Below are 72,089 nucleotides of genomic sequence, written 5' to 3' on the forward strand. Positions count from 1 at the left end.
TAGAAAAAGGTATTTGCAAAGAATAAGTCATTGGTCTTGCAAAATTCTATCAGCAATCTCTGGCATCGTTTCTATCACCAAGGCCATATTTCCCAACTACTGAGCCTTCTTCTTTGTTTCCAACTTTTGTGTTCTAATCATCAGTAATTATCCATATATCTTGATTGCATGTATGATCAATTTCAGACTGCAGAAGTTGGTAAAAATCTTCAATTTCTTCATCTTTGGCCTTAGTAATTGGTGCATAAATTTGAATAATAGTTGTATTAACTGGTCGTCCTTTCCCCAGTTCCACTGCTGTTGAGCCAATTCCACCTCATAGCGACCCTACAGGACAGGGTAGCACTGCCCCACAGAGTTTCCAAGGAGCACCTGGTGGATTCAAACTACCAAACTTTTGATTAGCAGCAGTAGCATTTAACCACTACACCACCAGGGTTTCCAGGTAGTCCTGGCAGGTGTACGGATATTATCCTATCACTGACAGCACTGTACTTCAGGATAGATCTTGAAATGTTCTTTTTAACGATGAATGCAATGCCATTCCTCTTCAATTTGTCATTCCTGGCATAGTAGACCACATGGTTGTGTGATTCAAAATGGCCTATACCAGTTCATTTTGGGTCATTAATGCCTAGGGTATCAATGTTTATGCATTCCATTTCCTTTTCAACGACTTTCAATTTTCCTAGATTCATACTTCATACATTCCACATTCCGATTATTAATAGATGTTTGCAGCTGTTTCTTCTCATTTTGAGTCATGCTACATCAGCAAATGAAGATTCTAAAAGCTTGACTCCATCCAAGTCATTAAGGTCGACTCTACTTTGAGGAGGCAGCTCTTCCCCAGTCCTGTTTTGAGTGCCTTCCAATCTTAGGGGCTCATCTGGCACTGTATCAGAAAATGTTCCATTCCTATTCATGAGGTTTTCACTGGCTAATTTTTTTTATCAGAAGTAGACCACCAAGTCCTTCTTCTTAGTCTTCCCTAGTCTGGAAACTCAGCTAAAACCTGCCCACTATGGGTGACCCTTCCTGCTGGCATTTGAAATACCAGTGGAATAGCTTGCAGCATCATAGCAACAAGCAAGCCATCACAGTACAACTACAGATGAGTGGTGATACTTTAGCATTCTATATTCATCACCCTAATTATAATGTAATTAAAATAATTATCACAACTAACACCAAAGGCTTCCACTTAGCAATAGTGCAAAGTATGCTAAGCACCTTTATTCACATCAGAACAAGTAATCATCAGGTGGTGTCTTGGTCATCTAGTGCTGTTTATAACAGAAATATCACAAGTGGATGACTTTAACAAAGAGAAATTTATTCTCTCGCTGTGTAGTAGGCTACAAGTCCAAATTCAGGGTGTCAGCTCCGGGGGAAGCCTTTATCTCTCTGCCGACTCTGGGGGAAGGCCTTTCTCATTAATCTTCCCCTGGATTAGGAGCTTCTCTGCACAGGAACCCTGGGTCTAAAGGACAAACTCTGCTTCTGGTGCTTCTTTCTTGGTGGTATCCAGGCCCCATGTCTTTTGCTCGCTTCTCTCTTTTATATCTCAAAAGAGACTGGGTTAAGACACTACCTAATCTCGTAGACCTCATCAGTATAATTGCTGCTAATCCATCGTATTACATCATAGTGATAGATTTACAACCTATAGGAAAATCACATCAGAAGATAAAATGGTAGACAATCATACAATCATACAAAGAAATCATGACCTAGCCAACTTGACAGATATTTGGGGGGGACATAATTCAATCTATGACAGGCTGGTAAGTTCTATAACGTCAAATCAACATTTTACTGATGCGGAAACCAAGGCCCCGATGTGGGGTAATGTGCCCAGGGGAATTCCAGTCCTCACTGAGCCTAGAGAGATGTTCACACTTGCCTTGCAGCAGGGGCTCCGAGGGCATCTTTGGTCCTCTTTTCTGCTCCCACACCTTCCTTTTCCCAGTTGCTCACAAGGAGTGACCACCGGGTGGCCCAGAGGCCTGGGAGTTAGTCAGGCCATTTGGGTGCCAGATGAGAATCGCTGGCTGTCCCTCCTGCTACGGCAGATCCACCCCTTCCCCGGGACCAGCAGAATTTTTCCTGGAGCTCCAGCAGGACATGGAATCCTGCCGGTAAAGAAGCTGAGGGCTCCACCATGCCCATCCTCAGAGGTTTTGCCCCTTAAGGGCAGAAGGAGGAACACAATCTGACTGGGAGGTGCCAAAGGAAACATATTCGGAGATACCCAGAACAAAGGAGATGGAACGTCCAGAGCCGGTGCAACCACAACGGAGCTCGCGCTCGCACTCGCACTCGCACTCGCACTAAACTTATCAGCTAGGATCCCTTCCCTTGGCCTCACTTCACCTCCAAGCTCAGGGAGAAGCCACATGCAGCCTATAGGATGGGGCTCAAGGTGCCTCAGGGATGGGAGGACCGTATCCAGGTGCTGTGCTCTTTTTAAGCCGGAGTAGACACCCTTGTGGTACAGCGGTTAAAGAGCTCCGCTGCTAACCAAAAGATTGAGAGTTAGAATCCACTAACCGCTCCTTGGAAACCCAGTTCTACTCTGTCCTACAGGGTCCCTATGAGTGGGAATCCATTGGGCGGCAACGGGCTTTTGTTTTGCTTTGTTTTTTGAGACACCCTCCAGGAGGAGGGTCCTAGCTGCAGAGAAGTCACCTCTTCCTCTTGTTCACCAACTGGCAGCGCGCAAAGGCCGGCAGGGCACTTGCTTCAGCCAATGAGGACTCAAGAAGCCTCTCAAACCCAAGCCCATAGGCTCCCTGAGCTGGCGGGAGGGGACTCCTAATCTGCATAGCTCCCGGCGCAGAGCCCCTGCCTAAGCAGGTGGGGTAGGCCTGGATTTTTGAAGGTTTGGGCAAATTTGCTTTTCCTTCTCAGTCCTGCGCCAGGCGGACGCTTCCGTTTTTCCAAGGACCGCTGAACTCTGGTTGAATCCAGAGACTGACAAGTATGTCCTACTTCTGACCCACTTCTTAACTTTTAGAATCCGAGTCCCGTAGGCTGACGAATTTGCGCGCAGCACTCCGTAGGGAAACGACTCTCAGTCAAGCATTCCCCCTCTGTTCAGAGCCTATTCCACCCCACCTCCAATCCCCCACTTTCCCTAGTGGACAAGAAAGGGCGAAGAAGCGGCAACCCTTCTCGGGAAGCACGTCATTGGTTTGGGCGAGGGTATCGTCAGGATTTGGGCGGTGAACGCCCTCGTGTGAAGCGAGGAATCCTTTCGAGCCTGCCGATTGGGCCTGGATAGATGTCAGTGAAGTGATGGGCGGCCGCAAACGCAATCAAACGCACAGTACTGACCCGGGTAAAAGAGGGCGGGGCGGCGTGAGACCACGATTGGACCAGAAGGGAGGTGGTCCCACCCTCTCTACTCCAGGATTGGCTGTGTGCCTTCCTCGCACCAACAGCTAGAGGTACGAGACGCTTGCCCGGCTTACCTCAGATAGCAGCTCGAGCTAGAACTGTGGGACGTATTGCAGAGGGATATCACTGGATTCCCTACCAGATCTGACGTAGCTCCTGGAGTGGCGCACGCCACCTCAACGGTGAGAGAGCACCAGTGGGGAGCGGGACCAGAGGGGTTGGGGTGCCGCAGAAAACGATTAATGCTCCGCAACCGGAAGTCTTTTGAGAGTGGCGTCACACCCGGAAGTGTGGCAAGACAGCTGCCGCACCCGGAAGTGTGATGCTGCCGCCGCTGCGGGAAGTAATGATATCCGGCCACTTGAGATACGGGTTTAAAACAGATATTTATGGGTCTTTATTTCTTGAGCTCTGGTTGAGCCTCCCTTTTCCTGGAAGTGTTGAAAGGTGCCACTATTCGGTCATGTTCTGGAATGTCTCATCTTCTTGAAGCCCGTGTGGAAAACGGGCACTAGGACTGTGGCCGAGGGAACGCGCTCTGTAAGGGCTTTTAAGAAGTTTTTCTGCTGCCTGTCACCTCCCCGTACCTCCTCCTCCCCAGGGATGTGCAGATGGACGCCGGCGGAAACACTGCTGCCCCAGCACCGGCGGACGCGGAGGACTTGGAGGCCACGCGGCTCTTTGGTGAGGAAGCTGGAGACAGTGGAGGGGTTCAAAAGGATCCGCCGGATCCCGGAGACCGGGACCTGGAGGAAACAGGTAAGTCCTCTCCGCACTGTGGATTTGGGAGGAATCCCAAGGGGGTGTCATTGTTTGTTGGGGAGGGTCTGTGAGGGACCAGTGAGGAGTCTTTTGGGACTGAGAGCAGTAGCTTAAACCATATTTGGGTCAACAGGATGTCATTGTGAACTCAGGATGGAGTTTTAAGTCATCGAGGAACGAAAAGGGAGCCAGTGGGTGTCAATGGATGTTTAGTGGAAGGGGGTTGACTAGTCTTTGGGGACATTGGCGGGGGGAGGGGTCCGTGAATGTCATTGAGAGAATATGAAGTCATTGGAATTTTATGGGAAAATTTTTGAGGCATAGGTGTGAATGTATAATAATTCTCATCATTGGAGGATCAGTGGGAATAAATGGGAGGATTTCATGGGAGGTAATGGATGTCATTGAAGTTGTGGGTTTTAGCGAATGTTAATGATATTCATGGCGGTGGAGGTCATTAAAATCTTGTTTCTTAGTGAGTATTAACAGTGGTCATTCAGAGGTAACTGGATGCTCTGAAGACTTGGGTATTAGTGGCAGTTAATTGCTGTTATTGAAAGGGGAATAATTGGTCTTTGGGGACATAGAGGGTTCAGTGAATAACAGTGAGAGAATATGGGATTATTTGGACTTTAAGGGGAATCATTGAAACCTAAGTGTTAGTGGATATCATTGAGAGGGGGTCCTAAGGTAGTCAGTGGTTACTGGGAAAGGGGGTAGGGAAGATATCTAAAGATCTGTGCCAACATGCAAAGGTCATTGGGAGGCTGGGGGGATTTGATGGGTCCTTGGGAACATGGGGTTTGTGGAGGTCCACAAGCAGATGACCTACCAGGGCCTCCCTTTCAGGATCCAAGGCCAAGGACCAGCTGCCGAGCCTTCTGTCATCACTGCCCCAGTCAGAGACCCCATCAGGCACCTGTGAGCCCTGGAGCCCCACAGCCCCTAGGAATAGTCCCACAGGTGGCCCTGAGAATGGGCCTGGGGGCCAGGGCGGGGACCCCAGTGACGAGGACTGGCGCAGCCAGCGGAAGCATGTGTTTGTGCTGAGTGAGGCTGGCAAACCCATCTACTCACGTTATGGTAGTGTGGAGGCACTGTCGGCTACCATGGGTGTGATGACAGCCCTTGTGTCCTTTGTGCAGAGTGCAGGCGATGCCATCCGCGCCATCTATGCTGGTGAGCCAAGGGGCAGTGGCAGATGGGGGACAGTGACTGGGGAGCTGGCTGGCTGGGGATATGTCTAACTGGTTGACTGGCTGGAGGTCTATCCAGCCAGCCATGGGTAAGTCTCTGCAGGACTCTCCAGTCAGTCAGAGATGGGTCACTGTGTGTGGCCGGCCAGTCAAGGGTCTGTCTTTTGGTCTGAGGGTTTGGTTTGGTTCTGAGTGATTGACTGACTCACTGGGGTCTTAGTGACTGGCTAGGTGCTTCCTTGTTGCCTGAGAGTGTGACTACAAGAGCCGTGTTAGGGTTGACATGTATGGCTGAGTTGGAAGACTATATGTCAGTCCTTACTCCATCTCCCCCCAACCCTGTGCTCTGTGCTTAATGTACCCGACCTCTTGAGAACCCGCTCATGTCTGTCCAAATACGCAGGCTCCCCCAGCATGTTCTTACCCTAGCCCAGGTGCCTATAGAGTGACTATGTGGGCTCAGATCAGAGATGTGTATGTTGGGGACAGGGAGACAGAAGTGCCCCACCTCAGTGCCTCCAACCACCCCTGAGCTCTGCCTCTTTGCCCCACCCCTTCTCTCCCCAGAGGACCACAAGCTGGTGTTCCTGCAGCAGGGCCCACTGCTACTGGTGGCCGTGTCCCGTACTCCTCAGTCAGCAGCCCAGCTGCGGGGGGAGCTGCTAGCTGTGCACGCCCAGATTGTGAGCACGTTGACCCGTGCGAGTGTGGCCCGCATCTTTGCACACAAGCAGAACTATGACCTCCGCCGCCTGCTGGCTGGCTCAGAGCGCACGCTGGACCGGCTTCTGGACAGTGTGGAGCGGGACCCAGGTGTGCTGCTCCTGGGCGCCGTGCGCTGCGTGCCTCTCGCACGCCCACTGCGGGAAGCACTGGGCGCACTACTGCAACGCTGCACAGCCCCTGGCCTAGCACTGTCGGTGCTGGCAGTTGGCGGCCGGCTGATAACAGCAGCCCAGGAACGGACTGTGCTGACTGAGTGCCGGCTGGACCCAGCTGACCTGCAACTGCTGCTCGACTGGGTGGGTGCACCAGCCTTTGCAGCAGGCGAGGCATGGGCACCTGTGTGCCTACCCCGCTTCAATCCTGATGGTTTTTTCTATGCCTACGTGGCCCGCCTGGATGCCATGCCTGTCTGTCTGCTGCTGCTTGGCACTGACCGTGAGGCCTTCCATGCCATGGCTGCCTGCCGACGCCTGGTTGAAGATGGCATGCGTGCCCTCGGTGCAATTCGTGCCCTTGCAGAAGTTGCTGGGCTCTATAATGTACCGTCAGCCAATGCCCCTGCCTACAGCGTGCAGGCCGTGGGGGCACCCGGCCTCCGGCACTTCCTCTATAAACCACTGGACATTCCCGACCACCACCGCCAGCTGCCCCAGTTTACCAGGTGGGCCCTGACCCTGTGGGCAATCAGCCGGGCAGGAAGGTTTGTTTGACAGGGAGTCTCAGCATCTCATAGACATGACTGGGGAGAGGTGGCCACTCATGCTCTAGAAGGATGGAATAGGATGGGTCTCTGTCTGATGAGGGAGGCTCAACCACCAACCCCCAGGAATTCCCTACTCTAATGGGGAGGAGAGCCTCTGTGTTTAGAGAATCCCCTAGTCTGATGAGAGAGGCTCAGTCTCCAAACGCTTGAGAATCCTCAAGTCTAATGGGAGAGGCCCAGCTCCCTAACTTAGTTGAAATCCCTAGAGTGAGAGGGGAGATGGGCCAGCCAAGAATAAACTGGACTGACCTTGTCCCCTGCATCCCTCCATGGCAGCCCTGAGCTAGAGGCCCCGTACAGCAGGGAGGAGGAGCGACACCGCCTGTCGGATTTGTACCACTGCCTGCACGCGCGCCTCCACAGCACCTCCAGGCCCCTGCGCCTCATTTACCACGTGGCTGAGAAGGAGACACTGCTGGCCTGGGTGAGTTCATTCCCACTTCACGTCTCCTTCTCCCTCCATTTGTCCACTCCAGCCATAACAGCTTCCATAACAGCACAGAAAGCCTGGGCTATGCCCTTGCTCGCAACACTGTCTCCACCATTACATACTTGTGTTTGGAACCAATGAGGATCAGTCAATCACAGTATCTGCTTATCGTGCATTAGCCACGTCATTCTGTTTGCTGGTCTCCCATTAGCTACCAGTACAGTGTCTTTGACTTTCAGGAGGTCCCATTAACAAACATCATTGTGTCTGCTGATTATCCATTAGCCGCCAGTTCAGTTTGACTTTGTGAGTCCCCGGCACCCCTTAAACACCACAGGCTTAGTACCATGCTGTGCCTTCTGCCTGGGGCCTCCTTCCCTGGGGCCACCTCAGGGCTCTCAGACTTCCTCTGAGTCTGTTAAAGGTAAGCCATTCAGGGAGGCCTGTCAAGGTGATCCCATCAGAAATGGCACCTTCCCCCAGTGCCGTTTGTTTATTAATTTATTGCATGCCTGTTGTGTAGTAAAAGAATTCCTGTATACCCTTGACATAGTTTACCCAGATGTTAACTTACCAGAATTACCAAGCAACTTACCAAAATCAGGATAATACACAGAATTCATTCACATTTCACCAGTTGTCCCAGCGATGCCTTTTACTGGTCCAGGATCTAATCCAGCATCACGTTTCGTGTATTTATTCCGTCTCCCTATTCTTGTTTATTTTGCAACAGTTCCTCAGTCCTTTTTGTCTTTTATGACCTTGACACTTTTGAAGGATACACAGCCAGTTAGTTTGTAGAATGCCCCTCAAATTGGGTTTTTCTAATGTTTTGTCATGATTAAATTGAGATCATGCCTTTTGGGCAAGAATACCACAGAAGTGATGTGGTACTTCCTGCATTCTATTAGGAGGCACCTGATACTGGTTTGTCCCATTGTTAACTTTGGTCACTTGGCTAAGGTTGTGTTCACCTGGTTTTTCCACTGTAAAGTTAGTATTTTCCCATCTGTAATTTATTATGATTATGTAAATATCATGTTTTTTATCATATTCTCACCCACTAATTTGTACATCCATTAATGATTCTTAACTGCAACAGGTACCACTTTTGTGTTTGTCAAATGGTGTTTTTCTAACTCCATCATTCCTTCTACATTTATTGGCTGTGATTCTACCATAAGGAAGAACTTTACCTTCTCCTGTTTATTCGTTTTTTTATGTCAGTATGGGCACATGGGTTTTTTCATTTATTCACTTGGCTAAAATCCTTTGCTGTTATTTATTTTGATGTTCACATTATTTCTGATTTAGCCTGGCTAGTTTCTTTGTCTGTTGGACATGTCCTCGTTGCTATTTGAGCACTTCTTATTTTCGGGCATAAGATGTTCCAGACTCATTTTGCACTTTCTCTGCACCAGTCCTGGAATCAGACACTTTTCCAAGGAACCTTTGTACCTTTTAGTGGGTAATGGTATTTAAAAACCAAGATATATGGCAGGCCCAGGATTTTAAATCACAGGAGGTCTCACTAAGGGGAGGCCATGGCCAGCTCTGGCCCATCTGACTCTGTCCTCTCTCAAACCCCCAGGTGACCTCCAAGTTCGAGCTCTATACGTGTCTCAGCCCTTTGGTGACCAAGGCAGGTGCCATCTTGGTAGTGACCAAACTCCTGCGCTGGGTGAAGAAGGAGGAGGACCGGCTCTTCATTCGTTACCCACCCAAATACTCCACACCCCCTGCCACCTCTGTGGACCAGGCACCCCATAACGGCTTTTTCACTGGACTCTGAGAGGCCAAGCTTCCCAATGAGGCAGTGCTGGGAGTGACCAACTCTGGCTTTTATCTATCTTCACCCTAGAAGCGTGGTTGAGGGGGGTTTCCGGCTGGTCCCTATTTCCCTGGGGAATGGGGCAAGAAAGATCTGAGGCCCTGTCCACAAGTGGGAGGGTGGGTAGCAGCTTGGCTACACATCAGATGAGCAGACTGCACCTCCACCTCTGGGGAAATTCTTGAGTCTCCCCTTTCCCTTCCCTCTGCCTCACCACCTCCACCTGGATGATGTTTCAAGGCTGTCCTCTCTAAACCTGGGCACCATGTCTTCTGTCCCAGCATTAAGGGCCTGCCTCTCCAGTGGAGTGTCCATGGATAACCAGGCTTTCAAGGGCAGGCCACAGGGCCTCTGGAATTGGGAATGCAGGGCCGTCCTGTGCCTGGATCCAGCCTGTGCCTGGAACCAGCCTGAGGATAGTTTAAAGGAAAAACTACGTAGATGGCCTAGAACTAATCCCTACCAGGATACTCCTTTGCCCTTCATATCCTTGTCTTCATCTCTCCTCTGCCAAGAAATGACCCCAATCGATGTTAGACGCTGCTGATGTTAATGAGAAGGTGGCACCTGGCATCTATATATGTGACCAGGGTAAAACACCTGGCTTCTCAAGATGGTGGCTGAGATCTGGAAATTTTCATAAGAGGTGCACTGGGCTTCCAAGCCTGCATTTACTTGTCCATGAAATGGGGATAACCACCTCTCATAGACTGTTAAATGAGGATTTGTAAGGGAAACAAAGGGACTTGAACTCTTGTGTTCCACGGTACAGCATGTGCACACTTGTTCCAGACTTTCCCAGTCTGCACAAGTGGCCTAAAAAAGGGAGACTTCCCTAGCGATTCTACGTGGCGTGCACAACCTTCATTCCTCAGTTGCCCAATGACCTTGATCAGGGGCTTGCCGTCTCACACGTTCGCGCCAACTGCTAATCAGGGGCGCCTTATGTTCTGCGCTTGCCCAGAGCTGAACTCCCGGTACCTAGATCCGGATCAGCTGAGGGGACTGCTGTGCCCTGCGCGCATGCGCACTGCAGAGTCTCTGTGCGCGTACGTTTGGACCAATCATCGGCCAAGCCGGCTCACCGCGCTGGAAAATGGCGGGCAGGTTGGAGCCTTTGAAAACGGAATCGCTTGGAGCCGTGGTTGAGGCTGAGGACGCTGAAGGTAGTGAGGGCGAGTGGTTTGTACCTCTGTCTGTTGGGGTCAGAGGAGGAAAGGGTTTTCCCATTAAAATAAGGGTAATAATACTTTGTAAAAAATGGTAAAATTTTAAGCCTTTTGTTATTAAGAAAAACTTAACCGTTCCACAAAGTGGAGAGAAATAGTGCGCACATTCTCATCGCCTAGATTAACTTGTCATCTTTATTGGATATATTGCTTAACTATTTTAAGGTAAAGACTAAATAATTCAGTATGCGGCTTATAAAAAATAAAAGGAGGCCCTCACAAAAATCACCCTGCTACTTCTACACCTAAGAAAACTAACAATATGGCATTCCCCAGGACCGTCTCACACCCAGACCATAACCCAGTTTCCCCTTGGGCAGCACTCTGCATGGACTCTTAAATCTTTTAAATTGAGAATAGCTTCTCCCACAAACAGCTTCTTTCCTTCAGGGCATTGATTTATTGAACAATGACCCCTACCCCTTGAAGAGAAAAGAAATTTTTGTCCTAGAGACCTTTAGAAATTGCAGTCCAGCAAAGAGAAGGAAATCTCCCAGGACAGTAATTCACTGGTATGCCCTACCAACCTAAACCCGATGCCATGTAGTGGTTACCGCCTCATGGCGACCTTACAAGACAGAGTAGAACTGCCCAATAGGGTTTCCAAGGTGTAATCTTTGCGAAGCGGACTGCCACATCTTTCTCCCGCAGTGCGGCTGGTGGGTAGGAACCTCCGACCTTTCAATTAGCAGTCCAGCGCTTAACCACTGCGCCACCAGGGCTCACTAGTATGCCATATGCGTCTATACAATACATATATTTTTTAATCATAGAAATTTTCCAAACGTACCAAAATAGAGAAAATAGCATAATAAAGGTCTATATACCCATCATACCGCTTGAACAATTATCTGCCCTCCTTCCCTCTATCTCTAATGCCTCCGCCCTTTCTCTTGAGACCACTATGTTAACAACTGTTGGATTGCAGCCTGCCAGACCTACCTGTGCACACATCGACAATAACTAGTTTTTTTTCTGTCCTAGAACGTAAACTCCATGACTGTGTTTACTGCTCTTTCCTTAGCACCTAAAACAATGCCTGCTGGATACACAAAAAAATAAATAAACTTTTTTTTTTAATAAGTGTATGAATAGTGAAATAACTGACAGAATAGGCCCACGCTGTGTGCCAACTATCAACAAAGGAGAGACAAATAATCAAGAGAGGTGCAAATAGATCCCAATTATTAATCACCAACTATGGCTGCCACTGTGCTTAAAACTAATATTATTCTTTCAAAATTGAAGATGCAATTAACTTCACCAGCAGTGCAGAAATTGAAAAGAATATCAAGTTGCCATTTTTAACCTGTAGAATAGGTTTGATAAAGGGAGGGATAATGTCTAGTATTGATGACCTTGTGGGGAAGCAGGCCTTCCCTTGCTTCTCTGTAAAGGAACTGACCTTACTATCAAAGGCTTTGCTGAGGACAGTTTGACAGGTTGTTTTTAGCATGGAAAATGGTACTCTACATCTCCAGTCACCATGTGAGGTAACCATAGGAGAACATACAGTTACATGGTCATTGGAATATTGCTGGTGGGAGCAAAAGATGCAAGAAAAAAAAATTCTAATTAAAATTAATTAAAAATTCATTCTAAAAAGGATAAGGTCATTATTGACACAGAATGATCTCCAAAAGAGACCATATTTTTATGAGAGAAAAGCAAACTTGGATTTTAAAAAAGGAGGTGTTAACTATAGCCCTGTCTGTGTTGCACAGAAAAATGTCTAAAGACTAAAACTTACTTGTTGACTCTGGGCAGAGGACTTCAATTTTGGGGTGGTACAGGCATGGAGGCATTTTTGAGATTTATTACTTGATTTTTCTTTTAGGAAAATAGAAGTAGTAGTATATAATTTTAAAATGTAAAGGAAAAAAGGGAAATTTTTTAATGGCATCTGAAGATAGGATATTTCTATTGGATCAATGTTAGCATCCTGGTTTTGATACAGTTACCTGGTAGGGTATCCTTATATATATAGGAAATATACACTGGAGTATTAAGGAGTAATGGGGCATCATGTCTGCAACCTACAGTTCAGAAACACTCACAAATGGGGAGTCTGATACAAGGGTAAATGGGAGTACTGTGGCCCATTCCCGCAACTTTCATGTACACCTGCAATTATTTCAAAATAAAATGTTTAAAAAGGGGCTCATACTCTACAGCCTGTTTTGTAACATGGAATGCTTTTTTTTTTTTTTTAATCAAGATGTTAGTTCGATTATTTAAAAGATTTACTGATGGTTCACTCTCTGCCTTTCCTCATGACAGGAAAGCACAGGTAGAGCTTTCAAAGAATGGTTGTAAAAGCCAGCTGTAAGAGACATTTGGGAACAGTCAGGGAAATTTGCATACGGTCTGGATATTGGGTGATACTAAGGGATCATTGTTAGTTTTGTCCTGTGTGATTATAGGATTGGGGCCTTCTAAGAAAATGTCCCTGAGTAGTTGACACTCAGTGAAATGTCTGTGGATGAAACACCTCGAAACCTGGGATTTGCTTGAAAATACTTCAGCACAGGAAAGGCTTAGATGAAGCAAATATGGGTGAATGTTAGTAATTGTCAGATCTAGGCGATGACTAAATGAGGGTTTGCCATAGTGTCCTACTTTCGTGTGTGTTTTAAGTTTTTTCTAATAAAATATTTTTAAAAAGTCACTAACACGCTCCTTTGTTATTAAACTAGCTTTACTTTTGTTCTGTTTCACCGTCTATTGCTCTAGGTATGTCTTCATGTACTGTTTGGCTACGGTACGTGCTTTATGAGCTGCCTTTCCTATTCTCTGCCCATTTTTGTCTGGAGAAGAATGGGCCACTGAGATTTTGACCTTTATCATTGATAAATTGATTTCAACAGTTTAAGATGTTGCAACTATTTCTCCCTTATTTTGTTGTTGATGATGTTTTAATTTTTAAAATAACACAGGCTCATGTTAAAAATAAACAGAAGTGTATATGGTGAAATATAAACAATCATTCCTATTTCCCAACTATCCCGTCTTATACTCCAGAGGTAACAACTGTTGACTTTTTTTTTTAAATATCTGGCTACAATTTTTAATATACATTATACATAGATTTGTCAATTGGCAGTTACATACTGTGTTTTTCTAGCCAAATAAGATCATATGATGCTCAAAGTTATGCACTTAGGTCTTTTTCCCCTTTAATGATATTAAAGCCATCTTTTTATATCAATACATATGAATCTATCTCTTCTTTATTAGCTATATAATATTCTGTGGTGTGGATGAACCATAATTTGTGCCCCTTGTTGATGGACAGTCAAGTATTTTCCCTCTTTTTGTTACTATAAACAATTCTTCAGGAATATCATTGAATATACCTTTGTGCATACTCAAGCAAGTAAACCTGATGGATAAATTTCTAGAAGTGAGATTCTGTCTTTAAAATGTTGTTGTTGTTGTTGGTAGGTGCCACGGAGCCAGTTCCGACTCAGTGACCCTGTGTACAACAGAATGAAATGCTGCCCAGTCCTGTGCCATCCTCACAATCATTGCTATGTTTGAGCCCATTGTTGCAGCCACTGTGTCAGTCCATCTCTTTGAGGGTCTTCCTCTTTCTCGCTGACCCCTTACTTTACCAAGCATGATGTCCCTCTCCAGGGACTGGTTTCTCCTGATGACATGTCCAAACTATATGAGATGAAATCTCGCCATCTTCACTCCCAAGGAGCATTCTGGCTGTACGTCATCCAAGAGAGATTAGTTTGTTCTGGCAGTCCACAGTATATTCAATATTCTTTGTCAAAACCATAATTCAAAGGCATTAATTTTTCTTAGGTCTTCTTTATTAATTGTCCAATTTTCACATGTATGTGAGATGATTCAAAATGCCATGGCTTGGGTCAGGCACACCTTAGTCCTCAAAGTGATATCTTTGCTTTTCAACACTTTAAAGAGGTCTTTTGCAGCAGATTTGCCAAGAACAGTCATCGTTTGATTTCTTGACTACTGCTTCCACGGGCATTGATTGTGGATCCAAGTAAAATAAAATCCTTGACAACATCAATCTTTCTCCGTTTATCATTGTCTTAGTTATCTAGTGCTGCTATGACAGAAATACCACAAGCAGATGACTTTAACAAAGAGAAATTTATTCTCTCACAGTCTAGCAGGCTAGAAGTCTGAATTCAGGGCATCAGCTCCAGGGGAAGGCTTTCTCTGTCAGCTATGGAGGAAGGTCCTTGCCATCAAGCTTCCCCTGGACTAGAAGCTTCTTAGCACAGGGACCCCAGTCCCAAGGACACCCTCTTCTCTTGGCACTACTATCTTGATAGTGTGAGGTCCCCAGGTCTCTCTGCTGGTTTCTTTTATATCTCAAAAGAGATTGACTTAACACACAACCTAATCTTATAGATTGACTCCTACCTTGTTAACGTAATTGCCCCTAATCCCACCTCATTAACATCATAGAGGTAGGATTTACAACACTGGAAAATCACATCAGATGACAAAATGGTGGACAATCACACAATACTTGGAATCATGGCTAGCCATATTGATACCCATTTTGGGAGTACACAATTCAGTCCATGACATTCCACCTTTCTAGACCTATTTTTTTTAGACCTATACTAAAGTCCCAGCGAGCCGCAAAAGGTGAAGTACAGAGTGTGACCCAGAAGGAGGTACATTACACTCCAAAAGAACTGCTAGACTTTTCTGATATGTACAAATAGAAACCTGAGAATATGTGTGGGAATGGTTATTAGGGATGTGGGATAATAGTGTCAGGAACATAAAGATAGATCAATCTGAGTTTATTAATATGGGCCCACGAAGCACAGATTCTTCAGTGTTTCAGCTCGAGAAGTTAGGAAAGGATCTAATAGTTTATTTGGTTGAGTCTCTGAAGCATGGATTACGCAGTGGCCTACACTAAATCGAGGTGAAGTACAATTAGACCCACAGACCCACACTGAGTGCCCAGAGGACATACCGTTTACCACAGCTGTGAGCACAAATTTGTGAAGGGTGCCCCAGCATCCATGAAGACTGCTGTAATTGCTATCTTATGTAAATCAGATTTGACAGTGGGAACTGCCCTAACTGAATTGACACCTAATTACAAGACTTGACAGCAACAAATTTAATTACAATGAGGCTGACTGGACCCTGTGGTAGGTAGTAGGGGCCAAGTGACTGCACTCAATCTACAAAAACAAGGTGGGCATGGTTATAATAATGGACAGTGGAGTCAAAGCAGTAATCAGAATGGTCTGACTGGTATGGACTTATGGCTTTGGATACTTAGGAAATCTACTAAATATTTATTTGACCTGTACAAGCAGATGAATTCTAGGTCAAGTGAACAGCAGTCTAACTCAAATTGCTAGAATAGAGAGTCACAGTCCCTCAATCAATTCCCAGACTTGAGTGAATTTTAAGGCCAGATCCCCTTAAGGAAGGACTTCAATACATTATGAAAACATTATACTGTTAATCTTTCTCCCGGCCTTCCCCAAGTGGATCTATAGCCTTTTACAAGAGTGACTATTCAAAAAATTCACTGGGGTAAAGGAAATAATCAGACTTTTTGGGGATTACTGGATACTGTCTCTGAGCTGACACTAATTCCAGGAGATCACTTAGAGTGTCTCTTAGTACTACCAATTCTGATATGACTACTAATGGCCCAGACCCTTCAGGAATGAAGGTTTGGGTCACCCCACCAAGCAAAGAACTGTGACCAGCTAAGGTGCTTGCTGAGGACAAAGGGAATATGGAATGGGTGGTGGAAGAAGATATTTCTAAATATGAGTTACAGCCATGTGACCAGTTGCAGAAATGAGGACTGTAATTGTTATGGGTAATTCTGCTTTGTATGTGTGCATCAAATATTTTTGTTTTCTTCACATAAAATATAAGGTGTAAACAGTGCTAGTGCATTTTTGGGTGTATGTATGTTGTATCATGTTAGGGTGCAAGTATGACTTTATAATTGTCTTTATTCAGGGATTATGTATGGTTTAAGGAGATGTGTACAGGTGCCAAGTTGACAAGGGGTGGACTGTGATGGTTAAGGTTGTGTGTCAACTTGGCTGGGCCATGATTCTCACTGTTTTGGCAGTCATATAATGTGATCACTTCCCTGTTGAGATCTGATATGCAACCACCTGCTTGATGGGATCTTCTGCAAGTAACCATTCATTTGAAAGGGAGTGGCCTGAATGGAATACAAGCAGACATTTTTGGGGCTTGGGGGCTTTTTCCTCACGCTGGATCCTTCAGCTGGCTGCTGTTTGTCTGACCTCCGGTTCTTGGGACTTGAGCTAGCAGCTTACCTGTGGTCTTGCCTGTCGATCTTGGGATTCATTGATCTTCGCAGCCTGTGAGCAAGATCGCTGCTCTCTGCTCTGCTGATCTTGGGTTTGCCAGCCCCTGTGGCTATGTGAATGAGGAGAAGCCTCTATCCCGACCCATGGACTTGGGATGTTCCAGCCTCCACAACCGTGTGAGCCATTTCCTTGATATAAATCTTCATATATATATATTTATATGCTTTACTGGTTTTGCTTCCCTAGAGAACCCAAGCTAAGACATTCATGATGTTCTTTACTGGTCCAGCTGTGAGGATTTTTGTTTTCTTTATATTGAGGTATAATCCATACTGAAGGTGGTAATCTTTGATCCTAATCAGTAAATGCTTCAAGTCTTCTTCACTTTCCACAAGCAAGGTTGTGTCATCTGCATATTGCAGGTTGTTATGAGTCTTCCTCCAGTTCCAATGCCCTGTTCTTCTTCATGTAGCCCATATTGATAGCACTTGCCAAATTGCTTTCTAAATGTTGATACCAAAACAAAACCAAACCCCTTGCCATTGAGTCAGTTTCAACTCATAGTGACCCGATGGGACAGGGTAGAACTTCCCCATAGGGTTTCCAAGGAGCAGTTGGTGGATTCAAACTGTAGACCTTTTGGGTTGCAGCCAAGCTCTTAACCGCCACACCACCAGATGTTCCTAAATTGCCTTCCAAAAGGTTGTGTGAATTTCCATGGTCATCATGTGAATGTGTATTTTCCCAGATCCTCACCAACACAGGACATTGTCAGACTTCTTATATTTGCCAATTTGTTAGGTGCAACATGTAACCCTGGTTTAATTTGTGTCTCTTCAATTATACCAGAGGTTGCTTCTCTTTTTAAATATCTATTGGCCATTTGGGAAGCCCTGGTGGCATAGTGGTTAAGTGCTATGGCTGCTAACCAAAAGGTTGGCAGTTCGAATCCGCCAGGTGCTCTTTGGAAACTCTGTGGGGCAGTTCTACTCTGTCCGATAGGGTCACTATGAGTCAGAATCGACTCGAAGGCACTGGGTTTGTTTTTTTTGGTTTTATTGGCCATTTGTGTGTCTTTTTCCATGAACTGTCTGTTCTTCTTCCTTCCCTACTCTTCCATTAAAAAAGGTGTTCCCCTTCTCTATATTGATTGAATTTTAAAAAATTATTATGGAAATTTCAAACATACAAAGAAATAGAGAGGATACTATAATGACCTCCTTGAGGCCATCTGCAAGCCTCTACAGTTATCAGTTCTTGGCCAGTCTTGTTTCCTCTCTAACTCCATTCATCCACTCTCTACTACCCATTTCACCAAAACAAATCCCAGATGTTATTTTCATTTTATTCACAAATATTTCTGTATCTTATCTCTAAAAAAAGGACTAAAATAAAAAACCATACTAATCATCACACCTAAGAAATAATAATAATTTCTCTATATCATCAAATAGTCGGTATTCATATTTCCCTGAATGTCTCAAATGTTTTGTTTTTACAAAATGCTTGTTCGAATAAGGATTCAAATAAGGTTTATTAGTTGCAGTTAATTGATACATACCACAAGTCTCTTTTAATCGCAGTTAATTGATACATACCACAAGTCTCTTTTAATCTAGAGGGGTTCTTCTCTCCTTTTTTTTTTTTTTTTTTCCTTTGCAATTTATCTATTGAAGAAATCCGGCTGTTTGTCTTACAGAGTTGCCACAGTTTGAATGTTGCTAACTGCAACCCTATAGTGTCATTTAACATGTGCCTCTGTTGCTTGTATTTCCTCTATGTTAGTATTTAAATATGGAAGCCTGATAAGATTCAAATCCCTTTTTTTTTTTTTTTTGGCAAGAATCCTTCCTAAACAGTGTTGTGTTCTTTGATCAGAAGTCTCATTGTACCTGGTTGTTTTTTTTTTAATAATAGCAGCCATTACCTAGATCCATCAATTCATTAAGAGTTTGCAAATTGTGGCCTATAATGACTTTAAAGAAAGTCATCTGCATCTGTCTGCCCTATTGCATTGGCTAGAACTTCAGAATTCGCTTGAACAGCAGCAGCAGCAGTGAGAGTACATCCCCTTCTTTCACCCCTGAGCTTCATTAAGGGGATATCTGTGGTGTCCTTTGACCCTTCAGAGAGCAGCTGGCCATTAGGGACCCTGATTCATCCAGTACACACCATCAACCTCAGGGACAAGTAGTATCTCACTGGGGCCCTGCTCTGGCTGGACACCTGCCCCCCAGCCTATCCTTGACTCCAGCCCAGGGGCATCTGTGGAACCCACTGGGACTTTCTTCCTTCCCTTCCCAGATGGACCTCTTACTGGATCCTGTAATTGTGGTTTTCGTCTCCACAGGACAGGCCAAGTCTTCGGAGAAGAGTGAAGACTTGCTGGCAATGGTGAAAAAGCTGCAGAAAGGTCATGTGTCTCCTGTGTCTGAGGCTTGGCCTAGGGCTTGGAGTCAGACAGACATGGTTCAAACCTAGACCCCACAATTCACAACCTTGGAGAATCATCCCATTACACTTTCTCCCTCTTACACAATTTAATTCTTTGAATCAAAAATATGGCCTCGTCTCATGATTTAAAATTCAAGAAGTACAAGAGAAAAAACCTGTCGTCCTCCTCCCCACACCTACACCAGTCACCCATTTCCCTGCCCCACAAGCCAGCAGCATTTGTTTCTAAATTCTTAGTATCTTTTTAGAGATTCTTTTTTAATACATTCATGAGTTGTACTCCATGTCTGCCTTTTTTATACACAAAGGGGAAAAGGCCTTGCAGATGGTTTTGTACCTCGCTGTGCTTATTGAAGGGGACCAGGGGAGCTAGCCTGCACCCAGTAACCACATCAGAGCTGAGGCAGAGTGTGGGACAGGTTCGATGCCGGACCCCCCAGCCCATCCTCAGCTTAAAATGTTGTAATCTGTTGATCTGTTCCTAATAAAATGGAGCCCTACCCTGTAGCTGTATGCAGAAGCTGTATGTATTGGAGCTGCTGCCTAGGCTAAAATTAGGTATACAAACTGTAGAGCTAGAAACAGAGTGACCCTGAACATCTCCAGTAAATCAAAGATATCCCCCCCCACCCCGCCCCACCCCAGGATTTCTGTCCTTCATAATGATATCTTGGAGCACACTCACTGTCCTGGAAGTCACAGGAGCTGGGGTTGGTGGCCTCAGAAAATCCAGGGCCTAAGTTCATTAACACCAGAGTGTCTTACGGGTTGGCAGTTAGATCCTGCAATGGCTGGACAGCTTCTCTTTACCCCTACTCTATCCTGCTGACCTAGAAGCCAGTGAGGGCCCAGGAACAAAGCACTGAAACTGGTACTATGAGAATTTAGAGAACTGGGGAACTTGCAAGCTACTACCCACAAAATGAAAGCACAAATGATGCTAATACTGGAGTCCAGATTGACAGAGGTGACTGATGACCCACCCTGCCAGGCTTTTAACAGGATCAGGCACAGGAGAGGTCTTTATTGACTCCCCTCACACTCTGAATTGAATCTAGATGCCTCCAACGTGGCCCAAGAGGCCTTGAGAGATCTGCTGCCTCCGTTTCCCCCACTTTACCTCCTGCCACTGTTCACTTGGTTAGTAGACCCGAGCCATACCAGCCCGCTCACCGTTCCTTTGGACACTTGCCTCACTGACCACCACTGCCTGCACAGCTCTGTACCTGCTATTTCCTCTGTCTGGAATACTACCCGCTCCCAGAAGTGCAAAGCAGTTCCCCTCACTTGATTGGGGGCTTTTCCATACCTCAAGAAGCACCTTCTACCCTTTTGCTCTTCAGTCTCTTCATTTCTCTTCACAGCAGTTGCCACCACCTGACTTGATATCATATATGTCTGTCTTTACTGTCCATCTCCCCCACCCAGTATGCAAGCCCTGCAAAGGCCTCTCACAGAGCCTGGCATACAGCAGGTGCTCAATAAATGCATGTTGATTGAGAGCAGCAGAGACCCAGTGCCAGCACCCACTCCTCCATCTGCCTTGAACAGCAAGGCACCTGTCTTCTCTGGCTCAGTCTGTCTTTCCTTCTGCAGAGGGAAGCCTGGAGCCACAGATTGAGGACCTGATTAACCGGATCAATGAGCTTCAGCAAGGTAAACTGAGGCCATCAAAAAGGGCCAGGACTTTGAAAGCTTCCATTTCCTCATCTGTAGCATTCAGGTCCCTGTAGGGTTGTTGGAGGCAGGGCTTCCAACCAGTTTGTTCCAGTTTGAACCCCTGTTGAGAATTTTCATTTCTAACGAGTTCCCAGGCAATGCTAATACTGCTGGTTAAGGACCTATTCTGAGAACCACTAGTAGAACAATGGTTCTCAAAATCTATTATACATAAGAATCACCCGAGGATCTTGTTAAACTGTAGATTCTGACTCAGTATATCTGGGGGTGGAAATGTAAATTCTCAGCAGGGGTTCGAACCAGAACAAAATGGTTCAAAGCCCTGGCTTGAAGACAAATGTGAAATATTACAGTCTGCAAGAGAACAGTAAGGCTGGAGGCTGTACTCACAGTGTTTTCCTTCTTTTGACCCAGCAAAAAAGAAAGCCAGTGAGGAACTGGGAGAGGCCCTTGCGCTCTGGGAGGCCCTGCATAGGGAATTAGACTCATGTAAGTGGGGCCAAAGAGGGACAGAGCGATCCCATGATGTTCCAACCTCTCTATTCTCACCAGACCCCTGTGCTGCAGACCAAAATGCCCAGCGGGGTCCCCTGCCACCGCTTCAGATTTAACTCCTACCTCTCTCCCTCCCCACCTGCAATGCTCTTAGTGTATATATGCAGGTCAACTCTTGCTATCTCATGTCTTTTTTCAGCTCTCAGTTCAAACTTCACCTTGACTGGCCTTCCTGGATGTCCCCACTTAAAAACAGAATCCTATCCTCTCCTTGTCATACCCATGCTTGATCTGTTTCTTCAAAGCCTCATTTCTACCTGATGTGGTGTATTTATTTATTTACTGTCACCAGTCCCTTCCGAGTAAACCATGTGCATTCTGCAGGGTCTTCACTCCTGCACTTACAGAGAATGTGGGCACAGAGGGAAAAGGCTGGATCGGGGTAGTCCCCAGTGGGAGATGGCAGCAGGGGTGGCAAGGAGACACCCCACTTTTCCTGGAGCTGGATCTTGCCTTCTGTGTGACCTCGGGTATACCCTTTGCATGAAGTTAGAATGGGAGCACGATGTGGCCCCTGGGGACTGAAGTGTTACTGTGTTTTCTAGTGAATGGTGAGAAAGTGCACCTAGAAGAGGTCCTGAGCAAAAAACAAGGTATTGCTCTGTCTTCCTTATTCTACCCCACCACCTGACAAAAGCCCATCTGCTCATCTGTCCAGAGACCTGAGTCACAATGCTTCCTTCTCAAATCTCCTCCTCGCTGCCACCTCACTCGCAGTGAACACCAGTGTCTTCTCAGTGCCCAATATAATTGGGGCACCATCACCTCCACCCAAGATCTATCACAGGGACCCCTTGATTCCTTTCTCCACAGAGACACTGAGGATCCTGCAGCTGCACTGTCATAAGAAGGAAAGTGAGGTTCAGAGGTAAGAGGTCCTGCCCCAGCTCCTTCCAACCTTATTTCCCCAACCCAAAGGAGGGAGGGAGAGCTAGGGAAATAAATCTTGGACATGCACGCCTTAATTCCCTTCTGTAAAATAGAACAGTCAAACAAGGAACTTCCCCACTCAGCTCTAACATTACATCGCGATGTTAAGATTAACTTGTTAGATCATCCACTGCTAATTTATTTATGAAATGAATTCCTTCTGCTGGTGTTTTTCTAAGCTTTTCCTTGTTGGTCATCCAGCTCCTCTGCCATCCATACATTTGTCTGGCTGTACATTGAGGCCTCCAGTCATCCATTTACCCACCCATGCATAAGTGGATCTACTCATGCACTTATCCAACCAACCAGCCAGCGAGCCAGGCAGCCAGCCATTCTTTCATCCATCTACTCACTTATCCACACATTCATTTGCCCCTTCAGCCAAACAGCCATAATCTCTCCAACCATCCCTCTAACCATCTTCCATCCATCCAACCATTCATTCATCCTCTCCATCCTTCCAAGCACCCATCCACCTATCAGTTCATTTCTTCACCTTGCCATTCATCCAGACATCTATCTATCCTTCCAACAATCCTTTTATTTCTCCATCCAGCCATCATCCTTCCACACATCATTTCTCCTTCCAGCCACTCATCCATCCAATTAACTGTCTATCCAACCATCTATTCGTCCATCTTTCCACCCTCTGAACATTAACTTCGCACACTCCTATGACCAGAGGCCTCACACATTGATGCAACATGATTTTAATTGTGTGGAGAAACCTGATGATAGTTAATGTGTGTGTGTGTGCTTAACCACACAACATACACTGTCTACCAAGCAGTTTATGATTCATTTATCTACCTAATCCTCCCAGCGACATTTATAGGAGTTAGGACTAATGTTGCCTTCCCACCATCACCACCATTTTAAATATGAGGCAACAGATCCAGAGAGGTTAAGTAACTCATCCAAAGTTAGCAGATCCAGACTTTAAAGACAGGACTTTAGAATCTGTGATGCTGAATCACCACACTCATCACAAGGATTTTTCAGGAAGTCAAAATCTGATGGAGGACAAGATGGACAGGGTGATAGTCTTGACAGAGCCCCATAAACTTCACATTCAATCAACAGAAGAAGGGTGAATGTTGGGGACAGACACCCCCAGGTCCAATTCCAGCTGGGGTGAATGGGGTCACTCAGAGAATATGACTGAGGGTCGCCTTTCCTTTCCCAGGAAGCATGTGTTGCAGGACTGCACAGAACAAATATCTGTCCATAATTCTCAGATCAGAGAGAGGAGCAAACAGAGGAGGCTGGGGTAACCACTAGGTCTTGGCTTGGTGGGCCACTGGATAGAGGGTGGGGGAAGGCACATGAGGGAAAGTTTCTTGGAAGAGGGGCTGTGGGAGCCAAGACTTGAGGAATAAAGCCCATGAAGATTCTCCCAGCAGAAGGAACAGAATGGGCAAAGATCTGAATGTCTGTGATGAGCAGCCCCCAACCTCAGCCAGGCCTCTCATTCCTGGGTGGTCGGCCCCTAGGTTGGATGTCAAAGAACAGCTGGAGGAGCTGATGGGCCAGCACAAGGACCTCTGGGAATTTCATGTGAGCCATCATCATCACCTCTACCCAGAGCCACTCCTCCCCAGCTTTAGCGTCTTCACACCTGTGTCCGCACTGCTAAGGCCCTACTCCATGGGATAGTCCTGACTCCTTTATTCCTCTCTCCCACCCACTCAATCCCTCAACTGTTACCTGGCCACTTCTCACTGTCCCCCACTGCCACACCTAGTATCACTAGCCATTGCTGATCCCTCTTGCTCACCTAGAGTCTGCCCACCTTGCAGTGGCAAATGGAAACCCTGCAAAAGCCATGGTTGGGTCATTCCTCCACTCAACTTTTGTCCATGGATGCATCAGGCACCATTCCAGGCAGGAGGGGACAGTGGTGAACCAAAGGGCAAATCTGCTGTCCCCAAGCTGGTTGGGGGAAGGAGGGAGGCATACTGACTCTGATCAAGAAAATAAGTAGGTAAATGGATCCTGTAGTGTCAGGGAGGAAGGCCTAGCTGTATAGGTGACATCTGAACACAGACTGAAGGAGTGAGGGAGTGCTCCATGCAGGTACCTGGGTGCAAGTGTTCTAGTAGAAGGAAGGGCTAGTGCAGAGGCCTTGAGGGCCTAATGGTGCCTGACTTGTTTGTGGAACAGCAAAGGTGAAGGCACATGAGGGAGTGGGAAGAGATGAGATTCCCAGAGGTACATGGGGAGCGTTAAGGGGAATGGGTCTCCGCTAGCTGCCAGCCACAGCAGAAAATGCACGTTGAGTTAATACAGTAGTCATGTCAATCAATGACCCACTTCTTTTAAGAACTTTACCAGAGGCGCCAAGGAAGGGGGCAAGGCGAGCGATGCTGGCATACTGACAGACTGGCGTCATCTCCTCACAGATGCTGGAGCAGCGATTGGTCCGAGAGATCGGTGCCCTGGAGAGCAGCAAGGCGCAGCTGCTTACCGAGGGTGAGACTCCAGGCAGGGTGGGGGGCCAGGGGCGGTCCCGGCCTCCTGGAGCCCTGGCCCCGCCCTGATGGCCTGCCCCCCCCCCCCCCGCAGAGATGCTGGTGCAGGCGAAGCTGGAGGAGGTGGGGCGGCGGCTGCGCTCGCAGCCGGAGGTAGCAGGCACCCCACCAGTGAGCGATGGGCCCCTCCTGAACCGCCCGGAGGCCACAGCCGTCGGGTGAGAGTGGGAAGAAGGTCTGGGCAAGGGAGGAAGGGGCAAGAAGGTGGGCGATGGGCGGATGTCCCCAGCACTGCCCCTCCCGGAAGGGGAAGGGCTGGTTCTGGGGAAGGTTAGCGGGACTTCTAGCAAAAGGGGCTCCTCCCACCCAACCTACTTTGCCTGTCAGCGTGACAAGGGTCTTTCTCAGGGGTTCTCTGAACAGAGGTATCTCGTGCCTAGGGCTTCCTTCCCCAGCACCCCTACTCATGCTCTCTTCTTCCTCTTTTCTCCGCTGTACTTCCCAGGATGAAGGTGGAGCTGGAGAAATTCAAGGGGCAAGCCCTGGCTGAAGCCCAGAGCGCCCCAGAGGAAGAGGCCGGCAAAGGAGACGTAGGGAGACTGTGGAGGGAGGGGGGAGGGAAGGGTGTCCCTGGAGATCTTTGAGAGAGGGCTCTGTGGGGGAGAAGAACGTTCCTGGCGGGGGCACCGTCAGGGCGAAGGCGCTGAGGAGGAGTCGCGGACCAGAGTGGGCTGCAGGCCAAGGTGTAGAGAGCCGGTCCAGCAGCCTGACTCCCACTCCCCGCAGGGCTCCCGTCTCCTCGGCGCCGCCCTGGAGCAGAAGGATCTAGAACCGAGGGCAGAATTGGCCTTGACGCCCCCCTAAGGCCGCCTCGACCTTCTTTCAATACCTGCCAAGAAATAAAGACAATGATTTCGGACCGCCCTCCACCTCCTCTGCTGAGTCTGTGCACCAGGAGTCAGTGGGGTTGAGGGGCAGCCCAAGATGCGGGGGGGAGAGTTGTTGGCCAGACTGTGTACACCGATTCCCGAGGAAGGTGAACAACAGGTGCCCATAAAATGCTTCTGAGCAGGTTATTGAATGAATGTCAAAGCCCGCCTGACAAGGCAGCAGGGCCACCTGCCACCTCTGCCTCATCCAGGGTTCAGGAACCATCCATTCACCAAAACGGCTAGAGGGAGCCTGTTAAAAACCCATGTCAGGTCCTGCCCACCTCCTATGTCCAAAGTAAACTTCCTCAAGCCTCCAAAAGTCATAACTTCCCACAGACTCCCACTGACCTTGGGACCTGACTGCCTACTCCCACATTCAGTTCTAGCCGCACAGCTGCCTTTCCACCCTTTTGAAACACTCCAAGCAGAGTCCCAACTCAGGGCCTTTACCCTGGTAGTGTGCTCTTGCTCCGGGTCTCCTCAGGGCTTCTGTGCTCACCACCGATCTGTTAAACTTGTCAGTTGCTCAGGGAGGCTGGCCTGGATCTGTGCTTTATTGTTAGCTGCTGTCAGGTCGCTCCTGACTCATGGCAACCCCATGCACGATGGGATGTGACTGTTGTGATCCATGAGATTTTCACTGGCTGATTTTCAGAAGTAGATTGCCAGGCCTTTCTTCCTAGTCTGTCTTAGTGTGAAGCTGTTCTGAAACCTGTCCAGCATCATAGCAACACTCAATCCTTGACTGACATATGGATGGTGGTGGTGCATGAGGTTCATTGGTCAAGAATCAAACCCAGGTCTCCAGCATGCAAGGTGAGAATTCTACTACAAAGCTACTACTGCCCTCAATGCAACAAGTGCTACCCACTCAAAAACCCACTGCCATCGAGTCGATTCCAACTCATAGCGACCCTATAGGACAGAGTAGAACTGCCCCACAGAGTTTCCAAAGACAAGTGCTACCACTTATTAAATTTACACTGATTAAACAAGCATTTTTGGTGTCAGGGAAGGTCTCATGAGAGAGTTGTGTCTGAACAGGGAGCTGAAGTGGGGAAGTGAGAGAGTGTACCATGTGGGTATCTGTAGAAGGGTGTACCTGGCAGAGGGAATGGCTCATGCAATGGATGTGAGAGGTGGAATGAACTTGGGTGTGTTTGAGGAACAGTGAGGAGGAGGCCAGAATGGTGGAGCACAGTGAGGTAGACAGGGATGGGAGATAATATCAGAGAGTTCCTAGGGACCCAGTCAAGTTGGGCCTTGTCCAGTGTACAACAGGGCCTGTTGTACAGCAAATGCTCAGCAAATGTTAGCTGTTTATTATGATTCATTGTTATTCCCAGTTCATAGATGAAGGAAACTGAGGTGTGTGTATCACAAAGAAAAGGGTCTGCTATGTCCATTAACTGCTCAATAAATTTATTATTATTATTCCCAGACTACAGATGAGGTACACAAAGATATATATCCCTTAGAACAGAGCTTTTTATACAGTAAATGCTAAATAAATGGTACCTATTTTTTTTTATTACTATTACTATTCTCATTATTATTCTTGTTATTCTCAGTCTAAAGATGAGAAAAATTGAAGCAGTGAATCTCTTAAAACTAGACTGTGTACAGTAAACCCTCAATAAATGTTGGGTCTCACCATTGTTGCTGTTATTATTCCCAGTCCATTGATGTGGCTCAGAGAACTTTAATCCCTTGTGCATGGCTCCTGCCCAGGCCCAGCTGACTCCAGACCTTGGCTAGACCCCCTGCCCCACTGACACTGTTACTGCCTTATGCCAGCCTGCCTCCAGGGATCTTTAGGGCATTTATTTTAATGTCTTTTTTGTCATCCCCTCTGTGTCACATGAACGGGAACAGCCTTGATATTCTGCTGACTCATCATTCTCCTCCTACTATTCAGAGCCTTCCTTTGCTAATCACTGGCAGGGTGACTTCAGCAAATTACTAAAGTCTCCAAATGTCAATTATTACATTTGCAAAATTGTGATACCAACCGAACAGAATTTATTATAAGCCTCCTCCCAGAAAGCTTCCCTGAGGCCCTGGACCAGCTAAATTGACCCTTGTGTGGATGCCCTGCAGTACATGGTGATAATCGGTACTCAGGAATCTCTCTCCCAGACTGATCTCTCTGAGAGTGGAGACTGACCTGTCCCACTTCATCTTCCTGAATCCTAGTAAAAGTCTGAAAAACACTAAAAAGATGTATTTTTGTACATGTGTGAGATGCCTTTGAAATTCCTTGGATCTTGGAGTAAAACTTCTGTCACACTGAGCTGGAGGCACAGAGGAGCAGGTTATGGCCACACCTCTTGTTGTTCTTACCAAGATTTAGTAGATTTCCTTGAATAAATGTTTATTTGCTGTATTCCTTTAAGAAAATTTTCAAAGACTTTAAGCGGTAGTTTATTTATTTATGTTTAATAATTTTTAGGCAGGGCCAAGATGGTGTAGTCAGACGCTTCCTATAGTCCCTCTTACAACAAAGACCTAAAAAAACAAGTGAGTTGATTATATATGAGAATCTAGGAGGCCTGACTATCAAAGACAAAGTTGAGGAGTTGGACTGAGCAGCATGGAGAGGGAGAGACAGTTCAGAAGCAGCAAGGGTTTGCCAGACCTGACCTGGCTAACTCCCTGTAGCCTGGATCGGCCGGTGCACATGGGCTGAGGCAAGCAGTAGTGCTCAGGATGCATTTTCCACACTGGGAAAAACCATGCGGCAGAAAGTCTGCGCAACCCTGAGGAACCAGGGGAAAATGGATCTGCGAAAGCTAAGTGCATGCATCTAACCTACTGTGGTGGTCAAAAAACCCTTTCCCCTCTGGGAACTACCTCGTGCCCATTCTCCTGCCCCCGCCCCTGCCCCGCTCTGCTCCAGTCCTGCTGTCTTCAGTGATTGCCACGCTCCCTGCACTGGAAGTGGGTCCTGTCTTGCCCTAAGCCGTTCTGGCTTTGGAGAGGGAACAAATTAACGACAAACAGGAAAAAATAATCTGCCAGCTCTCCTAAGCCAGGACCTCAGGGCAGGCACGGCCCCTTCGCCTAGGCACAGGCATACGGGGTCCATGGACTTTGCCTATCACCCCTGCCTAGACCTGTATGGGCCAATTTCAACAGAACAGACCCTCATTAGCATAGTATAACAGGGTATATACCTGAAGCCAATTTTTAGCTGCAACAGCTAAGGGGGAGTGGCAGATTCCTGACATTTGACACTGCCCTGCCCATTAAGCAGGATCCTCATCCACCCGCATCAGGGGCCTGAGGACTGGTGGCTCCACCTAGTCCACCTAGCCACCCACAACAGGGGTTTGGGAATAAGTGGTGCCTCGCAGTCCATACAGCCAACAGCATTTGTTACCCAAAGTCCAGCTGCAAAACCCACTCACCTGTGAGCTCTAGGGAACAGGGATATGCCTTCCACTCAGGCACTCAGAGACAACCATCAGCCCCCCTACCTTACTCAGCACATAATCCCCTACTGCAGCCAGATACCTGTGCCTGCTCCAGTCACCCCTACATAGCCCTGCCTGTCTAGGACTGTAGGTGAGAGCCTGCACCACACACTTGGTGACCAAAGACCTGGACACCTGAGCTGAATCCACACAAGAAAAGTAAATGGACTTCTGGGCTCACATACCTAGTAGCAGTTCTAACCACCCGGCGGCAGGATGTGAGAGCTTCAAAGACACCAACAATCAGATTAGCTCACACAATCAGCCTATTTGGGCATACTGAAACAAAACAAACTAAGAAGCTGGGACATAGTAAACAAAAATAAATATAATGAGTTATTGATGACTCAGAGACAACAGTCAATATCAAATCACGTAAAAAGGCAGACCATGATGGCTTCAGCAAGTGACCAAAACAAAAAAACCTCCCAGAGGAAGAGAAGGTCTTGGAATTACTAGAGGAGAATTCAAAAGATTAGTATACAGAGCTCTTCGAGAGATCAGAAAGGAGATCAGGCAAAACGCAGACCAGGCCAAGGAACACACAAAGCAACAGAGGAACTTAAGAAGGTTATACAAGAGCATAATGACAAATTATGCACCTATCAGGGCTCCAAGTAAAAACCAAAAACCCACTGCCATCCAGTCGATTCTGACTCATAGCGACCCTATAGGACAGAGTAGAACTGCCCCATAGAGTTTCCAAGGAGCACCTGGCGGATTTGAACTGCCAACTTCTCGGTTACCAGCTGTGGTGATTAACTGCTACACCACCAGGGTTTCCAGGCTCCAAACAGAGGCTAGCAAATGATTGGTTTGAGGTTGTGTTTAAGTCTCTTGAACCAATGAAGTTTTTATCTTTTACCATTGGATCTGTGAGTAGCTTTGAGACTACTGTCACTGTTCAGGGAGTTCATGAGATTGTCTCATGTTCATCCAGGGCCTTATAGCTTATAAATTCCCTCTCCACTCACCCCATGAAGGGCATAAGCCTAGACATGCAAGCAATCTTCCTAACTAGAGGGATGACTGTGGTTTTAGCTTTGCTCTCATTCTTTGATCTCTCCATGAAGCCTATAGGTTGTCTACCTCTATTGGTACCACACCCAGCTGTTGGTCTCCACTAATTGCTACCTGACTGCTCTATTGTTTCCAACAATACCTTGGGGCATAAATTTGATCCAAATAAAGTTGGGTCCCTTGGCAGGGTCTGGGTGTTGTCTGCCTTTGAGACTTGCTCCTATCCTCTCCTGGGCAGAACCTCTGTTGTATGGAGCAGGAGCTGGGGGATAAAAGAGAAAAGAATCTTCACTAGCTGTCCTACCTGGATCCTCCCTGCAGAGCAGGAACTTATGTGTGTGTGGGGTGGAGGGGATTTGTGCCATACCTGGTTGCCACCACTGCCCATTATAGAACTTCTGCATCCCAGAATGGGGAGGGGACGAATAGCCAATATTCATTGGATGCTGAATTTTCCCAGAAAAGCTCTTTTACCCCAGGAAACTGTAGGAGACAGGAGCTGCCACTGAGCTGCTGAGCCCATTGGAGCAGCTCTCCTGCCACACTTTTTACTAACTTCCTATCCAGATCCTCCCTACACTCCAGGAGTTGGGGTTGGGGAAACAGATGCGGTCACCACTTGCTCAAGGTAGACCTTCTGCAGCACAGAGCTGTGAAAGTAGGATCTGCTGATGTTCTCTGTTAAATCCACCTGGAATAGCACTTTCACTCCAGGAAGGTGGGAAGATGGGACTGCCACTTGGCTGCTGAGCCTGCTAGGACAGCTCTTTCACAAGTCAGAGATGGGGACAATCGGTATAATCCTTAGCAGGAATGCCACAGCCTCCCACTGTTCTTACCAAGTCTCTGTAGTAGATTTTTTTTGAGTAAATGTTTCTTTGTTGTAAGGTTTTTGATCAGTGTCCAGAGACTTGAGTGACTGTCTTTGCTAACTTTGACTACCTTAATAAATGTCCCTCCAGGGAAGAGGCTTCCCTGAGCTCCTTGCACCATCATTCTAGAAGATTCACCCCTTCTTCACCTTAGTTTAAAAAAAAAAAAAAGATTGTGGTAAAGTAGATATTACAAAAAGTTTACTATTTTAACCATTTTTAAGTCTACAATCAGTGACATTAATTACATTCAGCATATTGTGCTATTATCACACTAGTCACCATTTTTAAAAGACATTTTTGCCAAGTATAGGATTCTGAGTTGAGAGGGTTTTTTTTTCTCAGTACTTTAGCGATGTTGCTCCACTGTCTTGTAGGTTGCACTGTTTCTGACAAAAAATATGATGACATTCTTATACATTTTTTTCTATACATGTCTTTGGAAACCCTGGTGGCATAGTGGTTAAGTGCTACGGCTGTTAACCAAAGAGTCGGCAGTTTGAATCCTCCAGGTGCTCCTTGGAAACTCTATGGGGCAGTTCTATTCTGTCCTCTAGGATCACTATGAGTCAGAATGGACTTGACAGCACTAGGTTTTTATATATATATATATATATATACATGTCTTTCCTCCTTCCCCCACCCTCTGGCTGCTTTTAAGATTTTCTCTTTGAGCAATTTTATTATGAAGTGCCTTGGTGTAGTTTTCTTCATGTTTTTTTTGTGGGGATTCGTTGACCTTCTTATACCTGTGGGTTTATAAGTTTTCATCAGCTTTGTAAAGTTTTTGACCATTATTTCGTCACATAATTTTTCTGCCCCATTCTACTCTGTCCTTCTGGAATTCCAATTACCTATATATTAGGCTGCTTGAAAGTTCCCCGAAGCTGACTGATGCTGTTTTTATTTAATTCTTTTTTCCCTCTGGGTTTCATTTTGAATAGTTTCTACTACACGCCTTCAAGTTCACTATCTTTTCTTCTGCAATGATAAATCTGTGGTTAATCTCATCCAGTGTGAGATACAGTAGTTTCAACTCTAGGGGGCTTTTTTTTTTAAATATTTATCTTCCATATATGAACATAAAAAATATAGTTATGATAACTGTTTTATGTCCTTCTCAGATCATTCTAAAATCTGTGTTAGCTCTGAAACATCTGTTAGCTATTGAAAATGTTCAGTGGATTGTTTTCTTCATTATTGCTCATCTTTTCCTTTGCATGTCTGGTAATTTTTTATTGGATGTCAGGCATTATGAATTTTTGTGGTTCTACACATCTTCTGACATTTGTCTGGGATTCGGTTAAGTTACTTGGAAACAGTTTGATCATTCTGAACTTGGTTTTATGATTTGTTATGTAGATAAAGAGCAGTGCTTAGTACAGGGCTAATTATTCCCTATTTCTGAGGCACGAGAACCCTGGCAGTGTGGTGGTTAAGAGCTCTGCTGCCAACCAAAAGGTCAGCAGTTTGAATCTACCAGCCACTCCTTGAAAACCCTACTCTGTCCTGTAGGGTCACTATAAGTCACATTACTCTGGAGGACAATGGGTTAGTGAGGCAAGACATTTCTGAGTACTCTACTTATGAACTTTGATTTTTTTCAGACTGATTGGTGGGAATAAGCACTGTTACTGGCCCTGTGTGAGCATCACATGCTATACCCTCTTATACTTTCAGATGGTTCTCTCCCAGTAGTGGGTAGTTTCCTCCAGCACTTCAAACAGGTTCATTTGGTTGAAACCTTGCTGAGAATTTGCATGCCCACCCCGGATATACTGAATCAGAATCTACATTTTCACAAGATCTCCAGGTGATTCTTATGTATAATAAATTTTGAGACTGAGAACCACTGCTCTACTATTGGCTTTCAGAATTGGACTATAACCAGCAGCATTAGCATCACCTGGGAACTTGTTAGAAATACACATTCTTAAGGTTCAAACCAGAACAAACTAGTGAAGCACTGGTTTCTTCCTGTGTGTGTGTTAATCAGTATTCTACTGAATACTAGAGAGAGGTCTTCTGGAGATCTCCAGGGTTCTCTGTCTGTGCAACTGTTTCCTCTCTGCTACTCTGTCTTATGAACTCAATCTGCCTTTATCTCCCCAGACACTTGTTTTCACAACTCAGAGACTCTACTGGGCTGTGCCTCAGTTCCTCCTCCCTGTGCTATAATGTGGAAACTCTCTCAGGGCTGTAAGTTGAAGCAATAGTAGAATTCACCCTTTGTTTTTCTTGCTTCTCATGAATCACTGTTCTTTGTTGCCTCATGTCCACTGTGTTGAAAGCCATTTTTTTGTGTGTGTATTTTGTCTGATTGTTTGGTTGTTTCAGGCATGAGGGTGAATCTAGTCCCTGCTACTCCATCTTGGCTGAAGCAGAAGTTGCCTAATCCATTTTTACCAAAATGTTCTTATCACACCTTCTTTACTGGTGCCCTTAACTTAGTGTGAGAGACCTGGAAAGGCTGAGCATTTAATTGGCATTGAAACTCTATAGCACTGTAACTGCAGAAGCAGGAGTTCTTCTAGACTGCTGCCGAGGCTTCAGATTATCCTTTTACATTATCAGTTGAATGTTCATAGCTATTTATTTTTCTTTTTCTCTACGTACCTTCTCTAAGGAAGTGTTTCTTCAACTTTAGTGTGCATCAGAATTACCTGGAGAGTGCAGTTTCTGACTCAGCGGGTCTCGGGTAAGGACCAAGAATTTGCATTTCTGATAAGCTCCCGCATGATGCTGAGGCTGCTGGCCTGGAAAACACATTTTGAGGATCACTGCTCTAGGTCCACGAGATGATACCACATGACGCAACAGTCTTTATAGTCGCTACTGTAACCATAGCAACTAAGTGCTATAGCCGTTGGATCTCCCAAGGTATTGTGTTCCACCTGCATTTCATTCCTTGTTACCACTAGTACTAATGTGAGAAAATGTGATGCCACTGCATGATGCTTTCTACCAGTAAAAGGGCTATAATCTTCATCAGGGTGTCCTTTTAGGTTCAGTGATATACAAGTAGTCCCTGACTTACAATGGGATTCTGTTCCAACAACTTCATTGTAAGTTGGTTCTGATGTAAGATGAGTACCTCGTTTTTTCTTTTTTAAAAAAAAATATTTTATTTTGTTGTTGAGAATGTACACAGCAAAATATACACCAATTCAACAGTTTCTACATGTGCAAGTCAGTGGCATTGATTACATTTGAGTTGTGCAACTATTCTCACTCTCCTTTTCTGAGCTATTCCTCCCCATTAACATAAACTCACTGCCCCCTAAGGTTCCTATCTAACCTTTCTAGTTGCTGTTGTTAGTTTAATCCCATATAAATAGTTCTTAAAAGAGCATAATGCTTAAGGCAGAGACCTGTTTTACTAGTTAAGCTAAACTATTCTGTTTTAAGAAGACTTTAGGGGATATTTTTGGTTTATGGTTTAAAGATTATCTCAGGGCAATAGTTTCAGGGGTTCATACTCCCTTCATGGCTCCAGAAAGTCTGGAGTCCATGAGAATTTAAAATTCTGTTCTGCATTTTCCCCCTTTTGATCAGGATTCTGCTATGGAATCTTTGATCAAAATGTTAAGTAATGGTAGCTGGACACCAGCCAGTTCTTCCTTCATGGCAAAAGAGAGGCGGAGCCAAGACGGCGGAATAGACAGATGCTTCTGGCAAGCCCTCTTTACAACAAACACCCAAAAAAACAAATGAAATGAGTATATTTGTGACAAGCTGGGAGCTGTGAGCTTCGAAAGCAAGCTTAGAAAATCAACTGAGGGGCAGGGGGAGGAAGAGACCTTTCAGAAGTGGAGAGGAATTACTGGACCTGAATCGCAGGGAGCCCTCAGGCACTATTCCCAGACTGGCGGCAGCAGTGGGCTGATACTAGCATTCAGCCACAGTTTCTTCAGGGAGAAGCAGCCAGCCATATAGCCTACTCACACCTCTGGAACCTGAGAAGAACAGGGCTCTCAGCAAAAGCTAAGTACTTGCATATATTTTACCATGCCCCCCACCCCCAAGCCAGCTTCAGTGGCTGGATTCCCTAGGCCTGAGATAGGCCCTGTTGAGTACCTAGAGCCATCCTCCCAGCCTTGGAGAAAGAAAAAAATTTGCATTTGGGGGAAAAGATAATTTGCCAGCTCCACTAACCAGGGGAAGTGGCTCCTGTCCAGGCATAAATGGTCCGTGGACTTTGAGCACTTTTCCCTTTTGCATGGACCTGTGTGGACCTATTTGCAGTCAATAGGCCCTTGTTGGCAGACTCCAACCATTTCAGCTGTGTGGTGGAGAGGTGGGTGTTTGATGTTTGACATTGATTTGCCTATAAAACAAGGTCCTCATCTACCCACATCAGGGACCTAAGGACTGGTAGCTCCACTCAGGTCACCCAGCCACCCACGACAGCAGTCCAAGGATAACTGGTACCTCCCAGTCTTTACAACCCAAAATTTTGGGTGCCCATGCTCCCTCTACAGAACCCACCCACCTACATGCTCTAGGAAACAGGGACATGCTTTCCTCAGAGACACTCAGGGGTCGATTCTCAGCCACCTGCCTTGTTCAGAGCATGACCCCTTGCTGCAATCAGATACCGGTGCATACACCAATCACCCCTGTGCCTCTAAGACTATAAGGCAGAGCCTGTACCACACACTTGATGATCATCTACCTGGACACCTGAGCTGAATTCATAAAAGAAAATTGAATGGACTTCTAGACTGATATACCCAATAACAGCTCTAGCCATCTGGGGACAGGACACCAGAGCTCCAAAGGTGAAAATAATAAAGCTAGCTCACTCAAGCAACCCATCTGGGTATATCAAAACAAAACAAAGCAAGAAACTATGACACAGTAAGCAAGCATAAACTAATACAATAACTTATAGATGGGTCGGAGACAAGTCAATACCAAGTCACATAAAGAAACAGACCATGATCACCTCAACGAGGTCTCAAAACAAAGAATCCAGGGATCTTCTAGATGAAAGTGCATTCCTGGAATTACCAGCGACAGAATAAAAAAGATTAATATACAGAACCCTTCAAGACATCAGGAAGGAAATGAGGCAATATGTAGAACAAGCCAAGGAACACACAGATAAAGCAATTGAAGAAATTAGAAAGATTATTTAGGAACATAATGAAAAGTTTAATAAGCTGGAAAAACCCATAGGCAGACAGCAATCAGAAATTCAGAAGATTAACAATAAAATTACAAAAGTAGACAACTCAATAGAAAGTCAGAGGAGCAGAATTGAGCAAGTACAAACCAGAATTCCTGAACTTGAAGATAAATCACTTGGCACTAATATATTTGAAGAAAAATCAGACAAAAGAATTAAAAAAAAATGAAGAAACCTTAAGAATCATGTGGGACTCTATCAAGAGAAATAACCTACAAGTGATTGGAGGGAACAGGGCGGGATTACAGAAAATACAGAGAGAATTGTAGATTTGTTGGCAGAAAACTTCCCTGATATCATGAAAGATTAGGAGATATCTATCCAAGATGCTCAACGAACTCCACATAAGGTAGATGTTAAAAGAAAGTCACCAAGACATATTATAATCAAACTTGCCAAAACCAAAGATAAAGAGAGAATTTTAACAGCAGCTAGGAATAAACGAAGTCACCTACAAAGGAGCGTCAATAAGAATAAGCTCAGACTACTTGGCAGAAACCATGTAGGCAAGAAGGCAATGGGATGACATATTTAAAAAATTGAAGGAAAAAAATTGCCCACCAAGAATCATATATCCAGCAAAACTGTCTTAAATATGAAGGTGAAATTAGGACATTTACAGATAAACAGAATATTAGGGAATTCGTAAAAACCAAACCCAAACTACAAGAAATACTAAAGGGAGCTCTTTGGTTAGAAAATCAATAATATCAGGTATCAACCCAAGACTAGAACACTTGGCAGAGCAATCCCAAGTCATCCCAGACAGGGAAATCAAAAAAAACAAAGCAAGATTATAAAAAAAAAGCTCAAAACCCGGTAACAGCAATGTTATTATATACAAGAAGACAACATTAAAACAATAAAGAGGAACTAAGAAATGTAATCATAGATCTTCCATATGGAGAAGAAGATAACGGCGATACAAAGAAATAAAAGTTAGTTTTAAATTTAGAAAAATAAAAAAAAAGAATAAGGTAACCACAAAGGAGACAAACTATCCTACTGATCAAAATAAAATACAAGAAAAAGACACTCAGCAGAAACAAAATCAACAACAATGAATATGAGGACATGACAATATATAAAGATAATCTACTCAGCACATAAAATTAAGTGGGAGAAAGAAACTGTCAACAACACATTAAAAAAGACATCAAAATGATAGCACTAAATTCATGGCAAAAGAATCAGTTGTTCATGGAGGCAATTAGACACACATCCCATTTCCTTCTCCTATTCCTGACTCTCCTTCTTCTGTTGCTCCAGACAAATAGAGACCAATTGTTGTTCCTTGACTGGCTGCTTACAGGCTTCTAAGACTTTAGGCACTGCACAATGAACTAAGAGAACAGAAGCAGTAACACATTATTAGGTCACGTAACTGGGATATCCCAGGAAACCATGACCCTAAACCTGCAAACCAAGAAGTCAAATCCCATGAGGTGTTTGGTTGTATATAAGCAGACTCAGCAGCTCCTCTTTATTTTTTTGTAGTTGTTGTAAATACATCTATCACAAACCTTTTGTCAATTCAACTTTTCGCAGGTATACAACTTACTGACAATTAAAATAATCAACTGTGCAATCCTACCCTTAAACAATGTGATTTTTCCATCACCATTAATTCCCCTTTTCCCCTCCCTTGCACCCCTATTAACCACTAATAAACTTTTTTCTCTGTACATTTGCTTTTTATTGTGAGGTCATACAATATTTGTCCTTTTGTGATTGACTTATTTTGCTTAGCATAGTGTCTTCAAGCTCCATCCATACTGTAGCATGTATCAAGATTTCATGTCTCCTACTGGTTGAGTAGTATTCCATTTTATGTACGTACCTCACTTTGTTTATCCATTCATCTGTTGAAGGGCATTTAGGTTGTTTCCACCTTTGGCTGTTTTGAATAGTGCTGCAATGAATGTTGGTATACAAATCTCTTTTTAAGTCCCTGCTTTTGGGTATATACCCAGGAGTGGAATTGCTGGGTCTTAAGGTAGTTGTATTTATAGTGTTTTGCGAGAAACCACCACACTGTTTTCTACAATGGCTGTACCATTTTACATTCCCACCAGCAATGGATAAGGGTTATAATTTCCCCACATCCTTGCCAGCATTTATGATTATTATTTTTTTAATCTTAGCCATCCTAGTTGAAGTGAAATGGTACCTCATTGTGTTTTGCTTTGCATCTCTCTGATGGCTAATGGCGCTGAACATCTTTCCATGTGTCTGGTGGCCATTTGAATGTCCTCTTTGGTGAAATGTCTGTTCAAGTTCTTTGATCATTTTATGATTAGGTTATTTGTCTTTTTGTTGTTAAGTTGTCAAAGTTTTATATATATATAGGCTATTAGATTCTCATCAGATATGTGGTTTCTGAAGATATACTCCTATTCAGTAACTTACCTTTTTGGTAAAGTCTTTTGATGAACAAAAATTTTTAATTTTTACGAGGCCTCATTTATTTATTTTGTCTTTTGCTGTTTGTGCTTTTGTTATTATATTAGGTAATCCACTGTTAAAAGCTAGGCCTGATAGAGTTGCCCCTGTATTTTCTTCTAAGAGTTTTATGGTTTTAGTTTGCTCATTTTGGTCTTAATCCATTTTGAATTTTTTTTGTTTTGTTTTAAGACATGGGCCCTGTTTCATTTTTCTGTATGTGGAAATCCTATTTTCCCAACATCATTCATTGAAGAGATTCTCCTTTCCACATCAGATGGGCTTGGCACCCTTATCAAAAGTCAGCTAACTATAGATGTGTGGGTTTATTTCTGGACTCTCAATTTTATTCTGTTGGTCTATGTGTCTGTTGTTATACCAGTAGCAGGCACTTTTGAGTGCTGTAGCTGTATAGTATGTTTTAAAATCAGGAAATGTGAGTCCTTCTACTTTGTTCTTTCAACACTTCTTTACCTATTTGGGGCCTCTTGCCATTCTGTATAAAGTTGAGGATTAGTTTTTCTATTTCTGTAAAGAGACCGTTGGTCCTCTTTTTTTTTTTTTTTTTGGTTTTTGTTGTTACTGCCTTTTATTATCAGTATCTTTATAAACTGAGTCTTTGTCTTTGGGGGTTGGAAACATTATATATAAACTTATAAATATATTTTAACATTGTATGTAGTATATGTTGCTCTGGTGATGCAGTGATTAAGAGCTTGGCTGCTAACCAAGAGGTCGGCTGCTTGAATCCATGAGCCTTTCATTGAAACCCTATGGGGCAGTTTTACTTTGTCCTGTGGGGTTGCTATGAGTTGGAATCGACTCGATGGCAATGGCTTTGGTTTGGTTGGGCTATGTAGTACATGTTACTAATTATAAGATCTACAAAAACAAAAAAAAAAACAGATGGTCATAAGTATGGTTTGTCACAACTAGAATACATCGTAAGCTGGGGACTACCTGTATTCACACACAAGACCTGAATAAGCCACACTTGACATCAGATGTCCTTACAAAGATGTAATAGAATAAATACAGCATGCGCCAGGACAGTGTCAGGTATTTATCTTCAGTGGGAACCTCCTTACAGAAATCCACACGGCCATTCAGAAGAACAGCAATAGGGCATACTCTGGGGTTATTATAGTGGGGTGCCCTTACCACTCCTGGGCTTGAAGAAGGGAAGGGAAGGATTAGGTTTCAGAATCCACATATGGAGGGAGCTATTGGAAAGGACCACATAGAGGAGCGTAGCCTTCAACCAAGGGATGCAGCTTTGCAAGGAGGAAGCTAGGGGATTCAGTACCCCAACATCAATCTTATCCCTCCTGACCTTTTACTGGCTCCCCATTGGTGGAACCAACCACAAGGAAGAGAGAAAGGGAGACCATTAATGCTAGGTCAGCCTTATCTGCTACAGATCAGGGTAAAGAAGTTGAAGAGGGAATCTGGAGAGTCAAAATGAAGATATCTGGTATAACATAATATATTCACTTCTATTTTCTATCTCCCTAGGCCTTTGGATTCCTTCCTTTGTGTTATACCAGGAAAGCTTTTGCACCTCGACCTTGTTAAATGTAGACAGCACTAAAAGCTGACACTGGGACTGATCTTTCTGACCCTGTTGCCTCACACAGGCGTCTCCTGGTGCCTACTCTTTGCGTGAACCTGGACTATTGCTAGAAGTAGGTAAAGAGGTTTCTCTGTCTCAGGAGAGGGTGGCTCCTAGAAATTGCTACTCGGAGACTCTTTGGAATGAAGGGAATTGTTTCCAGACATATTTTTCCACTTTATTTTTCACCTGGGCACAGCTTTGCAGGTGCATGGACCCAAGGCAGGGAGAGTTCCCAGAGCTCCTTATAAAAGAAATAAAGGCAGTGACAGGAAACAAGCCAGAAGCCTCCCTAGTCACAGTAAGGACACAGGATGATCTCCTAGGACTATAAATGTTGTTATATACCAGCTGTGTGCTTCTGGCACTGCCCTTGTCCTGGACACAGGCCTGACACACACCGTGCAGTATTACATGGGGCAAGGAATGGAGCGAATTAAGCTCTGCACAGACAGTAGATTCTCCCAGCAGAGGGCTGAGGCCGTAGGCCCCAGTGCAGCTCTGCCTGCAGTTCAGCACGCCACAGAGGTGACCCTGCTGCAATGCCCCCTCTAATTGTTTTATTTCTATTTCATCAGCTCCCAGTGTCTGTGTGCAGTGAATATGACATCTTCTGCTTCTGGCAGCGAAACCCTGTTTTTATAGGGACAGAGATCTCGCTATTGGTGGGCTCTTCTCCATTTATACACTGGCAAAGGACGATGCAGACTGATGGAAACATTTTAACATAAATCCAAGTGCCAATATTTATTTTGACCAGTAGATTCTTTCTCCTTAAAAATAAATTTTTTTTCCTTGATGATTATTGAAGATGTTCATGGGAGGTGCAGACAGACAAAACCATGAGTACTGAAAGCCTACATTGACTTCCCAGGCCCTGCTGTACCTTTTCTTTCCATCTATCCTCATTGCTTGTTTCCCATTAAAGCAGGAAAAAGAAACTGCCACTTTTCTTCTTCTAGGCCTTGATGTAGAGCCAGAAATAAACATTTTGAAAATTAAAAACGGGCAGTTTGATTCTGATTCACTAAGTTCTCCAGGAACATTGGTAACCTAGTTATCAAAGGCTACTGTCCTTTAATTTTTACATTTTACTTTTTAGACTGTGTTTTTACTTCAAGTGTTAGGTAAACTGTACCCTGATTTTTTTTAAATCACCAAATGGTCATCCATTTCCTGAATTATTATTCTTTTCTTAATGAATTTAAATATCTTCTTTACTATAAATTGTTATTCTGTTATGTCATTGGATAATTTTCTGGATTTCTACTCTATTCCCTTGATTTAACTGTCTAGTCTGATATGGATGCCATATTACTTTATCTATTTTAGCTTATAAATTATTGCCCTTGGTCAGACAGGTCTCACTAATTATCTTTTTAAAATAGTTCCTTTGAGACTTTTTTGGACCTGACATAAAAATAAAAGGCCTCTGATGAGACACTGACTGCACTTTTCTTAAATTTTATAAATACATTTGGAGAAAACCGATAGGTTTACAAAATCCAGCCTTCCTTCACAGCCACACGTAAGGCGTAGCTCTCTCCATCGGTGTGCTGCCTCTTTTGTGTTCATCAGACGCTTCAGTAGCTTTCTCCAAATAATTCCTACACAACTTCTGTTTAGCTTAGTTATAAACAGTTCATAAGCATTTTTTGCTGACATGAATGCAGTCTTTATTAAGTTTCTTAACCACTAATTGTTGAAAAATATTTAAAGCCGCTTATGTAATCATATTTATTTATTAAATGGACCCCTAAACTGAAAGCAGTCATTGTTGTGATAGCTTTTTTAGTTGATTTAGGTTGAATTTTTCCTATGATAAGCAAAAGATTATATTTGTTTTCACCTTTATCTTTCTTATGCCTATTAATGTATTTTATAATTTATCGACTAACATTTAGAGTATCGTAAAATTACTAGGGTGAGAGCAGGCATACTTAATTTCTTCCTGATTTTAAAAGAAACACTTCTAGTATAGTAGGTCTCAACATTGTAGAGTTTGATGCTATTGTAAATGGTTCCTATTGTAATTTGCATTTTAATATTTGGTGGAGTGGAGGAATATCCACCAACTGGGTCAAATGCCACACAGTTTTAATTATTGTACCTACGTTTTTACATCTGGTCAAACCAACTCTCCACTCATTTTACTATTTTCATAATTAATTTTTCTATCTACTCATGCTTATTTACTTTTTAATTTAATCTTTAGGATCAGTTTATATAGCTTTTAAAGACCCTGTTGTTATTTTTTTTTTAATTGTGGCAAAAATATACATAACAAAATATTTGCCAATTCAACCAATTTTACATGTATAATTCAGTGACACTGATTACATTCTTCATATTGTACAGCCATTATCACTCTCCTTTTCTGAATCATTCCACCACCATTGAAAGAAACTCCCTGTCCCCTAAGCAGTAATTCTTCTTTTCCTCCTCCCTCCCATCCCTGGTAACCACTAATAAGCTTTGGTTTCTATATACTTACCTATTTCATATAAGTAAGATCCTGTTATTATTTTAATAGAGATAAAATTTAATATACACATTAGCTTAGAAAGAACTAACTACTGAATCAATGGCATCTAGAACAGTGTCAAGCCCACAGGAGACAATATCAAATATTATTGAATAAATGAATCAATATCTTTAATATCTTGAGTCTTCCTCTGCAGAACATGGTATGACTTCATTGTTTGATTCATTTTTAGTGATTTTCAGGTGATTTTAAATATTTTCTCTTTGTACCTCAGGTATATTTCTTGCTAAGTTTATTCCTATGAACTGTGTCTTTTTTACTGCTTAGCAGTTGATTTAGCCATATTTTTATAACGTGAAATAAAAGCATGAAGAGTAATTTCTAATGTTTGTATTGCTTAGTAGATACTTGATGTCCATACTCTCGGGCGTTGATTACATTCATCATTTGCCTCTGCTTCTTTATTTTTATCAAGGATGTCATGGTTGTCCTTTTGTGAGGACCCTGATATCTTTGCTCAGTTTCTCAGTTTCACTGAGACAGCAGAGCCAAAGGCTGAATTAGTCAAGGGTTCAAGCCTCTGAATGCCCAGCCACTACACGAGACTTTTCTCTTAATACATGACCATTCCTTGTACACGCTTTGTACCTTCCTGGTCCTTCATGATCTGTGGGATTGACATTGACATTTCAGCCCCATCTCACCCTCTCCTTTCTCACACTTACCTCCTACAATGTACCAGTAACCAAATGAAGTGGCTAAAGAGTGAAAAATTGGTTCAAAATTACTCTTTGCATCCCCCCTCAACTATAATTTCATTACCCCTTGAACACTAAAATCACCGCTAGTCCCTAAGTTAGGCTTCCTCTACTCACATTAACTCTAAATTCCAAGGTCATGGGAGCCACACACTGACTGAGCCAGCTGGGCCTTACCTTCTCATACGTGACATTTTCGACTTGGTTGAGGCGGTAACCCTGAAGCACAGGGACTGAATCTTATTCCTAACACACTCCCTTCAATACAGGTGGATGTTCAAGCATTACTGGTGTGTTCTGGCCTTTGTGTTTGCCATTGAGGAGATCAACAAAAACTCTCTTTTGTTTGTTACCCATTGTCTCCCTGGGATACTATGTTTACAATGTCTACCACAGTGATCAAAGGACCATGGAGAGTACCCTGATGTGGCTGTCAGGACAGGGACAGACCATTCCTCATTATGCCTGTGACAGGCAGAACAAGTCCAGGCAGTCGTAGCAGGAACCACACCAGCATTTTCCACTCAGATGGAGACATTGCTGGAATTCTGCAAATTCCCACAGGTGAGGCTGAATGTGGGGTGCAGCAGGGATAAAATATTAACTTCTCTACTTCCATGCACTGAGAGTTCAACAGACAAAAGAAAACAGAGACCAATCTTTCCCCAAAGTGTACAACTAGAACACACAGCATTCTTGGAGTGGTATTCGTTGTTTGGGAGGCAGATGAGAGGTAAGGAGAAAGAGAAATAAGGTAGATGCATTATTGGCTGAAGAAGATCACAGTAGTTAACAGGAACTGTGCTTTCAGACAATTGTTTCCCAGATATTTTATAAATGGATGATTAGAAAAAGAACAGTGAGAAAAATCTGCCTCTTTCACTTCTTCTTGTGGGAAATGATGCTTAACACCCACAGATTCCACCCCCCCAACCAGTAACAGAATATTAAAAACATAATGATTCAAGCTTCATAATAATCTTTTCCCTTGTATTGCTTCCACTAACTCAAAATGGACTATTTTTTATCTTATCTTATTCAGATTTCATGTAAACCTTTTGATCTAGGCCTGAGTAATATAGGCCAGTTTCCATCTCTATATCAGACGGCCACCAAGGAATTTCCCTTAGCCTTAGGCATTGGTCTCATTCTTGCTGTATTTTGGCTGGATGTGGGTAGGCGTGTTTGTCTCAGATGACATGAAAAATGAGCACTTTCTCTGGGACCTGAAAAAAGAAATGCTTATAAAAGGTGTCTGTGATGGCTTTATGGAGAGGATGCCGGCCACCAAACAATTTCAGTCTATTTTAGGCTGAAATTTCCTCTTGAGGATTGCAGATTCATCAATAAATGTGAATACTGCTTGTGGTAACACCACGTCACTTATAACCCTCAGTGTGATTGGATTGAATCTTATAACAATACGGAAGGTGTGAATCACTACATCCCAGGGGATTTCACCATCAGTGGAACCAATTCCACATTTTTCGGTTTCCATGGGACCCTTGCCTTTTCATACCAGATCAGTAAGATTCCTGGTTTAAAGCCTTTTCTCCAAACAGTGAACCCTTCTAAATATTCAGATGTTTACCGTAACCATGTATGGCATTCATATTTTGATTACATGCTCTCTGACTTTGACTGCATGACATTGGAGCCATGTCCACCTAACGTTTCCTTAGACTCCTTGCCTCAGCATTATTTTGACATGGTACTGTCAGACTCTATAACAGACATCTGTAACACTGTATATGCTCTGGGTCATGCCCTCCATGAAATGCTTCTTATAAGAGCAGAATTGGAATTTATGGGAAATGCAGAAAGACCAGGATATCACCCGTGGCAGGTAATGATTTTTTCATTATAGAATGACTTCTACTTATTGACCAGGTGGCCTCAGACCTGTAGTTAATTGGTATTCTAGCCGTATGTTCAAGGAGGGCTCAAGTGAAATTATTTCTCTTCTACCTTTAACCACCTGCCTCCAAATTAGTGATGCTTGTATCTGATGTAGTTTGTAGATACGGGCACAGCAACAGAGCAATTTAAGTGTCACTCATTCACATAGAAATAGTTATCAAGTTAAAAGTGATAGTGGAGAGGGGAAATTCTGTCAGCTTTGAAGTCATGATGAACACTTCACTCCACATAAGGCACTTAAAAAGTTTTTACCCTTTTTTCTTGTTGTCTAATTTTTCCAGTTCTGTCTTACTTTGTCATAAATTTACAACATGTAAGGACTTATTTCTGTGAGATCTTTCTTTGTAAAATCACTATCTTAAGTAATTCTAAACTCTTATTTAATTTTTCAATATCATTAAGAAATACTGTTCTATAAATTTTAAATAGGAGGAACTTGATGATTAGAGAGGTTAAGTAAACCATTTGTGATCACAATGCTACAATTAATAAGTCTGGATTTGACTCCAAATTTATCTGAATCCATACCCTATGAGTGGAGTTAGAGCAAGAAATGTTAGCTGTCACGACTGAAACACCCCAAAATCTCAGCAGCTTAACGTAAAAATGGTACTCCACCATGGCTCACAGAAACTCAGGCTGCCTTCCTTCATTGGCAGGTAGGCCATATAGGACACATGCTTCCAAGGCTGCTGTAGCAGGGGATGAGAGAGTTGAGGGCTGGGGAATATTTTCAAGGACCAGATCTACAAGTAACCTACATCACTTCCACCTACAACTCTCTGTCCTAAACTCAGTCAGATGGACCCGGTCTACGCAGGGGAGGCTGGGGATTGTAAAAAAGCACATGGATGTTTATGAGCAGTAATGTTTTAATCACAAATCCCTTTTCCTTAAGTATCATGAAGTGGGCTTTGGTTCACAATTGAGCACATTAACCACTGCACCACCAGAGATCCTTCATGTTTATATATGTGTGTGTATTTATGTATACATATATATACACACGTATATATATGCACACATACACAAATAACAGAGAGAGAGAGAGAGATTTATATCAAAGAAATATCTCACGCAGTTGTGTAGCCTGGAAAGTCCCAAGCCTGTGGGTCAAGGATCAGGCTGGAGGCTTCTCCTGAGTCAAGTAGTTGCAGGGCCTGATGAACCCAAGATTATTAGGTCAGATGGTAGGCTGCTGGTTCACAGGCTGCAGAGGCTGATGAATCCAAGATCGGTAGGTAAGACAGTAGGCTGCTGGCCCAAGTCCCCAGAAACAGAGTTCAGATGATGATGAGCCAAATGCAGGACTCAGAGCATAGCAAAAAGCCAGCAAGCTTTCCCGGAAAGTCCAAATATATTGGAATCAGGCTAGACCCCCAAGGAAACTCCCTTTCAACTGACTGACTACTTACAGCAGATCTCATCATAGAAGTGATTACGTTATATCAGATCTCATCATGGAGGTGATTGCATCATTACATAACTGCCAAACTACATCGTAATTGCCAAACCACTGAGAATCATGGCCCACCAAGTTAAAACACAACCTTAACCACCACACAGAGAAAATATTGAATTTGTCAAGGTTTTCATCTTACTTGGATCCACAATTAACACCCATGGAAGCAGCAGTCAAGAAATCAAACGAAGTATTGCACTGGGCAAATCTGCTGCAGAAGACTTCTTTGAAGTGTTAAAAAGTAAAAATGTCACTTTGATGACTAGGATGTGCCTGATCCAAGCCATGGTATTTTCAATCACCTTATATGCATGCAAGCTCTGGGCAATGAATAAGGAAGACTGAAGAAGAATTGAAGCCTTTGAATTACGGTGATGGTGAAGAATATTGAGTACATCACAGACTGCCAGAAGAATGAACAAATCTGTCTTGGAAGAAGTACAGCCAGAATGCTCCTTAGAAGTGAGGATGGCGAGACTTCATCTCACGTACATTGGACATGTTATCGGGAAGGACCAGAGCTTGGAGAAGGACATCATGCTTAGTCAGGTAGAAGGTCATCAAGAAAGAGGAAGACCCTCAATGAGATGGATTGACACAGTAGCTGCAACAGTGAACTCAAGCACAGCGATGACTGTGAGAATGGCGAAGGACTGGGCAGTGTTTTGTTCTGTTGTACCCTTGATCGCTATTGAGTTAGAACCGATTCAATGGACCTAACAACTACGAAATACAATATTTGTCCTTTTATGTCTGCCGTATTTTACTTAGTATGTTTTCAAGGTCCATCCATGTCGTCACATGTATCTGAACTTCGTTTCTCTTCATGGCTGAATAATATTCCATTACATGCATATACTATATTTTGGTTAACCCTTCATTCATTGGTGCACACTTGAGTTGTTTCTACCTTTCAGCTATTTGTGAATAGTTCTTGTTATGGATTGAATTGTATCTCCTCAGAATGTGTATCATCTTCATTAGGCCATGATTCTCAATATTGTATGGTTGTTCACCATTTTGTGATCTGATGTTATTATCCTATGTTTTGTAAATCCTAACCTCTGTGATGTTAATGAGGCAGGACTCAATCGACAGGATTAGGTTGTATCTTGAGTCAATTTTTTTGAGACGTGAAAGAGAGAATAGAACAGAGAGGAGAGGGAACTCATACCACCAAGAAAGAAGGGCTAGGAGCAGAGCGTGTTGTTTGGACCCAGAGTCCCTGCACTGAGAAGCTCTTAGACCAGGGGAAGATTGAATGACGAGGACCTTCCCCAAGAACTGACAGAGAGAGAAAGGCTTTCCTGGGAGCTGGTGCCCTGAATCCAGACTTCTAGCCTCCAAAGCTTCGAGAGAATAAATTGATGTTTTTCAAAGCCATCCATGTATGGTATTTCTGTTATAGCAGCACTAGATAACATTGGCGTACAAGTATTGAGTCTCTACTTTTATTCTTTTTGGGTATATACCCAGGAGTGGAATTGCTGGGTCTTATGGTAATTTTAAGTTTTACTTTTAGAGGAATCTAATGAAATTTTTTATCCATTAGGAATTTAGGAAATCTTGTATGAATTTTTACTTTTAATTTAGGAATTTTTTTTTTTTTTTTTTTGGTGCAAGTTGAACAGATACCTTTGGGTTACTATTTATTTAAATTATAGTTTTATGTGTTTTGAATTTTATAGTTTTGTAATTGTGGATATTGTCAGGAATAGAAAGATAGACTTGTGAAATGACTCCGCATGTGCCTGCAGGTTCTGTGATATTGCAGATTATGTTTGTGACTCAATCTCATTGTGAAATATTTCTAAGATAGTTAAAAAGGTGATTTATCCACAGTTCCATATGTACCCTAACATAAATGCAGTTGTAATTTTTCAGAGATTTTAGTTTTTCACTGCATACCTTTTTTTGCCCTGATTTCCAGAGAAACTATACCACTGTTGGCAGCAGCCTGATAGGACCCTGGGGTCACAACAGTAAAGAAAGCTTTATAAAATACTCCAGACACCTGTGTGGCAGATATCCAAACAGCACCTGGAGCACAATGAAGGAGGCGGGTTGTAATAGTTTAATATTTAACTATGTCTTTTGTTGCCATCTGGTGGCTAACTTTGAGAATACACACTAACGTGAGAAAAAAAACTAAACTCGCTTCCCTGAAATTACAGACTAGAAAGGTGGGGGTAGGAGGGGGGGCAGGTACAGATTACCCAATAAGCAAGGTACACTTGTCCTTACTTGTGCTTACTTACTTACTCACTGAGCTCCTAACTGGGCCAGAGATTTGTTCTGAGGCACCTGACCCTGTCCTCAGAGGCAACTTCCTGAACAGAGTTCAGCCAAACCTTTTGACCTACCTGAACGACGCCGACAGTCCCACGCAGATCCCCAGGATGTTGCTTGGAGGCCACTTCTCCAAGGGGGTTCCAACCAGATAGAGGGAAATTGTAGACCTTCTGAATCCGCTCACCCCACTAGGAAATGAGAAAGGGAATTTACAATTAGATGGCAATAGAAACTCTTATGGGAATTAGTAAGATCGTGAAAGCATAGCCATTACTGTGGAGACAGACGTGTAAATGTTCCACATATATTGATGATATTAAGAGCTCGATTTAATGCTGATGAGGATATAAATACTCAGTAAATGCCATTATTATTATAAGATAAAGATCCCCAGGAGTGGTAAAACTAAGTGTGTTTATTCATTCTTTACTCAAAAAATTATACATATAACAAACAACTCGAAATATTAGGCATTCCTGATATTGAAAAGGCCATGCTCTCACTGTGGCTTTCTCCTTAATTAGAACACCCAGGTTGAGTTTTATCCTTTTACTTCCTAGTTGTCCTCTGCCTACTCTCTTTCTCCCTGTCTCCTTGTTTGCTCTTTTCCTTCCAGACTCCCTCTGGTAACACTAAATACTTTCCACTCTCTTAGAGCAATGTAATTCACAACCCCAAACTCTCCTCTATTTCTGTTTTTGTATTTTTAAAACCAAACAGAAAGTCACCTGCATTATAATCTCTTTTCATAGTTTCTCTTTTTTTAAATAATATTTTGTTGTGTTTTAGGTGAAAAGTTTGCACAGCAAATTAGGTTTCCCTTTAAAGATTTTTATACAGATTGCTCTGTGCCATCAGTGACAATTTTTACAGGGTGTCAGCATTCTCATTATTCCCATTCTCTTTGTCCTGTTTCCATTGATCTAGCTTTCCTTCCTCTTCTTGCCTATTCACCTTTGCTTTTGGGTAAATGCTGACCGTTTGGTCTCCTACGGTTAATTGTTTAAGGAAATACATTTCTCATGGTGATATTTTTTTATTTTATAACCCAATCTGTTATTCGGCTGAAAGGTAACCTCCAGAAATAACTTCAAATCCAAGTTCAAAGGTTATCTTAGGGGAACAGTCTTGGGAGTTCCTCTAGTCTGTTTTGGTCCAGCAGGTCTGGCCTTTTTAAGGAATTTGAGTTTTGTTCTACATTTTTCTCCCATTCTATCTGGGACCTTCTATTGTGGCCCTGGCCAGAATGGTTGGTAGTGGTAGTTGGGCACCATCTAGTTCTTCTAGCCTCAGTCTAGAAGAGGCTATGGTTTGCGTGAGATATTAGTTCCATAGACCAGTTTCTTCTTTGAGCCTTTTATTTCCTTAGAGGAGACCAATAGTTGTATCTTAGATGGCCGCTTACAAGCTTTTAAGACCCCAGACGCTACTCACCACTCTAGGATGTAGAACATTAAAACTGTGAACTATGTTATGCCAATTGACTAAGTCGTCCCCCAAGACTATGATCCCCAGCCTTCTAACCCCATAAACCAATCCTGCTAGTTGCTTGGATATGTCTAGGAAATCTCTGTAACTGTGTCCCCTATGTGTTTGTTACATACATGGATATATATGTAGCACACACAAACGTGTATATACATATGCCTACGAAAACAAAAAACCGAACTTGTTGCAGTTGAGTTGATTCTGACTTACAGTGACCCTACAGGACAGAGCAGAACTGCCCCACAGGGTTTCCAAGGAGTAGCTGGTGGATTCAAACTGCTGACCTTTTGGTTAACAACTGAGCTCTTAACTGCTGTGTCACCAGGGCCCCACATATGCCTACAGATCTGCCTATACATGCATGTGTGTTTACTCACTCACGCCTTTCTACACACATATAACGCATCCATATCTACCCACGTAACTGTATGCATGTTTTGGTTGTTTTTACCATTGTTGTGAAATTGTACATATTATAGTGTTTCCTAAATTGTCCCTTCTTATGGTGTACTTTTAGTGTATTTACCTTGGTCGGCTTGTGCTGAGTTTACTCATATTTGGTTTTGTCTGTCCCATCACCACAAGTAACAAGTGCCTGCTATCTAGGTAGTGATTTCCCCACCTCCTCCCTCCCATCCCTGATAACCATCCAAGAGCTTTGCTTTCTGCGTGTATATCTATTCTTGATTTTTTATAATAGTGGGACCATAAAATATTTGTATTTTTGTAATTGACTTATTTTACTCAGCATAATATCCTACAGATTCATCCATGTTAAAAGATGTTTCACAGACTTCATTTTTCTTTATAGTTGCATAGTATTCAACTATATGTATTTACCACAGTTTGTTTATCCATTCCTCCACTCATGGGCACTCTAGGTTGTTTCCATCTTTTTGCTATTGTGAATAACGCATTGATGAACATGGGTGTGCCTGTGTCTACTCATATCACTGCTCTTATATCTCTAGGATATATACCTAGGAGTGGAATTGCTCGGTCATGTTTCTATCTCTCATAAAGAGCATTTTAAAAATAAACAGTTTCTCTTTTAACCTTCACACAAATGATGCCTTAAATCAAACACTCAACAGTTTCCCTCATCAGGAGATGCTCAATTCTCATGAATAGCCCAGGCCTACAGCACTTTGAATTTGTGTGGCTCCAGCTCAGTTCCGCCTCTTCTACGTTTTGTCATCCTACTCTTTTACTCTTTTCGTTTGTCATAGTGGTTTACTGCCAGAATATATATTGCTGGTGCCATGTCTACTCGTATAAAGCAAATGACTTAGTATTAGACCAGTACTCAGAAGACACCAGAAGATCTGATTCCAATGTGTACCTGTTACCAACTGAGCTAACTCCTCTGAGCCTTGATTTCCTCCTCTGTTTAATGGGTACCTACGTAAAAAAAAAGTTTCTTAAACTCATGAGATGTTTCTTGAATGCTTAATATGACAATGTGACAAAACTCAATCTCTGCTTTAAACGATGTAATGATCTAGTATAGGAGAAAAAACATAAGAGGGACAACCAAATACTGCAGTAAGTGCTCTGATAGGGAAAGTAGAGTGCACTCTGAGAGCAGAGATGAAGGTGCTAAGTCATTTTGGGGGGTGGCTGGAGGTGTTAGAAATAGCTTCCCATGGGAATTCAGAAGCAGGAGATAACTAGATCCTTTCTACTCAAAGTGTGACCTGTCACTCCTCTGCAGCACCTTTGGGAAGCTCAGGCTCCACCTTGTTGTTGTCAGGTGCCATCCATAGGGTTTTTAGGCTGTAATCACTACAGGAGCAGATTACCAGGTCGTTTCTCCCTCAGAGCCACTGGGTGTATTTGAATAGTCAGTCATTCAATTAGTAGCTGAGTGCTTAACTATTGCGCCACCAGGGCTCTACCTTAGCGCTAGTGAACCAAAGCCTGCAGTTTATAAGACCCAGAGGTAATTTGTTTGCACATTACGTTTTAAGAAGCACTGACTTGGACAAAGAGGAGAGGAAAATCATATTCACTGAAAACAGAAAAAATAGGCACGAAGGCCTAGAGTTAAGAAAAATTGTGGTTTGAAAACTCACTGTGATACTGGATGTAAAGTCACAATTCAACCATAAAGCTATTTTTGATCAGAGCCCTAGAGTGCACCAAGCCCCTAAAGCTCAGGCCTCAAGGGACTAGATTTTTGTACTGGTTTTGCCACTAACTAGCTGTGAGACCATGGGCAAGCCCCTTCCCCTCTCTGAGCTTCGGTCTTCTTACATGCAAAAGAGAGGAAGCTGCCAAGACCATCTCCAAGGCTCTTTTTCATCCATAGTGGTAAAACGGGTTCCACAACTTTCTTCAGTATGGCACAAAGAAACAACTTTTCTCGACAGCGCGCCTTGATACAACTGCTGCTCTTTAACAGTAGCAGCAGCTGCAGCAGGAACCACGTCTGAGGCACCCAGCCTGATGCCTGGCACGTGGTAAGTGCTTTCTATGCACTTGCTCATTAAGCCCCACCATTACCCCACCCATTCTGCATTAAGAAAATCCTTTTACAATAAAGAAAACCACACAGGTGTAAGAGACAGAGCTGACATTCAAACCCAGACAGGTACCACAACAATAGTCTAATAACTTAATCATTGTAGAGTGCTACAGAGCACTGAACTAGCCTCTTAAACCTCCTTTAGTCATAGTGATATCTTACAGATGGCACCGAGAGATGGGACTAACCTAGCTGAATAAACCTCCACCCAGCTCCTGCTTGATCTTAGATTAGCAGTCTCAGGAATCTATCAGCTTCTCCACTACAGTTTGGGAAATCCTGATTTAGTCCAGGATTGGTCTCTGAGTTACTTAAGCAATACCATCAGAAGCCTATATTCAGAGTACCTGCCATAGTCCTTTCCACGAGTCTCTGAGACGGTGCCTCTTTGCTGAAGGTGAAGTGCTCTGGTCTGCAGTTGAATGTAAGCACTTTCATGGAAGCATCAAAATAAAGCTCTCTGTAGGTACCAGCCCCAAGCCTGTGATATTTCAATATTTGTAAAAACACTCAAAACGAAAGAAAAGGGCAATTCCTGACTCCACTGTTAGCTCCTTTCCTGGAATTTTGCTAACATACAGCTCTCTAAATAATCACAGACTAACAGATGACACTGCAAAGCTATTACTTGTTTGGCTCCACATTTTTCTTAAATTTCTTCACCTTCCAAGATCATGAGATTTCAGTTGTAGACTGTTGAAGGATGCGATTGGCCTGGAGTGGGAAGGAAGCCACAGGCAGCCATGTGAGAGACTGAGCTGGAGATAAAGTGAGGATGGTCATGATTTCCAGGTTCCCCGGCCCCTTGTTGGTGCTCCCTAGAATAGAAAGGAAGTGGGGCTAGGTCTAGAAAAGCTTATGTTTCCAAGCCTATTCAAAACTCTTCTATTTTCAAAAAAAAAAAAAAAAAAGCCTAGTCATTAGATGGCTAACAAGATTTTATTGTAAAGTACTCTCACTCAGTGTTATGGATGGAATTGTGTCTCCCAAACTTTATGTTAAAGTCCTAGTGCTCCCCCCAGTACCTGTGAATGTGAATTTGTTTGGAAATAGAGTCTTTGAGAATGTTGCAGTTAACTTCAGAGGTCCTGACTGAGTAGGGGGTCCTCATCCAATCTGAGTGGAATCTTACCAAAGAGGAGAAGAGACATGTAAAGATGAAGCTACAAGCCAAGGAAGGGCAAGGAACTTCTGGGGCTTCTAAAAGCTAGAAGAGACAAGGAAGGCTCTTCCCTAGAGCGGATAAAGAAAGCATGGCATTACTGACAGCCTGAATTTGGACTCTTAGCCCCTGGGTGAATTTGAACCACCAAACTTTCAGTTGGTAGCTGAACACTCAATCATTTGTACCACCCACAAACTCCTCATCTTCTCTTACATATGAAGAAACTGAGGCTCTGAGAAGATTCACAAGTAGCTGAAGTTCTCATAGCTAATAAACCCACTAAATTCAGGTCTGTCAATCTTCACAGCCCATCTCTGTGCCCTCTTCTGAACTCTGTTGCTACAAAAATGCATTTCACGAATGCGTTCTCTTTATGGTCTCTGGCTGAAGTCACCAGCCACTAGTGTGGGCGAGAGCTTGAGCACTTTGCTGCCAACCCTGCTGCCAAACCAACACCCCCTCTACCCCCAGTACACTCAACAGAGTACATCTGAGCTGAAATGCTTACTGACAACTATGGTGAACATTGTGCTTCACCACTCAGATCCCACTTCAGAAATGAAGGAATTATTCCTCCAGCTGCTGGGGTGGTTGCTGACAAGCTGCCCTCAGCTGTTAGTTCCCTTCAGAGATTTCCCTCAGCAAAAGAGAGTCAACTTAATTAACATCCCACTTCTTCCTTCCTGGGGCAACCCGCATCCAATAACCGATTGACTTGCAAGTACAAAAGCCCATGGGGAATAAAGACCTGTTCACGGTTAGGACAGCTGTGAAAGGTCATCCCATCTTTAGAACTCCCCATGAGGCTGGCAGGTGCTTTCACTGAGACTTCTCTCTCTGCTCAGCCTGGCTTCCTTCCCTTCTCTTCCTTTCCCTGCCATAGGTATTGATCCCAAGAGCAGTCCCTCATACATCCACTATGCTAATCTCCATGCCAGGGTCTGCTTCATCAGTCAACTAAAAAATTCTCAGCCTTGCACCTTCCCATGTGGCTTGTGTTCTGTTTCAGGATCTAAATAAATAAAGGATCTGGCTACTGAACACTCATTCATTCATTCATAACCCATTGCCATTAAGTCGATTCTGACTCATGGTGGCCCCATATGTTACAGAGTAGAACTGAGCTCCATAGGGGTTTCTTGGCTGTAATCTTTATGGAAGCTGATTTCCAGGCCTTTGTTCCATGGCACTGCTGGGTGAGTTCAAACTGCCAACCTTTCAGTGAGTAGCAAACCTTTTGCACCACCCAGGGACCTAATTCGTTCATAGATTTTTTTATCTCCCAAGTGCTTATCAACCCTCCCAGTTTGTGCCAGGGAGTGCTCTAGGTACTATTAGGGGTACAGCAGTGCACAAGGATTCTGTCTGAGCCCTCAAAGAACTCTGAGGCTAGTAGAGAAAAAAGCCATTAAATAACTAGTTATGTAAATAATGATGCAGTGACGTTATGGAAGGTGTTTTGGGGAACTTGCAGGGGCACTGCCAGTGCTATTACAGGAGTCTAAGGGAAATCAGTGGAGGTTCTCCTAAGGAAGTGACGTTTAATCTGAAGGCTGAGGGGGATTACTCAGCTGTGGGGTGTGTGTGTGTGTGTAGGGCTTGTTGTGTACATGTATGAGTGTGTGTATGGGGAGTAACTGGGGTCATTTTAAAAAGAAGTAACATCATGAGGCAGGAAGGGTGTTTGCATATTTGAGAAAAAGAAGCCTGGGTGGCAGAAGCATAGTGAGAAAGGGCAAGAGAAAGGCCAAAAATGAGACTTGGATAGGTATTGTAGGGACTTAAATGTTCATCGGAGCCCTGGTGGCACAGTGGTTAAGAGCTTGGCTGCTAACTAAAAGGTCGGCAGCTCAAATCCACCGGCCTCTGCTTGGAGACTGTATGGGGCAGTTCTACTCTGTCCTATAGGGTCACTATGAGTCCAAATTGACTAGAAGGCAACAGGTTAGTTATCTGTTCATTACTTTTTTTAAATTACAATTATATATATTATATATGCAGAAAATAGAGCTTTATTATGTGACTTGGAGTGTGATGTTATTTCCATTACTTATTTTAATTAACACTACCAACAGCTTTGTGCATTGCTATTCCCCATTTCCCCATTTTTATAGGTAGGTGCGGATATTGAATTTTTGTGAAATTTGTGCTTTGTCTAAAGTCAGTGAGAAAACTGAGCATAGGCCACTTTGAAAAGTAAAGGCAGAGATTTGTGTAGAGAAGCATGGGCCAGAGTATGTTCTGAGGGCATTAGGGACTCTGCTGTCAGCTGGCCTACTTTATCTTTGTGTTTTCATGTCTTCCAAAAGCAGAGTCCGGCCTGCCTGGAATCCTTACAAAATGCCGCCTAGAACTTTCTGGGATTGGCTAAATGTGGCTTTAACCAGTAGATGGCAGCATCTACCCACAGATGCTCCAGCCAGCCTTGGCTACCTTTGCATAGCGTGGAATACGCTGGAAGAATACTAGAAGACTCTAAGGCCTCAATACCTGTTATAGAGTGGGGCTGGTTTAGGGCTCTCCTTGTAAGGAGCATGTCTCCACCCTACAAAACAGATATACACACACTCATTCCTCTAAGCCCACTCACAAAGAGTCCTGTGGCCATTTATACAGGTGTGACTATCACGCACATACATCCCAACCCACCAGATTTCCAAGCTGGGACAAGGCCACCGAGCTACCAAATCTCAAGTTTCACAGGGAGGTTTTGTCAGCACTTTACCTCCTCCTTTAGGCTTCAGCAGTCACAGGGACTGGCCTACATCACAACATGTTTCAGTGGCAGGCCTTACTAGACATCTGAGGTCAACCAGGGCACCAGTTAGGTAAGGGCTGTACTCAGCATATTCAGTACGGAACAACAAGCCAATAAAGAACTAGGGTTAACTGTGAGCTTCTATGTTCTCAACACGGAGCCCTGGTGGCACAGTGGTTAAGTGCTCAGCTGCGAACTGAAAATTCAGCAGTTCGAACCTACTGGCCACTCTGTGGGAGAGATATGTGGCAGTCTGCTTCCATGAAGATTTATGGCCTTGGAAACCCTGTGGAGCAGTTCTACCCTGTCCTATAGGGTCTCTATGAGTTGAATCAACTCGATGGCAATGGGTTTGTGTTTATGTGCCCAGCATGGGGATCATGAATATATCAAATGAGATTATATATATATATATATATATATACACACACAGACACAGATATATATATATATAATTTTATATTGTGGAAGAAATAAACAACTGACAAGTGGCTTAGTCACTTCTCTACTGTCATGTAACTACCTAGTGGTAGAAAAGAGACTCAAATGTAACGTTGCCTGACTCCAAACCCTCTATTCTTCCTACAGCCCTAACTTTCCCTAAAACGCTGGAACAACGAGAGTATCAATTCTCTGAAAGGTATTTAGTGTCACTTGTAACTGTTTTTCCTTTTCCAAATACCATACAGTTGAATAAAACAAAGGATTTTGCCAAGCGCTAAACAGAAACTTTTCTACCAAAGGCAGGTTCTGGTTAAGTGGAAGGCAATGTGAAATTGTAGCTTAATGTGAATTCTCAGGAGTGTTGCATAATACACAGTTTTCTGTAATTACAATTGCGCCTGCCTAGAAAGTCCAATTCCTATGTACATTTTAAAACAAGGGGAAATGGAAATTGCAGTGCTTATTCCTTAAAATGTTAATAAACTACACATTGAGGTAAAACGTGAATTAATGCTGACCCAAAAGTCTTTTTTACACAGCCAACAGCTGGCTGTAAGATTATAATCAGCAAAACGTGGCTACCCAGTAAATCCATATGAGCTTAAGCAACATTAATAAAGGAATAAAGTTCTAAACAATGGATGTGATAACTCTCCTCTGCTCTACCTTGGTCAGACTACTCCTGGTGATGCTAAGTTCTTGTTATGACATTTTGATTTCGAAGATGGGTTTTGGCAACCAGAAATCATGCAAGAGAAACTGGATGGTCAGATACTACTTGAGGCCAGACATCCCCAGGGCCCTCAGCTCTTATACCAGAGGCTGAAGAAGAGATAATTTAAAGGAAAAGATACCACATGTATTCAAATATGGAAAGATGCAGGGGATGTTTTGGTGGCTCTCAGTGAACAGATGTAGGTCTGTGAACAGAATGTATAGAAGTGGAGTATATCTCATTTAAGGAAGAGCTGCCTTACATAGGAATAGGTGGTCTGGTATGGGGATCAAAACAATACATAAGCAGATAATCCCCTTCACATATGCCATGTGCTAGGCCAAATGCTAGGAGTACAATAATGACTGAGGCAGGTTCTATCCCTGCCCTGTTTGAGCTTTAGGTCTGATGGTAAACACAGGCAATATGTACAACTGTGGAGTGTGAAATGTACTGTATTAGGGGAAGGAACAGGGTATTAGGGAGCCCATCAGAGAGATACCTAATCCAGTCTCAGGGGCATTAGAGAAGAATTCCCAAAAAAAGATTGGTTAATTTGAGACCTGAATAGTCAATAAGAGTTGGATAAAGAGAGTTTGAGAAAGAGAATTTTCCCCCTGGGAACAATCCATCTTCCCAAACACAAAGGTTCCTCTGACTTTCTATATATATGTGACCTTTCCAACACACACACACACACACACACACACAATTCTATTTATCCATTATCTGTTGCTGCCTAAATCACCCCAAAATGTTGCAGTTTAGAACCATAATCATTTATTTGCTCTTGACTCTGCAGTTTGTTTTGGGCTTAGCTGGGTGGTTCTTCCTTTAGGTTGTCTGGGGTCACTTGTGGGGCCATAATCATCTGTTAGCTCAACTGGGGTGGATGGTTCAGATGGCCTCACATTTCCCGCAGTCGGTGCAGGCATCTGCTATTGCACCTTGGTCATGTCCACATGGGCTCTCATTGTCCAACAGGCTAGACAGAGTTTCTTTATATGGTGGTCTCAGGGCAGCATTCTAAGAGGTCAAAGCAGGACATTTCAAAGCATCTTGGACTAGCCCTAAAGCTCACATACAGTCACCTTTGCCACATTCTATTGGTCAAAGCAAGTTCAAGCTAGCCCAGATCTAAAAAAAAAAAAAGACTCTTTTTTTCATGGGAGGAGCTGCAAAATATTGTGGCCATCTTTTTTAATCTACTACAACCATGCTGAGAAAACCCAAACTAGAGTCCATTAAAGGAAACTACAGAGAGGTAAAGCTTGAGTTCAGTCTTGAAGGATGAGTAATATTTTATTAATGAAAGCAGTGGAGGGTGCAACCTGGAAGGGAGAGGTTGGAGTGCACAGATGGCCTATTTGGAGAAATTCACGTGGTTTGTATCAAAGGATCATAGAACAAATTGTGGGAAAGGACACAGCAGGAGAGCACCCTCGCACACCTAGCAGTGTCTTATAATGCATTGAGTGGCCTATGAGAGGATCAATAAATATTGATCTTATCCAGGCAATCATAAGCTCAAGGAGGGCCTTGGAGAATCAATGTAAGAATTTGGCAAGATAAAATTCATATCAGGAGATTCAGACAATTAATTTTATCTTTAGATATCTGAGCTATTATTTCAAGGACGCTGCCTAAAGAAGCCCCTGAACAATTTCATTTTTATAGATTTCATCAGAACTTGAATTATTGGTTTTGTGTCCCCTGGTTTGATCATCCCTATGAGCTCTGATTCTTTGTTTTGATCGTATTACTTCACTCGCGGTAGAGGAGAGGTGTAATTTTCTCAGGAGGTTGCAGAGTCCCCAGCTGACTTCCTGGTGGACACCAAGACCAGAGACCCCAAGAACCATTATAAGAGCATGTCAACCTCAGCATATGAAGGCAGGAAACACATAAGCCAACAGACAGGACCCACTGCCAGTTGGATTTTTTTTTTTTTTTAATTTATCTTTAATTGTTAAGGAGAAGACATATTATTACTGAAAAGCTGAGAGAGAAAGAACTGAAACAGCAATCAACTTTTTGGCAAAGCCAAGATCGAGGTGACTTAGATCGCCCAGGGTCATTTGATGGCCAAATGATCTCAGCCACTGGGGACAGATAGCAAACATTTCCTCACATATTTGGTTGCTCTGTGGGCAGGAACAAAGCATGCTTTAAAATTAAAGTGCAAACTCTCGCTTTTGAGCAAATCCTTCTGTCATTTTGAGGCGGCTGGCAACCATGTAGCCTTTATGCTCAGAAAGTCTTTTCAAAATCAAGCAGAGACACGTTCTTGAAGCACTAGCAAGCATAACAAGTGTCTTCCGCTTCCTAAGTATATCTCTTTGTTCCTTTATCCCAAAGGAGCATCTGTAGAAATATAAATCAATAACCCAACAACGTTTAATAGTTATCACTTGGAATGTATGTTATTCAGTCACCCTTAATGCTGGCAAAAGCTACTCTTTTGTTTTGCTGTGGGGCGAGGTGGCAGGAAGAAAGACCTGTAGATCCAATGCATTTTGTGTTAGATGAGCTAGGCTCTATGAAATAACATGCCCCTGAGCCTCAGGTTGCCTTTGTTTTGCTAAGATAGGAAGGATTCCCTCAGGGTCAGACAGGCCTGGGGCTCATTATGCTGCAGGGTAAATTCATTACTAAATCTTCTTGCTAACAAAGACAAATTACCTCATACGTTTTACAAGGCCCTAAAAAATTAGGTGAGTGAATCTAATGTCCAGCCAACACATGAGCCCAGAGTCAGCAAAATGGCATCCGGCCAGAGGGACTCCTCATTGTTGGTTTGCATAGAAGAAAAGAACAGGCAGCAGCATTGGCAGACACACTATGGTCTTATCGGATCTCCCGGCAGTCATTGAGAGGGAGGCATCATTATTACCTTCATTTGCAGACGAGGAAACTGAGGTTCAGAAACCTCAGAATCACAAGGTAGAAAAGCCTGGGTTTTGCAGGCCTACAACTCTTAGCTCCAATTCTGTCTCCACCACTCATTTTCCGTGTGACTTTTGGCAGGTTTTTAAACCTCTCTAAACCTCAGTCTCTTCAGCTGTGTAACGGGGATGATAATGCTTACCTCATAGGCTTTTGACAATCAAAGGAGAATTTACTTACACTCTCTCTCTCTCACACACACACACACACACACAATACATGGCACTTGAAAATATTTTTATTTTATCAAGTGGTTATTAAGCAGTGGACTCTAGAGTTAGACTCTTTGAGTTCAATCTCTAGCTCTGATATCTGCCAGAAATCACAACTCAAAGAACTCGTTTAGCCTCTCTGTGCCACATTTCCTTATCTAAAAAAATGAGGACAATAATAGCAGCTTCCCCAATGGTTGGTTGTGCAGTTTAAAGCTGATCGTGGTAGGTAAAGTCAATAATAAGCATTTAACAAATGATGATGGTGATAGTGGTGATTGTCTTATCACTGAAATGATTTGCCCAGGGTCACACAGCACATAAGGGCCAGAGCCAGGGTCCAACTCCAGGTTTCCTAACTATAGATCTAGTCTTTTTCTACTTTGAGACAGATCCACAGAACTAAAGGGAAGGGTGGGAAATAATTTGAAATCCCAAGAGATCTGTGATGGCAGAAAAGACTTCCACTCTCAAGAGACAATGAACACATGGGAGGGCTGGCTTAATGCCTTCTTTATGCCAGAACAGCAAACTGTCTTCCCATGGATTATTCCTCTGGACATGTAGAACTAGGTGATCTCCTGAGGGCCTTTTCAACTTCGACAGTCTTTTCTCTCTCTACCAACATCACCTATGTTTAGTGCTCATGTCTGTAGTTTCGGCCTTAGGTACAAGCAGGAATGTTCTTCTTGTTGATAGGAGCCACGCCTGTTAATATTAAACCCCATGGCACAGGCAGCTAACGTGTCCATATTTACACAGAGCCACATGGATAAAATCCACACCCATCAGTGAATGCACCAAGAAGATGATAATACGTAAGGTCTAAAAACGCACTTGACAACATTCTTATGCTGCCAATACTCTGCTTTTTCACTGTTCCCTGGGCAGCCTTTTCTTTGCGAATCATATGCCAGTTTTCTCACCCAAATGGAAAGAAAACCTTGGAACCAGAAGTCTGTCCTTGCCTTCTGAGTAGTGGGCCAAATAATAGTGATGGTCTAGAAACCAGAAAGTTTGGATTCTAATTATGCCTGGGCTGTGAACTTGACCTTGATTTGGAGCAAGCCACCTGTCCAATCAAATCCTGCATTTCTCTGTCTGGAAAATGAGGGAGTTCAGCTAGATGCTTCTCTGTGTTCTCCCCCAGCATGAGATATGATTTCTTTTTGGATAAATGACATCCAAAAGCTGCTTCTGATCCAGCAGTTCCATGGTTTGTCACTACAGCCTCCAGTAGTAGCCATCTGATCCTGCATGGTTTGCATTAGCCTCCTGTACCAACAAGAAGGAGCTGGGGATGGGAATAGCTGAGCCACTGTGATTCTGCTACAGGGGCTGCACCTCACCCCTCATTGTCCATACCCACACCAATTCTCCCTCACTCTTTGGGAAAATGCCCTCTCCTTCTAATGGGACGGCCTGTGTCCACTAGATCAATGGCCTTTCTTTTTTTGGGGTTTTCTCTCTTTTTTAAATTTCTTTTGTAAGGGGGAAAAAAAATACCAACAAGACTCCTAATTTAAGTTATGAAAGGTTTTACTTAAATCCACAAAAGCAATGAGAACCAGACCTGGGCCTGCAAGTGGGGCCAGACACAATGGCTTAGATTAAGGCATGAGAATCAGCTTCAATTTTGAGCTTAAAGATTGTTCTTTCTTTTGTGGCTCCGTCAGATCCTTAACATCACTTAAGCATAATTGATTTGGGGAAACTGAATGCTGTGAATGTGTACATTGGCTTCTCTTTTCCCAAAACTATGTTTAAAAAAAAAAAAAATGTTTTAAAGGAGCTCACAATTCCTTGAACAGTTGAGCACAGAGAATCTCTCCCCAGTAAAAGCCTTGACTTGAGTTTTACTAAGCCTTCTTCCTGGCCCACCTGCAGGGTCAGCTGATTGAGGCCTGCCTGAGGCTTGTTTGGATCACCTCAGTAGCTCCCTGTGGGGGAGGGGTTGAAGACTTGCAGGTAGAGGAACATCCAAGACCTGAGCTGTGTCTCTGGTTGGCTTAGTGGCTTTACCATTCTATGACCTTGGGCCAGGTGTTTCACCTCTCTGGGCCCCAGTCAGCTTCCTCCACTGTAAAGTGCAGTTGATAATCCCTGCCATAGCACTCTCGGGACTACTCTGCTGGGATACTTTTTGACCCTCCCTAATTTGTTCTGTCCTATCTGTGGAACACCTATAGCTTTTCTGACTCTCCATTGTTATCTAGTGTCTTTGAGACTTGGCAAGGGCTGCTCTGTCTTCTGCTTGGTGAACTTTTACTCATTATTCCAGACTCAGATCAAGTGTTTTCGCCTCCAGGTAGTTTTTCCTGACATTCTAGGCTCATGTCCCTCTTCTGTGCTCACCTGACACCCTGTATTTACATTCGTGTTGTTATTTTTGTTATTGTTGTTCGGTGCCTTTGAGTATGTTTTTGACCCATAGTGACTCCACTTGACAGAGTAGAACTGCTCCACAGGGTTTTCTAGGCTGTAATCTTTACGGGAGCAGATCTGCCAGGTCTTTCTCCTAAGGAATTGCTGGGTGAGTTTGAACCACCAACCTTTCCATTAGCAGCCAAGAGCTTAACCATTGTGCCACCAGAAAACCCAAAGCCCATACCCTTAAGGTGCTCACAGACTTGTTGCTGATGTGTGATGTTCTTCTGTAATTGTCCGTTTTCAGCACTTCAACCCTACGGTGGTTAACACTGTTGCATGCTTGTTGTCGTTGGTGAGTGAAATCGAAGAATATGTCTTATTTCAACACACTGATGGCAGAGAAGGTCCTACTAGCGAGATAACAAGTGAAGAAAAAAACTTGGTGGTAGCCTATTATGAGTCAGAACACTTTATGTATTTTACTTCAATGAATCTCTTCAAATTCTGATGATGTATATGGTAGTAATGTAATTTGAAAGATGAAGACATTGAATCCGAATGAGTTTAAGTAACTTCCTTTGTCAGCTGGGTCCTTTGGGAAGCAGACACTGAGATGGAGTTAGCAATGCAAGTGGAGTGGAATTATTTTGGGTGTTTATAGTGGCGCCACTTTTGAAAGATAAAAAGGGGAGGAAGAAGAATTCGGCAGGGAACTCCTCAGATTGCAGTGTGGATCTACACCTGTGAAATAAAAGAGGGGAACACACAGGATTTGGCACAAAGATCCACAGCCCACGGTGTAGCTCTGACAAAGTCTTGGCCGATACAACAGGGAGCTCTGGATCAAAGACTGCCCATTGCAGGTATCCCACGTTGGACAGAAACAGCCATGCTGTAATATCCCCAGCTGTGCTCAGAAGCTGTGATGGACTCTGAAGAACTGCAGCTGGAAGCTGTCAGCTAACTGCACTCCTTGCTACACTTATTCTAGATGTTCCAGCAAAGCCATAATTTGAAAGTGGGTCAGTCTGACTTTAAAGTCCATTTTTTACTACACTACACTTCTGAAACTTAAGGGGCTTTCTATTACATGTCCTGAAATAAAGCTTCAAAGATCAAATACCAAGCAAGATTAGCATGATAGCAACAGAAATATGACAGGAATGCCTATGGTCCTATGTAAAGCAAGATACAAGATGACCTTCTGGTTCACAGTCTTGCTTCCATTACTCTTTTCCCCTCTCCTGAAACTGTGTGTGGGCAGGACCTACATGGCTCATATAGTATACCGAAAGATGAAAACTTATTAAACCCCCCAGATGATTGAGCCGACTGATTGTAAGGAACAATTTTGATGTCCAAATCACCCAACAGGGCTTTGGGGGCCGCCAAGTGTTGTAACCCTGGGCTGGAGAGGCAAGGGATTTATTCAAATAGGATTGCTTCTCATGCTTCTACCAGAGCTTGGGCTGAGCCAAGTCTTGATTAGCCATGACCTCATCTTCATCACAGACAGCCTGGGATTTCAACCTTTCAACTACCTCCATTGAGGACCATCAGAGTAGGATGGGATGGCATGGGATCCATTGCAGTATGAATTTTCTGGACTATTCAGAACTCTAAATCAATACAGTCTCTTCTTTCAATCCAGTGCTTTTCCAAATCCTTAAAATAGCTGCAAATAAGATGTCAAGTAGAGAGATTGAGATGGGTTCAGCCTTTCCCCAGATAATTCTGAAGCACCGTTTTTGTAAACTCAGGCCTATACTTCCTTCTAGGAATGGGAAATGGAGGGAATGAGAAAAGGGATAGAGAGAGAACACGAACTTTTTCAAGCCCAACCTCAAATTTAAGTTGTAATCTTGCTCTGGGTAGCTTTAGAAACCATTTAAAGCTCCTGTCTTATTTCTCTGTGACCTTTACCATCCCAAATCAGTGCAACTGGTTCTCATTGTCAATAATTATGCCAAGTTTAACATGAATTTTAAATGTCCCTGGATGAGGAGAAGGAGAATAAGGGATTCTTGTGTCTTAGTTATCTAGTGTCGCTACAACAAAAATACCACAAATGGGTGTCTTTAACAAACAGAAATTTATACTGTCACAGTTTTGGAGGCTAGAAGCCCAAATTGAGGGTACCTGCTGTAGGGAAAGACTCCCTCTCTCTGTCAGCTCTGGAGGAAGGTCCTTGTGTCTTTGAGCTTTTGCTCCCAGAAGATCTTCATGGGTCTTAGCATCTCTCTTTCCCCATTTTTACTTCTCGCTTGCTTAACCTTTTTTATATTTCTAAAGAGATTGATTAAGACTCACCTAATACTGTCTCACTAATATAACAAAGGCAACCCCTTCCCAAATGGGACTATGGCTACAGGCGTAACCCATTGCCATGGAGTCCATTCCAACACATAGCAACCCTGTAGGACTTAGTAGAAATGCCCTATAGAGTTTCCAAGGAGCACCTGGTGGATTCAGACTGTCAACTTTTTGGTTAGCAGCCGTAGCACTTAACCATCAACCTACCAGGGTTTCCAACCACAGGTATGAGTGTTAAGATTTACAACACTTATTTTGGGGGGCCTGCAAACAGCCCCATTGTACCAGACCCACCACTAAGCTGTAGGCAGAACATTTACAGCTAACATCATCACAACAGTGACAGACATCTAAAAAGGTTTGGATTGGAGTTTGACAAGCTTCCCGAGGATCACTTCCCCCCATCCTTTTTGTGTCCCATGTCAGTGCAGCAACTAATGCTTAGCACAGATGTTTCCAATCTCTACTTGTTGAACCCACCCAGGGCAGCTAAATAAATTGCTTTGGCAATTGCACTTTCAGGCCACTTACACAATAGGCTGAAGTCATTCTTAGATTTTCAGTAAGAATGGAAACCATCGTAAAATTACAGAAGAAGAGCCCTTAAATGACTCATCTACAGTGTTGTTGGGACAGAATCAGTGGTTCCCAGCCCTGCTGCATATTGGAATAAAAACGAACTTGCAGCTCCACCACAAATCAATGGAAGCAGAATCTGGAGATGGGGCATGGGCATAACATTTTTACACTCTCCACAGGTTATCATAGTGTAAATTCAGGCTGAAGAATCACAAAATCAGATGATATCCACGCTCCAAGAGGGGATGAGATTAAGCCAGGTTCATGCCGAGAATTAGTGCAGAGTGAAGTCTAGACCTCAGGTTTTTTTGTTTCAGTGTGGTCTTCTTCCCACTTCATCATTTTACCTTCTTCTTAGTAATGTCTACTTTATCAATTTAAGGAGAAGACAGTATGTCTTAAGGTCTCTTGCCTTTAGGCAAGGATGCTCAATTGCATCCAGGATCCTTTGTCACCAGAATATTGGGCTCCATTTCTTATTGTGGAGAATTGGTGTGAATTTATTCTTTTTGAGATGAAGCAGAGTCCAATGAAAGCACATGGGACTGGAAGTCAAGAAAAACTAGATTCTAATCTCATCTTTGCCATAGACTAACCATGTGACTTAGGTTAAATGGCATGGTTGTCTATCTTGCTTGCATACCAGAATCACTCCTGTAAGTTTAAGAGATACAAAAGCTGGTACCACTCCCGTGTATTTGGAGTTAGGAAATCCACAGTGGCCCAAAACAAAAATCAAAACCCATTGCTGTTGAGTCGATTCAACTCACAGCGACCCTATGGGACAGAGTAGAACTGGCCCATACAGTTACCGAGGAGCGCTTAGTGCATTCGAATTGCCAACCTTTTGGTTAGCAGCCATAGCTCTTAACCACTATGCCACCAGGGTTTCCTACAGTGGCCCAGGGATATGTAGTTTAGAAGATCCTCTTGTGACCCTGATGTCCATCCCTGATTGAAATCCCCTGGACTAGGTGATCTCCAGAGAACTTTTTTTTTAACTAGTTAAACTCTCTGGGCCTGGAGTTGCCTTTGTGGGAAAGTTTTTTTTTTTTTTTTAATTGTGCTTTAAATGAAAGTTTACAATTCAAGTCAGTTTCTCATAGAAAAACTTGTACACACATTGTTATATGACCCTAGTTGCTCTCGCTACAATGTGACAGCACACTCCTTCTCTCCACCCTGTATTTCCCGTGTCCTTTTTTTTTTTATTATTCAATCAGCTCCTGTCCCCCTCTGTCTTCTCATCTCACCTCCAGACAGGAGCGGCGGCACAGCCTTATGTGTCCACTTGAGCTAAGAAGCACACTCCTCACCAGTATCATTTTATGTCTTATAGTCCAGTCTAATCTTTGTCTGAAGGGTTGGCTTCGGGAATGGTTTTAGTTTTGGGCTAACAGAGAGTCCAGGGGCCATGACTCTGGGGTCTCTCTAGTCTCAAACCGTTAAGTCCGGTCTTTTTATTAGAATTTGAGGTCTGCATCCCACTTTCCTCCTGCTCCATCAGGGATTCTATGGGGAAGTTTTTGATAATGAAAATTCAATTTCTTTAAAAGATATAGAGCAATTTAGATTTTTCATTTTATTGTGTAACAATTTTGGTAAGTTCCATTTTTCAAGGAATTTAAAAATTTTACTTAAGTTGTTAAGCTTTTGGTATAAAGTTATCACAAAATTATCTCACTATCCTTTAATATTCTTTGGGACTGGTAGTGATTATCCCTCCTTTTATTCTTGATATTGGTGAATTATGTTCTTACTCTTTTTTCTTGACTAGTCTGGTTAGGATTTTGTCAATTTTATCGATTCAAAAAAACAACATTTGTCTTTGTTAATTTTCTTTATTGTTTCTTTTCTATGTTGTCGAGTTCTACTCTTTACTTAGTAGTTCATTACTTTTAGTTACTTTGGGATCACTTTGCTCTTCTTTGTCTAGCTTCTTAAAATGGAACCTCTTGATTATGATTTTCATAACTCTCTTATTTTAATATGAGCATTTTATTGCTATTACAAAAAAATCAAACTCATTGCCATCAAGTCGATTCTGACTCATAGCCACCCAATAGGACAGAGTAGAACTGCCTCATAGGGTTCCCAAGGACCAACTGGTAGATTCCAATTGCCAACCTTTTTGATTAGCAGCCATAACTCTTAACCACTGTGCCACCAGGGCTCCTTATTGCTATTAGTTCCCCTTTGAGCAATGCTTTAGCTGTATTTTGCAATATAATTCAGTACAAAATATGTTGTAATTATTCTTGTGATGCTTTCTTTGACCCATGGATTATTTAGAATTGTGTTGTTTAATTTCTAAATATTTGGGTTTTTCATATATACCTTATTATTTATTCTTAATTTACTTCTATTTTGTAAAAGAACATGCTCTGCATGGCTTCAGTTTTTAAATGTATTAAGACTTTTTTATGGCCCGAATATGGTCAATCTTTGTGAATATACCGTGTGCATGTGTAAAAATATGTGCTCTACATTTGCTGAGTGTAGTGTTTTGTAAATATCACTTAGGTCAAAGCTGATAGTGTTGTTTAAATCTTCTATGTTTTTACTGATTATCTGTCTAGTTTTATCAGTTGCTGAGATAGTGGTATTAAAATATTTTGCTATAATTGTGTAATTGTTTGTTTCTCTTGTTGCTGTTGTGTGTCTTCAAGTTGATTCCGACTCATAGCAACCTTAAATAAGAGCACTGCTCCATAGGGTTTTCTAAGCTGTAATCTATGAGTTGAAACCGACTCGACACCACCTAACAACAACAACACAACAATCTTTATGGAAGAAGCCCTGATGGTGCAATCGTTAAGCACTCAGCTGCTAATAGGAAGGTCAACAGTTCAAACCCACCAGCTGCTCAGTGGGAGAAAGACCTGGTGATCCGCTTCTATAAAGATTTTGGCCTAGGAAACCCTATGGGGCAGTTGTATTCTTTTCTACAGGGTCACTATGATTCAGAATTGACTTGACGGCTGTCTTTGTCATCTAGTGCTGCCATAACAGAAATACCACAAGTGGATGGCTTTAACAAAGAGAAATTTATTTCCTCACAGTACAGTAGGCTAAAAGTCCAAATTCAAGGTGTCAGCTCCAGCAGAAGGCTTTCTGTCTCTGTCAGCTCTGGAAGAAGTTCCTTGTCTTCAATCTTCCCATGGTCAAGGAGCTTGTCAGGCGCAGGTACCCTGGGTTTAAAGGATGAAGTCTGCTCCTGGTGCTGCTTTCTTGGTGGTACGAGGTCCTCCATCTCTACGCTTGCTTCTATCTTTTATATCTCAAGAGACTGCCTCAAGACACAATCCAATCCTGTACGTTGAGTCCTGCCTGACTAACACAACTGCCACCTATCTTCCCTCATTAACATCATAGAGGCAGGATTTATAACATAGAGGAAACTCACACAATACCGGGAATCACCGCCCAGCCCAACTGATACACACATTTTGGGGGGGGACATAATTCAGTCCATGACAATGGCACACAACAACAGCCTTTATGGGAGCAGATTGTGAGGTCCTTCTTCTGCAGAGTGGCTGGTGCATTCTAACCACCCACCTTTTGGTTAGCAGCCGAGTGCTTGACTGTCGAACCACCAGGGCTCCTTTTTGTCTCTTGAATTCTGTCCATTTTTTGCTTCATGCATTTTGAGGCTCTCTTATTAAGCACATACACATTTATAATTGTTATGTTTTCCTGATACATTTTCCTTTTTGTCATCATGAAATGAAATTTTTTATCTCTGGTAATGCTCTCTGCTTCGAAGTCTATTTTATATGATAGTAATTCAGCAATTCTCATCTTCTTGTGCTTACCATTCGCATCATTTTTCATCCCTTTAATTTCAACATAACTGTGTTTTTATATTTAAACTGTGTCTACTCTAGAAAGTATATAGCTGGGTCTTGCTTTTCTTAATGCATTCAGTTAATCGCTTTCCCTCCACTTTGTTTTGTCATAGCTGTGTTTTTGTTTAAAGTGTGGCACTTGTAAAAAGTACATAGTTGAGTCTAGCTTTTTAAAAAAATTTTAATTTATATATTTTTTATTTATCTCTGTCTTTTAACATTTATGCCAATAAATATTAAATATTGGTCTGTAGGAGGTTTATATCCTTACACTAAAAGCAGAAGTCACAGGGCAATTTTTAAGCAAATCTTATTATTTGTTTATTTTCTTAAAATTGGCTTCTTCTTCCTTAAGTGGAAAGATCTTGTTATATCAAACAGGCCTGTGTTCTACACCCAGTAATGTCATTTGTCGCTGTGTGACTTTAAGTAAGTTATTTACTTTTACCGAGTCTCAATTTACTCATTCTTAAAAGGGAGGAAATAATAAGAGATCTGATGTGAGAATTAAAGGAAAGAATGTAGATAAAGTCCTGAGGAAAGTACTTGACACATAGTAGGGGCTTAGTAAGCATCAGCCCCCTTTTCTCAGGGTAGCAGCAGAGGTGGAAATGAATTGAACTAGATGGTGACTATCTGGCTACTGCGTTTGAAGGCAGTAAAACCAAAGTTTGAATGATCTAGGCTGATAAGATTATCTAGATCACTGCTAAATCTCCCTGCCACTTTGTACTTGGGGATACTGAGACACCAAGCTCCTAAACATAATCTTCCAAAAAGTACCCTTTCCAGGCTGACTCTGAAAGACTCTTTGTTCGAGTAAACAATACGCAGAGTGTGCCTTCCTGATAGACAATCTGGTGCAGCAGCACGTTAATCTCCCCCAAATCCTATTTCACATCTTCCGGACCTTGCAGAGGGGAGATGCGTGGAAACAATCAATCCATTGAGAACCACAGGCTGACCTCCAACTGAGGCCGCTACCTGGGTGAGTAAATTTGGATGGAGAACAAGTGCTTTGGCCCCAGCCAAAGGTTGTTTCCTGTTCCTTGGCTGAGCCTGGCTGCAGTTCAGTTATGGAATCTGCAAAGCACAACTGTGCGGCTGGAAAAGATGTTAAGAGTGCCCACCCGGTCGGGATTTAATTAATAGTCACACAGGAACCCACTTCCTCCCACCCTGGGGGAAGGGGATCTTGGCAGCCAGGCCCTTCCAGGCTGCCAGCTCTCAGCCGTTTGGGGACCTCAGGCATGCACCTGTGCCAGGAGGCTGGCAGCTGAGGTTCACATGATCCTGGGTCCCAAGAAATCTTGGCCATGAATGGCCCTGCTTATCGAGTTATTTCCTGAAAAACTTCAAGATCATGAAACTCTTCTACTACCCTGAAAAATCTTGTTAGCTGTTTTAAGAGCACCTGGTACCTTCTTCACTATTCCGTTCTTTTCCTTGATTGTTAGTTTTATAGCTACCATTTCTTTGTGGTTCAGTAGTAGAAGTCTCACCTTCTTTGTGGGGAAGG

At 43.3% G+C, this 72,089-nt stretch overlaps 2 protein-coding genes across 4 annotated transcripts; both read left to right on the forward strand.

Moving 5' to 3' along the window:
- The first annotated feature begins 3,320 nt into the window (after positions 1-3,320).
- On the forward strand, positions 3,321-12,289 carry MON1B (MON1 homolog B, secretory trafficking associated). 3 transcript variants are annotated; one of them, XM_049864950.1, is made up of 6 exons: positions 3,326-3,584; positions 4,004-4,161; positions 5,014-5,343; positions 5,928-6,747; positions 7,126-7,273; positions 8,871-12,289. In XM_049864950.1, exons 2-6 carry the CDS (start codon positions 4,014-4,016, stop codon positions 9,069-9,071), a joined length of 1,647 nt encoding a protein of 548 aa, XP_049720907.1. In that variant the 5' UTR covers positions 3,326-3,584; positions 4,004-4,013; the 3' UTR covers positions 9,072-12,289. The 3 variants fall into 3 exon arrangements, with proteins under 3 accessions (XP_049720909.1, XP_049720907.1, XP_049720908.1); XM_049864952.1 differs by lacking the exon at positions 5,014-5,343 and having other exon boundaries at positions 3,321-3,584; XM_049864951.1 differs by lacking the exon at positions 3,326-3,584 and having other exon boundaries at positions 3,607-4,161.
- SYCE1L (synaptonemal complex central element protein 1 like) lies at positions 9,993-25,604 on the forward strand. Its single transcript, XM_049863769.1, has 11 exons — positions 9,993-10,217; positions 18,955-19,063; positions 20,701-20,760; positions 21,199-21,273; positions 21,885-21,932; positions 22,153-22,207; positions 23,763-23,826; positions 24,672-24,741; positions 24,835-24,958; positions 25,246-25,330; positions 25,434-25,604. The coding sequence occupies exons 1-11, from the start codon at positions 9,993-9,995 to the stop codon at positions 25,602-25,604; spliced, it is 1,086 nt and encodes a 361-aa protein (XP_049719726.1).
- Positions 25,605-72,089: the final 46,485 nt, after the last annotated feature.

This window comes from Elephas maximus, chromosome 21 (genome assembly GCF_024166365.1).
Source record: "Elephas maximus indicus isolate mEleMax1 chromosome 21, mEleMax1 primary haplotype, whole genome shotgun sequence".
NCBI lineage: Eukaryota > Metazoa > Chordata > Mammalia > Proboscidea > Elephantidae > Elephas > Elephas maximus.

Excerpts from the sequence above, each read along its gene's own strand:
- MON1B (XM_049864950.1), top strand. The coding sequence starts at position 4,014 with ATGGACGCCGGCGGAAACACTGCTGCCCCAGCACCGGCGGACGCGGAG. Across the intron at positions 4,162-5,013 it reads CCGGGACCTGGAGGAAACAG|GATCCAAGGCCAAGGACCAG; the intron begins GTAAGTCCTCTC and ends CCTCCCTTTCAG. Across the intron at positions 5,344-5,927 it reads CATCCGCGCCATCTATGCTG|AGGACCACAAGCTGGTGTTC; the intron begins GTGAGCCAAGGG and ends TTCTCTCCCCAG.
- SYCE1L (XM_049863769.1), top strand. The coding sequence starts at position 9,993 with ATGACCTTGATCAGGGGCTTGCCGTCTCACACGTTCGCGCCAACTGCT. Across the intron at positions 23,827-24,671 it reads AGGACCTCTGGGAATTTCAT|ATGCTGGAGCAGCGATTGGT; the intron begins GTGAGCCATCAT and ends ATCTCCTCACAG. Across the intron at positions 24,742-24,834 it reads GGCGCAGCTGCTTACCGAGG|AGATGCTGGTGCAGGCGAAG; the intron begins GTGAGACTCCAG and ends CCCCCCCCGCAG.